At 41.3% G+C, this 60948-nt stretch overlaps 2 protein-coding genes across 2 annotated transcripts; one reads left to right on the plus strand and one right to left on the minus strand.

The window, feature by feature from the left end:
- Positions 1-1558: 1558 nt before the first annotated feature.
- On the minus strand, positions 1559-3576 carry HTR5A (5-hydroxytryptamine receptor 5A). The gene is made up of 2 exons (XM_041408804.1): positions 2839-3576; positions 1559-1891 (listed from the first exon to the last, which is right to left on the minus strand). Exons 1-2 carry the CDS (start codon positions 3574-3576, stop codon positions 1559-1561), a joined length of 1071 nt encoding a protein of 356 aa, XP_041264738.1.
- A 19201-nt stretch (positions 3577-22777) lies between these two features.
- Positions 22778-55379, plus strand: PAXIP1 (PAX interacting protein 1). Its single transcript, XM_041408838.1, has 21 exons — positions 22778-23188; positions 28066-28200; positions 30259-30302; positions 32900-32963; positions 33435-33548; positions 36029-36673; positions 39408-40116; positions 40959-41053; positions 42014-42109; positions 42589-42726; positions 44033-44154; positions 44684-44868; positions 44995-45038; positions 47402-47469; positions 47855-47957; positions 50121-50289; positions 51846-51946; positions 53079-53213; positions 53297-53372; positions 54090-54150; positions 54611-55379. The coding sequence occupies exons 1-21, from the start codon at positions 23099-23101 to the stop codon at positions 54624-54626; spliced, it is 3210 nt and encodes a 1069-aa protein (XP_041264772.1). The 5' UTR covers positions 22778-23098; the 3' UTR covers positions 54627-55379.
- The last annotated feature ends 5569 nt before the right edge of the window (positions 55380-60948 follow it).

Raw genomic sequence — 60948 nt, forward strand, 5'->3', positions numbered from 1 at the left:
CGAGACACAGCAAAAGAAAAAGGGCTTTTATTGCCAACTCTGCCAGAATTTTTGACTGGTTTAAAGGACCAGTGACAATTTTAGCATCTGATGTCTCATGATCTACTACAGATAGAAATTAATATTACCCAACCCCAGGGAGCTTTACCATAATTTATTGACATGTTTCCCTTTCATCTCTTCTTGAGATATCTAACATGAAATCAGATTGTTCTGATTTCCATCTTGTATTTTTTTCGACCATTTTAGTTGTGGTCTGATTTCAGTGGCTGTCCCAGAACCAAGTCAAAACTAATGTTTTCCTTTATCTACAGACCTGTCAGTCCTTCAGTAGGGCAGTATAAAGTGTGTAACCCTAATTGTAGGAGTGAAATGCCAACTACTGTAATTAAGTTGGCAATGTGAAAAGGCAGGGAGGCAACAGAGCAGTAACAACCATGTGGGATGGAGCCTTAGAGGGGCAGGCAGAGAAGGACAGGTGAGCAAAAATATAAATATTCAAGGCTGGTCCTTGCAGAAGAGAAGCTCCATGGTTTGATTATGCTTCCAAAAAGAAATATCACCTGTCATTAACAGCCCTTTGCCTGCAACCCAGTGCTCATGGAAACAAACTGGGGTTTTCGCTTTGGTTTCAAGTTCTGGATTGCATTCAGAAATAGTAAAACACAGCTCCTCATTGAAAGACAATTTGAAATACACCCCTTGCACACCCTGAAACTATAGGAAATCTGCCCACAGCTGCTCAAAATACATCAGTGTTTTAAAATGGGAAACAACAGGCAGGAAGATTAGCATTTACAGCTGGTATTTCCAAACATAAAGGTCTGAGGCAGATGCTCACATGTGGCAGTCGGGGAACGAGAGGTGAGTTTCCCATGCATTCTCTCTCATTCCAGGGTACACCATGCATTAAGCTTTCACAATAAGTTTGGTTTTTTAAAAAAAACAAACCCTGCTACATAGAATCCAAAAGCAAACAGACACAATTTGTTCTTCCCAAAGTATGTGAGAAAAAGCTTGGTACTTGTAGTCTGCATTTAACCCTTACCAAGGGTTTTATTTTCCAAAAAAAACAAACACTTTGCAGTCTTTACCAGTGAAAGACAAGACAAACCATGTTTTCAGCCAAGCCATAAAATATGTACTCTCATATGTAATCACAAAGCCTCCTGATGTTATAGAGTCCCCGCTAAGGTGAATAGCTGGGAGATACCAGCAGTGGCCAAACCAATGTTCCTTTGCCAGTGGACTCCTCTGCATCTTTGGTGCCACCAAACAGAGTCACTGGGGAGGCAGGAGGAACACAGCAGGGCACTGGAGCGAGGATGCCAGGCTGCTGGCAGGAGAAGCCCTTACATGCTACTTGCAGGAAAAAAGCAGCTAAGAGGCTGGGATGGAGAGCCTGCCTAGGGACTGGGACTGTCTGGGACATACGACCCATGGCGGTGCATTTTCAGCATCACCTCAGTATCTGTGGCTTTGAACTTCCTCAGGAATTTGGTCAGAATCACTGACACTCAAAATCAGCTTCCTGGGGCAGCAGAAAAGCTTTTTCTGCTCACTGCTGCCTAAAGAATAGGTTCCTGAAGGCATTGTTGTAGTTTTTGTTGAAAGCAGTGTAGATGAGTGGATTAAAAAAGGAATTTGAATAGCCCAGCCATAGAAAAATGCTCTTCCAAATGGGTGGGATGTCACATGAGCAGAGTGGGTTGATGAGCTCTGTGATGAAGAAGGGGATCCAGCAGAGCACGAAGACCCCAATAAGGATGCCCACCATGAGGGCAGCTTTCTTTTCCTTCTGCTCTCTCCACGTGTCTCCGTCCGTCTGGAACGTAACAGTGGCGTGACGGACAGTGAAGACCATCTGTGGCTGCTGGGCAGCTTCTTTCACCTGCCAAACACAAACACAAGTTGCACCGTATGTACCCCAGTCAGGCGATCCCACACAGCAGGTACAGAGCCCAAAAGTGCAAGCGGGGGCCAGAGCTCCAGGGGAAACACAGACCATGCATGTCACACCCTAACTGAGGGCAAGGTGGCTGTATAACCTCTTCTGGGTGATGGAGACTATTTAAGTGAGATTAGAAACTAGAGAGAGTACTGAGGGTACATGGGGTTACTCACAGTGCAGCACAATAAGATTACTTCCCCACTTAAAATCTGATCAGCAGAACAGGCACACACCCACATGCCGTGCACAGAAGTCTGCTTACTTTCTCTAAACCCATCGAGTTTAAGAGTTTTTGGTAGGAGAGGAAAGAAAATTAGCACACATTTGCTTCCTCCCTGCAAGAAATCTTTACAGTGCAGAGTCACCGTGCCTGGGATGAACTGACACGATGCAGTCATGATTAGGAAAGATTTCCAAGGACATTCTGCACAAGTGTTTTCTGTCTGGGTAAATTCACAGTGTCCCCAAAGCCACAGCTGGTTACCAGGGTATCGTCCCCAGCAGACACAGCTGCCCATCCATCCACTGTCCCCTTGTGTCCCCAGGGGAGGGGCAGTGACCCCTTACTCATGCTGGTGAGCACTGATTCAGCATTCCTTGGGGGGACATCTGTGAGTCACCACTCGCCCACGTGGAGCTCAGGCTCGCAGTATGTCCCAAAGCTGCTTTAGCTGCACCTTGAGTGCTCACAGCTGGGGGCTCGGAAGGAGCCAACACACTGGGTTTGCAAGCTTTGCAGCCAGCCTTCCCTTGGAAGCCTCCAGGATCCACAGGGTTTTGATGGATCACTGTTCGCTTGCACATTTTTAGTTTGTTTCCCCCAGTTCTACAAAGGCTTGCCTGCTGCCAATGCTTGACTCAAGCACAGCACAACCAAGCTGACCTACCTCCAGTGGTTCTGGTGTAATGGGGGTGATGGAGTTGCTCTTGCGAGATCCGATTCGAAACTTGGCAGCCCTGTAGATCTTCCAGTACACAAAGAGCACCACGCAGAGGGGCAAGTAGAAAGCCCCAAAGGTGGAGAAGATGGTGTAGGAAGGCTCCTGGCTGACTTGGCACTCTTCACTGTCCTCTGAGTAAGTCTCTCCCCAGCCAAAGAGCAGCGGGGCCAGAGAGATGAATGCGGAGAGTGCCCAGGTGAGAGCGATCATGATGTTGGAGATGCGGCGCCGGGTGCGCAGCGTGTACTCCAGGTGGCGAGTGATGGACCAGTAGCGGTCGAGGGCAATGGCCGTGACATTCCAGATGCTGGCAGTGCAGCACAGCACATCGAAGGAGATCCACACCTGGCAGAGCGACCGGCCCAGCCGCCACCGCCGCCCGGACAACTCGTGCACCAAGCTGAGGGGCATGACGAGGGCTGCCACCATCACGTCGGAGATGGCCATGGAGGCCACCAGGTTGTGGGGCACCCGGTGGAAACTGCGCACGCGGAGGATGGTGGCCAGGACCAGCCCGTTCCAGAGGAACGTGGCCACCACCAGCATGGCCAACAGGGTGAGAACCAACACGCTGAAGACGGAGAGATGGGCCTGGCCGCCCTCGGGGCCGGCGGAGGACCCGCTCCTGTTGCCGCGGTCCGGCGTCGTATCGGCGAGGCAGCTGATGTTGAGCGGGCGCTCCATGCCGGGGCTGCGGGGGCCGGGCTGCTCGGGGCTGCTCCGGGATGCTCCGGGCTGCTCCGGGATCGCGGTGCGGGGCGGGCAGCCCCGGCGGGAGCGGCCGCGGAGGGAGAGGTGCTGCTTAGTCATGTCCGTGAGCGGGTCGGAACCGGCGCCGGGCCGAGCGGGAGGGCAGAGCCGCCGTCCCCTGCCCCAGCCGGCTGTCCCTGCCCGGTACGTGCCGCCCCTGCCCGGCCTCTGCCCCTACCGCAGCCCGCTGCCCGCTGTCCTTGTCCCGCCCGCTGCCCATCCCCTGCCCGCACCGTGCGGGAATCAGCCCCGGCTTTGTCTCGGGGTGGCTTCGCCCCCTCCGGGCGTATTCCGTGCCAGCCGCAGAAAGTTAGCATCCCTGTGAAATTGTCCCTGGGCTCCTCTAAAAATGTGTTGGTGAGGCGCCGCGGGAATTTCCTTGCTCCCAGAGAGGCTACAGTGTGCACCCAGGAAACCTGTTAGTAACCCTGGTTATTCCGTGTAGAGGTAATGTGGCAGGGGATTATTTCTTTGAGAACTTCTGTGCTGGCATTTCCTAACTTGTTAGCAATGGTCGGGGCTTTTATTAGAGATAATAATTCACTTGACTGCTCTTATTAATTGTCTATTTAATAACATTAGCCATTAATGAAATGCGTGAGCATTTCCCCTGGTTTTTAGCACAATAATTGTGATGAGTAGTGGGATTCTGGGCTTCCTAGCAGAAATCAGAATCTCACCCCCCCGAGCAGGATTCCCTGTGCCCCAGCTCCATGCAGGGATGCCAGCCAGCTCCAGCCCACGAGCCTTGGATGGCATCCAGGCAGGGCAGTGCTGGTGCTGGCACTCTGCTTCTCCAGACAGTCCTGGGATAACAGGTCCAAAGAGCTTTTGGGTCAGACACGAGAGGTGAGAAGCTGACAGGCAGTAACGTAGGGCTCACAGTTTGCATCTCTTGGGGGAGGGGGAAGGAAGGAAGGGAGGGCATCTGTGTTAAGATCAGGTGACAATGACATTTGCTGGTGAAGTGCAGCTTGAGAGAGAGAGTTGGGGAGAAGACACAAACAGAGATGTTCAGGGAGTACCCCAGCATTCCATGATTGTGGAATACCGAGGGTAAAGCCAAACTGATGCTTCCTTCTGCCTCGCCTGAATCTCTCTGGAATTTTTAATGAAAACAGCAAGTAACAATAACAAAGGGTAATGAACAAGATGTTTTCCTTTGCTGCTGCTTGTTCCTCTGTGCCACCAAGGGAAATGCAAAGCAGCATCTCCAAACAGGTCCAGGACATTCTTTTGGTGGGATGGGATCTTCCCTGTAAGAATTCATTCAGTGCCGTGCTACCCATTCTCAGAACCAGGGATCCAATTGTAGCACTGGAACAAATGTAGCCTTAGAGACTATATCATCCTTTTGGAAATAAACTGCCATCTTTTGGGGGAAGAAATTATTATTTTATCTTTTATGCACAAGAATACCGACAATTTTGGAATGAGTAGGTTTTTTTACTTACAACTCAAAGGACAAATAGGGTTTGCAGCCTTTCATAAAGCCTCTTGATTTAAAATTCCTGGTTTGTAAGGTGCAAAACATCATTGACTGTCATTATATTGATCAAAACACTTAGCAGCTCCAAGGCTGAGAGCTTTTTGTTGCGTGGGCTCTTCCCAGAAAAAACCCTATGACCCAGAATTAATAGAATCAACCACAAATGATAAAATATGTACTCCTGAAAATAGATTATTTTTTTGTTCGTTTCAGGAACAAATAGACAAAAACTACATTTAAAGGGAAATGAAAATAAAATGTATGAAATCTAAATAAGTAAAACTAGAAGTAAAACTAGATTACGTTGTCATGAAAAATCATTAATACTTTCATTATTTTACTTACTCGACTTTAAAAAAATATATATTGACAGGTGCTGGAGCTGAATGGGTCATTTGAGAAGTGAAGGGAAATACAGAATGTAAACAAATATATATATATATATATTTATGTGTATATATATGTATAAGTATGTATATGGAAATGCAAAGGTCTGCACCTGGGATGGAATAGACCTGTACAAGAGTACAGGCTGGGGACTGACTGGGCAGTCAACTTTATTGACAGGAGAACCTGATGAGTCTCTTGGACACATCCTGGAGCAGGAGCATCCTGGCCTATATGAGCAAGATTGCGTCCATCAGTTTTGGGGTTATAGCCATTTCCCTCTATCCAACAAACCTTGGAATTTCATGTCCTGCTTGGGGTTCCTTACTGGGAGAAGTCCAGTTGTAGGTAATCAAGGTGATGAGCAGACTCATGTATGATGTGTAAAAACAAAAAGAACAGAGTTTATCACTCCTAAAAAGGGAAGTTTAAGGGGAAAATCTTACTGCTGACTCCAGTTACCTCAGGGTGAGCATAGAAAGGGTAAAAGCAAACTGTCCTTAGAGGTGCACAGCACTTGGAGGGGATGCAACGAGTGAGAGTCACAACATCACTGCTGACTTGGGGGTGTTGGTTGATGAGGAGCTCAGCACGAGCTGGCGATGTGCACAGGCAGCCCAGAAAGCCACCTGTGTCCTGGGCTGCACCACAGGCAGCGTGGCCAGCAGCTGGAGCAGGGAATTCTGCCTCTCTGCTCCAGCTGTGTGGGACCCCACCTGCAGGGCTGCACCCAGCTCTGGGCCCCCCACTGTGAGAAGGACATGGAGTTGTTGGAGGAGTCCAGAGGAGGGTCATGAAGGTGATCCAGGCACTGGAGCACCTCTGCTGTGAAGGCAGGCTGAGAGAGTTAGTGCTGTTCAGCCTAGGGAAGAGAAGGCTCCGGGGAGGCTATATAGCACCTTGCAGAACCTAAAGGGGCTACAAGAGAGCTGGAGAGGGACTTTTTAAAAGGGGATGGAATGACAGAACAGGAGGTAAGAGCATTAGGATGATGGAGGGTAGGTTTAAATCGGATTAGGCTAGCATTAAATTGGAAGGAATTCATTCTTGTGAGGGTGGTGAGTCACTGTAACAGGTTGCTTAGAGAAGTTGTGGATGCCCCATCCCTGAAAGAGTTCAGGGACAGGTTGGATGCGGCTCTGGTCTAGTATAAGGTGTCCCTGCTCATGGCAGAGTGGTTGGAAATAGATGATGTCTCAGGTTCCTTTCTGCCTAAACCATTCTATGATTCTACATTCCAGTTAGAAATTAAGAAATAAATATTCACCTGGAGAGTGGTCTGAAATCAGTTGAAGTGGCTGTGAAATCTCCAGCTTTAGCAATATGCAATATTCAGCTGGACATCACTGTGAATGACCTGACCTGACTTTGGAGTTATCCCCTCTTCAGTGGGGCTTGGACCAGGTGATCTCCAGAGGTCCCTTCCAGCCTGTATCATTCCACAGTTCTGATCCTGCACTCTTTAAGTGTGTTGGCTGAATGCACCAGATTCAGGAGTGACTAAATATTGGTTTTTTTAAGGACAAAATGCTGTTTACTTTACACAGATTAGTAAAACCATTCATTTTCTCAGAACTGTAGATATTAAGTGAGCAGAAGGCCAAGATCTTCAGTGAGTGGATAATGCTTGTGGAATGATCACATCTGTGAAAGTCTCTGAGAAAAAGATTTATGTTACAAAGTCAGGATTATCTCACATCTTTGCTGATAGAACCAGAGGAATTAAGTGACAGGACTACCCTGGGTTTAGCAGCATCCTCTCCAGTGAAGACATGAAATTATGCTTGCTACTAAATGCCATTTACTGGAGGTACCTTCCAATTCAAAATATATATCAGATGGTTGGAGGTTAGGAGGGAATTCACAATGTAATCAGTGCCACTGCCTAAATGCACATCCAAGTATTAGCTACTCCTGGGAAAAGGGTGAATGGATTTACGTTGCTAATCTCTATGGAGATCTTTTGAACCTTATAGCTGGCAGAAAAGGGAGAGGAAAAGGCTCAGGAGTTTTTGCTGGGCATGCTCAATGAATCAATGAGAATTTCAGTCTCCTGGGTAGGTGGAGCTGCTAGGTTATACAAGGATTAAAGGAACACATATTCTCACTGTGTATAGACACCACTACTGAAAGCTGTGCTCAGTTGCCAGCCAGACTGCTCAGTAAGTGTGCATCCTGCCACAGCAATTCCTAAACCTCAGGTATTCATCACTTGAATTTCATTTAACTTTCAGCCAGCCTCAGTCCAGCTTCACATCACATCCAGCCATGCTTTTTGAACACCCTTGCAGACCACCCACTCCTCTCCTATTGCAAAATGGTCAAACATGACCACAGTGAGAATGCACAGGCTGTGAGGTTGTTCTCATACCCTCAGAGCCATCCTCAGCTCTGATGTCACTGTAGTCTTCTGAAACCAAGAGCATAGAATCGTAGAAAAGTTTCAGTCAGAAGGGACACGAAAGATCATCTAGTTCCTACCAAGGCAACCAGGGTTCAAAGCATCAAAACTCAGGCTGTGAGCTTGGATCATGATGCCTCACAGGCAAGCAGCTGGCTGCTCTCGGTAGCTCTCTCTCAGGCTTCTGGTGCTGCAGCTGGTTAATAATCACATATTTACTGGAGCTTGGACTTACTTGAGGTTTTCTCACATGCCAGCTAAGGGCCACAGTTGGAGTCAGCCTTTCTCTCTACTTACTTCAAAGTGGAACAATTCTCTGACTGAGAAGCAGAGATTAATCCTGTTGTGTGTTACTAGGAGACTCAGTAGAATTGTGGGAGTACCTTGGAGCAAGAACAAGGGGGACCTGAGTGCTCCACAGTGTCCCAATGAGTGACCTGTTTACCAACCTGTTTACCTGCTACCTGTTTGGGTTCTCTTGGTTTGCATGCTTATGAAGAACTTTGAGAAGTCTTTCTGTCTTGGGAAAGAAATTAAAACAGTGAGTTGAAATCCTGTTGGCTTTTTATTTGTATGACTGGAAAACTATTCCTCAGGCAGGTCTAATTCAGTTTAGGGCATGGAAGATTTCCTTTAGGAAGCCACCAGCTGAATGACTGTCATCCCTTGAAGCCACTTGCTCCCCTCCCTAGTGAGGAGGAGAACTGAGAAAAAAAAAAAGTGGACCTCATGGATTGAAATAATAACAGTTTAATAATTGAAACAACAATAATAATGACACTACTAGTACTAATGAGAAAAGAGAGGAAGAGGGGAATGAAATCCAAGAGACACACGAGATGCACAACACAATTGCTCAACACCTGCTGATGGATGTCTAGCCCAGCTCTGAGCAGCAATCAGTGCCCTCAGCCAGCTCCCTCCAGTTTATACCCTGGGCACAATATTCTGTGGTGTGGAATGTCCCTCTGGCCAGTTGGGGTCAGCTGTCCTGGCCATGCTCCCTCCCAGCTCCTTGTGCACTTGTTTGATGGCAGAGCACGGGAAGCTGAAAACTCCTTGATTTAGGGTAAGCATTGCTTAGCAACAACTAAAACATCAGTGTGTAACCAACATTCTCATCCTAAATTCAAAACACAGCCCTGTACCAGCTACTAAAAAGAAAATTACTGTGTCAAGTCAAAACCAGGACAATGATTTCAGTGAAAGAACTAAGGTGCTGTTTAATTCTGCAACAGGAACAAAGCAGAACAAGAACAAAAGCTGTTCAACAGAGCAGCCTCTTGCCTTGCCTAGAGCATGGTCCTCTCTTATCTGTAAAGTCAGTGGTGTCTCAGTGCTTGTGTCTTTTGAATGTGGCCACAATTCCTTTGCCTACAGGCAGGATGGACTCTGGAACCTTGCACTGTGTATTCTCAGTAAATGGACTGCCAGGAGTGCTTATCTGTCTTCTGCCCAACATGAATTAACTCCTGCTGGAATTAAACCCTTTGTTCTTGCATAGTAAAGAAACATGTTCATGGTCACAGGGCCAGCTGGAATGTAACCTAATAAAGTCTGAGGGCAACTCCCACATCATTCACTGCCACAGTCAAAAGTTCCATTCTGGGTAAAGAAATTAAATGTAAATAATTTTATCTCTTCTTTCATACCTTAAGGGGCAACATTAATCATCTGTGTAATTTCAGGGGAGTCAGCAGAGTTATGCTAGGCATCATATTGGCTTTTAGTCAAAGGTGCTTTGCAGTGAGCAGTTATGACAGTAATGCAATAACTTGGAGCCTGCCTCAGGGGGTCCTGCCCTCATATGGCATCTGCAGTTTTCATTTATTACTCTGGTGGTAGAAATACTTCACACATACATACACCAGCACCTGTGATCTCTGTTACCAATGGTCAGTCCCTGAGAAGTAAGTCTCTCTCTTGACTCTGGTGGACTTGGTGTCTACAGGTGCCTTACAAACTGCAACAGAAAATTATCCATATTTCTGACTAAAAACAACAAAAAAACAAAGGTTTAAAAATACCAAAATATATTATGCTTCTGGGAGTACAGGGTATCCTGCAGTTCTGTGAATCATCTAGAATAGCAGGGCCATAGAAAAATAAGAAACTGTGTGGGAAGACTAGGTAAATCTAACTTAATACATGAGCTTTGGCAATCAAAGCTGCCAATGCAAGCTGTCAGGACTCTGCCAGGGAGGACAGATGGCACGATGACAGCAAATGGATGGGTCTCTAAAACTCAATTACCATTTCAGTTCAGACCCTTTTTCCATATGCCAAGTTGTGGAAGAGCTTTGTTTATCTTGAGCTTTATGCATTGTGACAGATAATTTGCATAGGTGTGAAGCTATAGGGAAGGCTGTTACAGTGTGAGGTTGAACATGAGTTCTTGTGTTTGGTGTTTTCCAGGTTACCTTTCTGCTGCCTTGCAGGTGGCAGGTTTCTGAACCTTTATTTACATAAATCCATCCATATTCTAGAAATGTTCTTTTGAGATAAGAGGCAAAACGTTTTAGGATCTGTTTACCACATTAAGAATATAAATCACTCTCAACAGTTTTCTGAGCCAGAAGTTGTTAAACTTTTTTTCATATACCTAATTTCATCCCTATTACACTCCCTTTGACTCCTTGTCAGGGTGTTTCCATGCCCACTGGGCAACTCACTTCCATTCTTCCATTGGCTGGAGTACCTTATTCCCAAACCTCCTCTCACTTTAACATCCAGGACTAGTTTTGTTATTGTAATTAGTTGGTAATAGGTGCAAAAATTAAACCACTGATGCCATCCTCAAGGGATGTCTTTTCTCCCACTCCAACAGCCTGAATTCCTTATAGGCCTTTGCTTGATGCCTTCTTCCCTGGAGATCTCACCCTACCTGCCACATCCCTACCTGCCAAAGGAAGCACTGGCACAGTTGTACAGTTTTCTCAGCTAGGGTACCATCTGATTGTCTCAGATTCATAGTCACATTATGCTTCCTTCCAGCTCTGGAATATTTTCTTCCCCCTGATTATTCAGTGTAGCTGGATGGTTCCCTGCCCCAGCCTATCCAGGTCATGCAGGTCAGCAGAATGAGTCTTCATTTAAGTAAGGTAAATTCCCAGTATTTTCAAGCCATGCAACATGGTAGGTCATTAGAGAAAATACGAAAGCTGTGGAATTTTGCTTATTTATATTTCATATCTCTGTTGCTGGGTGAGTGAGAGGTTCATACAAATGAGAGTAACTATTTACAAGTTTGCAAAAGTCAAATGGCAGGTTGTGACCACACACTTTCTGTCTGCAGCTAAAATGAGTCTGCTCCCATGTCTCTGCAAGAAAAGTACTTGCAGATGTCTTCTGCAGGCTGATAAAGAGCTCGCCCCTGGATCATAAGCATGACAACAAACTTTCCCAGCTATTTGAACAAAGACAACCATTTTTAATGGTCCCCAAACTTCATTTCCCTTGCAGAATCTGACAGTATCATGTTAGAAATATCTTGTTTTCGTCCCTTCTACCACAGCAAGCACCTGATCAAGCAATCTACTCGCTACTGCTATAAAATTTTCTGAACCCTTGGGATGGAAGGGGTTGTATAAATATGTCTAAATGTCTCTCTGTTTTTCGCAAGGTTTTTTATTAGTAGCATCATTATTTTTAACAACCAGTATTCACTGCTATAACAGCAAAATGTTGCCAGACCTTTCTTAATTGTCTAGCACTGCATTTTATTAAAAACAGCAGATTTTTCTTCTGGCTGCTGATCTGTGAGTCAAGGTTGGTAGATTGTGGCTCAGAGGTGGTGGCCCAGTGGTGTGTGAGCTGCAGCATCTCCCTGTGCTTCATGCTCAGCTCCCACTTCGGGGACATGATGTGTGACACTGGGAAGATGCTTATGCAAGAACTGCTGGTGGGAAAACCTGCCCAGCAAGAGGGGCTGAGGGCAGCATCTCTGAGGCACCCTGGGGTACAGCTGTGTGCCCACCTGGGCCTTGTCACACGGTGAAGCCACCAGGCTTGGAGGGGGCTGCTGGCATCTGCCACCAGTGAGTTTCTCCTTTCCTTTCAGAGCTATCCCCTCCCTTTCTTTGGGTGCCTCCAGGTAGATGTAATGGATGATGTAATTCTTGTCCCTGCAGAGACTGACCTGAGGCAAGGGACCTGCTTGGACTTGGTCAGCTGGTGGGTCCTGTAAGCTCATCTTTTGTAGTTAATTTTTCCACCTCTTCTCTGGTTATTTTCTGCTTTCAGATTTTGACTGAAGCTTTTTTTTTCTGATTTCGTCAGGATTTTAGTGTGAATTTAGTAAAAATCTTCCATGTCGACACTACTGAATTATTCAGGGTCTGATATGAGCGTATTAATGGTGTGTCTTCATTAAAGTCATCTGCACAGAAGGTGGCTTATGTAGTTAAAATCTGAATCTCATGTTGGAAATAAAGAAATCACTGGCTTTTGAAAGAGCTCCTCATCTGACCTGATACAACTTCAGAACTTTCTGGGCAGATTCTCACTGTCATTCCTCCTCTCCACATTTCAGCATCTTCATTGTATGCTCCTGTCTCTCCATTCTTCTGTTTTCCTGAGCACTAGATTAATTAATATAGGCAGCTTTTACTACATCACCACTAGCAACTGACTTGGCTAGGGTTATAAATGCAACTGTGTAACCACAACCAAGAATTCAATGGAATAAAACCCCAATGCCCACCAACATTTCCATGTTTTAAAGCCTTCCATCCAACATTCACACATAGGACATCTCCTGTCCCTTGCTTTCACTCCTAGCAGCAGTCCCAGTCTTGCAGAGCTGCCCACACAGACATGTGCTTCCCATCCCACCAGTTCTGCTATCACTCCAGCCAGTCTGGCTGTGGGTGCTCAGTCCTTCTCCTGCCATCATCCCTTCTGCAGTACAGCCACATCTTGATGGGAAGCTGCAAGTGGAGTTCTGGGCATGAGTTGCACAAAGACAAATGGTCTCTCCACAGTGCCTGTTCTTCATTTCAAGGAGGTTTTCTGTTTTTACGACAGCTGTGACTGTAAGGAACCATAAATCCTGGTGTCCTTGTCCCAGGTAATCCCTCCTGCCCAGTGAGACACCTGCCCCATTAAATGCCACATTACAGCCTCAGATTAATGACAAGTGTTACAAAAGAGCACCACAGGCCGTGGAGAGCCACAGCAGCTTCCTAAGGGTGCATCTTGCAAACAATTACTGATAAACAACCAGCTGGACTGTTCTGCAGAATGAGGTTTACTGTACAGGCTGAGGCTCTGCAAACAGAGTTAGCCATCTATATGCCTAGCATTTATTATAAAAATTTATGGCAGCTGCTTTCTGTGAATGTCAGTGAAATAGGTGAGGAAATAGATTTTCTGAAGCAATCTATGGTTCTAGATGGATCTCTCCCATTCATTTCAAGGAGAATTATTATTCTGAAATGTAATAAGATTTTTTTTCTATATTAAACTGAGATGTCTAAAATGTAGATATCTAAATCCTGTGGACTGCTTAGTAAATCTCAGAAAGACATCCCTATCTGAAACAAGCTTTCTTTTCTTTAGCTGAATAATAATACTCCTCTATTATCTCTTATATCCTTTATCATTTCAAGTGAAGAGAGACATGCTTTTGCTGTGCAAAAGCAAGACCACTCTCCAAGGTATGTTCAGTAAGCAATCAAGGCACTCTATTATGAGAAATTACCCTCCACAAATTTAGATACAGTAAATGATGATATATATCCTTCTGTTCTTGTTGGCTTAAAATGCAAAGAGGGTTCGACCCACCTTTCTGCATGTCTCTCTTCCTTTCTTTGCACTGAGCCAGAGCAGGGGCCAGCACACAGAACCAGAGAGGGTATGTAACCTTCTGATATTTACCAACTGGATTATTTATGACTGTGTGAGTTGGCTCCCAGCACGCAGGAGAATCACATGGAAGCTGAGCCCTTCTGGGAGAGCAGATCATCTTGTGGCCTGTGATGGACCTAAATATTTGCATTGATTAGATCCCACTTTGATGCTGTTATTTCATCATTATGAGTACTGTGTGAATCATAAATTATCAGCATGTACTATACAGCACAGGATGTGCAGGGCACTACAGCTTGAGGTGGGCATGTCAGCCTTTGGAACGTGGCCAGTGGATCCTTTTTAAGCTGGACTTATTTCAGGAACCCATCCTGATTCATGGGTGTTTCATTTCAAGTACGTGCTTTAGTCCTATCCAAATGAGCAGAGTTTGAGGAAGTGCTTAAAGCTAAGAATGGGATATTGAAGTATCCCTGACTCAAAGGCAAAGCATGGGAAAGTTTTCACAAAATCTGAAGGCAAAACGATTAGACTGTAGAGAAATGTAACTACAGGGAAGTTCCCTCCCTTTTAGGAGGGGGATATATTTCCTTTTAGGAAAAAAGTGTAGAAATGTATCCAGTTGTCTGAATGTAGACAACACTAAGGGAAATACTATACTACACATTTAGAATGAATTAAATCAATTGACAGCTATCCAGCCACAGAGAAAAAATAATGTAATTGTAACTGAGCAGCAAAATGGTTCTGCCTAATAGTTAAACATCAGTGAGCTCCACTGTGTCTAATAAAATGCAGATCTCATTATCTGTTTGTTATGTGCATCGAGAGATAACTGTTCAAGTTGAAAAGTATAAAAATTTGATTTAATTCAGTGACATTTTGGATACAAGAGGGTCAGGTTGGTCTTATAAGAAATAACAGCTTGGGGCATATGGAAAGGAGTGTAATTGAAGATAAGGCTCTAGCAAGATGAGTGGAAAATGTAATAAGAGTTCAAGGATACATTAAACAAATGCACCCTGGCCCTCACACAGTAATCACCTACATGTGCCATAAGGCAAGCAGCAAATGTAATTGACTCCCTGAAGGAAGATCATTACGGCTTTGGTGCTTGCTGCCTCATGCCACGACTTCTTCCATTTGCAGCATTGACAATTCAGATGGGGGAAGTCCTAGGATCCTGAGGGATTATGTAGGGAATAGAGCCAGCTCTAAATAAACCCAGAGATCTTTTGGTGGCTTTTTCAAAGATTAAGCAGATATGACTATCTGCCACAATGTCAGAGATTAAAAATGACCAAAATTGACATGAATGTGGCAGAAACCTCAGTGATGAAGGAGAATGGTCCTTTGATGAGGAGGATGGTCCTTTAAGCAAACAGGGGAAGTAAGAAGTTTGGCTGTAATAGGCCAAAATAAAAAGAAACCACTTTTGTGTAGCCTGGTGTCTTGAAGGGTGTCTTGGTGTCTTCAGTGTGATCACAGTTTCTTGTGTGTGGTATGGCACTTGTCCTGTTTTCCCAGTTCCTGGGCACGTTAACCATATCTGACTGGGCTGTAGAGGTATCAGGGATATGGCAGAGGTGAAAGACCTTACCAGACACTGAAGGAGCCACACAGGGAGCTTAAACCTTCCTTGGCCTCAGCCAGTTCCCAGAGGAGTTAGATCTGGAGACTTAAATGGATTGCAGGCTTTCCTGGTTCAGAGATCTATCTGCTCCTATTGCAGGAGCTCTAGCATATCACAGAGCACATCTTTCAACTAACCAAAACATTTGGAGGCTTACAGAGCCTTTCTTTCCCTGAAAGCTTCCTGTAAGCCAAAAAAGAAGATTAGAACCAGAACTGGCCTAAGAGTACAAGCACTTTACCTGCATTTGTCCTCAGCTTAGGCTCTAATGAAAAAGTCCTGACAGTGACATCTGTTTGTCTGAATCCCAACTCCTGCTTTACACTCAATAGTTGAAATCAATATAATAAACATATTCTAGATACCAAATCAATAACTTTTTTTTTTTTTTTTAATTCAAGAGTGGCAGACAATTAGGTACTTAAGTAACAAATGTCTCATTTCATAATGTTTCCTGCGTGGCATACTCAATCTGTAATTAATTAAGGTGGCTCCAAGGTCCTGTTAAGATTGATGAGTTAAAAACAGCAGTGGATTCATCTCTTGATGTCTTCAGATTAGGACTCAATTTTACCTTAGCTCAGAGAAGGAGTATTTGGGGTGAAATTTAAGGGCAAATTATAAGGAAAACTGACTGAAAGGCCTACTGCTCTCTTCTGGCCTCGAGGCCATTATAAGAATGCTGTCAGAACACATTTTTCAAGAATGTCAGTTTAAGTTCTTAATTTCATTTGAAAATACATGAGAAATAGAAATCAGGTTCCTTCTACAGAAAAGTGGGAGTTCAATCCAGCAACAACTAGTTCTCTGCATAGTGCAGTCACATCCATGTCTAAGCACTGAGAGCTTCCCAAAGCTGCAGCCACACGCATGTGACAAATACATTCAGCTCCTCTGTTTGTACTGTATCACAGGCAGGTAATTTGTCTACCTGTGTCTGCATTTAAAGATGTGCAGGCACCTGTCTTTCAGCCACCCTGAAAATGCTTCCCTAAGCTTCAGCATTTGGGAAGGCCGTAAAGCAGAAATGTGCTCCCAGGCTGGGGCTGCTTTTAGGGACAAACAATGGGATGATCAGTTCTGCTCCCAGTGCTCCATGTGGAAGGTTAATCTAAGTGGCCTTCTGGCCTTACACGCAGTAAACTGGAGGAACTGCTCTGAAGATGATGCAGTTGCTGTGAAAATACGTCAGCAGTGCAATATTTTTCAATAGGTTTTAGCACTAAGGCCCCATGGCTACATCTGAATTTCCCTGGTGGCACAGGTGGGCTGGTGGAACTGCTGCCCTCTGTCTCTGCTTCAGAAGAGGAACCCTGAGTCACTGCCTGCTCCAAGCCTGGGTTACCTGAGTCAGGAGAACCTGTGTAAAACCAGCCACTTTCAACAGGCTCTTCCCAGAAACATCAGCACAGGTCACCCCGAGACACTGGAGCTTCTGTGTGAGCACAGTGATGCATCCTCAGGCAAGGGTCTTCTGGCCATTCCTCTTTCTGGATGTAAAGGGAATATTTAACTATCTGGACAACATACAGAAAGGGAGAGATGGGATGTCAGTGTTTTATCGCCACAAATTTAGGGTTTTCACTCTACTCAGAAGCACAAAGCCATAAATGAATCCTGGAGATCATCTCAGAGCAGTACCCAGGCTCACTCTCCACACTGTTCTGTAATATGCTCTGCAATGCCACCAACTTTAGTTGCCTTTTTCTGCACTTATGCATTAATAATGTAAAAATAAATAAAGTGTTACTGTTATCTGAATAACAACAAAAAAAAAGTATTTGGCATAAATAATGCCAAATTTGCTCATTTCTAGAAAAACTCATTTTGGTTACTTTGTATTTCATCAGCTTTTTTCAAGCCTGCATGAATGAAAGCTCAGGCTCAAAGGAAAATTTGCATTCTCTATTGTTTTGCTGATACTAATTTACCCCAATGGAAAGCCTGTAAATGATGTAAATCTTGACAAGCTACAAAGAAGGGCTACAGGGATAATTACCCACCACATTTCACAAACATTTTTTTCTCAAACTCAGAAAATACACAGAAATTGGTAGGTACCTCAGCTGGAGCAGAGGCAAGGACTTCTCCTGAGGTGCAAAGAATGGAGTCTATAAATTATAGTATCACATTTTATTTGTGGCAAATTATTTGTTCTTTCCCAGATCACTGGGAAGACGTGCATTCTTCTTTCCTGGTGCAATACAATCAGGTCCAAAACTCATTAAGAAAGTGCTATAATGTTTTATATATATATTTATATATGTGTGCATATATATATATATATATAAAAAGTAAGTATGTGTATTAATTATATGTATTTTATATAGAGGTGGTTATTGGTGGTCTGAGGGAAAGATAGAAAGAATTTATTTGTAAAGGTGAATGAACCTTTCACATTCCTTAGCAAGTAACACAAAGGAGTATATCTCCTCTTATAGTACCATGTCTCACTTCTGACAAAAAAATCCTTACATTAGGATGTTCTAATCAAAACATTTCCCCCCCTGCTCCTTTATGCTCCGTTATAGTAAAGGTAGAAGCTGCTACTTGGAACTTGCAAAAAAAAAAAAAAAAAATTGTAACTATTATATTAAAAAAGAAAACTGTCAAGCAAATGACAAGGGATTCTCGGTGCAGTTCTGGAATTAGAAGAGAATCAAAAATGAAACTACCAGTTCCAAGGGAGCCTTTTAGGATTCTGTGTTGCTATACAGATAATAAGAAAGTTTTTAATTATAAATCATATTTGCCATTGCAAGCAGTCCCACTGAAGGAAGGAGGAAAAATGCATAGACAGCTCAAGCCAAAACAGAGCCCTCTGTGTACCTGTTTTGCACATTTTGATTCTGATTAAAAAGCAGATCTTATTCACGTTAAGAAATGGGAATGGAGATAATGCAGGCAGCATGCATTTTGGGATTTTCAACAACTTTCCAGGCACACTGAAACCAATATCAGCTTCTGTAAAACACTGGGTACTTTGTGAAGATATATTTTGTTGGAAAAGTAACATCTAGAGAGCCAAACAAGTATGTATTATTAACAAAGGACTCAGAAACCCTTCTGCTCACAGGAGTAAAACAAATATACAATTTAATCTAAGCTTCAAATTTAATTAACTACAAGATAAAAAAAAAACAAGCTGTTGTTTTTTCACAAGCAATTACACCTAAATATGATATTGTAGGTGCATATGAATTTTTCATATAATCATTTGTGCACACAAATAAGGCATTTATGTAAGCATGCACAAATCTTGTCAGCTTGGTGGGCTTTCACCTCGTGCAAGCAGCACACAGCACAAAATTTAGATCGTAGTTCCTCTGGAAACATGCTCATGAAGTTCTCTGTACGCAGCTCTTGTAGTTAAGAGATCAGTGTTTCTGGCACAGATAATGTACTGTTCACATCGTTGTGGACTGGTGATGGCATACCCCTGCACATGGCCAGGGTCACAGCAGCTCAGAGCACTCTCAGCAGCAGGGACAGCTCCCATGGCCCTACCCTGCTCTCCCTCTGTGGACACTTTGGAGGCCCTGTGTGGTACCTTGGTTTGGGTTCCCACCCACCTGTCTGCCCGGTGCTCCTCTGGCTTGCAGAGATGGACCTTTGGTGGGATTCACATTCTCTGAACCTGAGAAAAGCAGTGAAGGAAGCAGAGAAAAGAACGAAAAAAACAATTCTTATCTCATTTGCTGTCCTGTGCCAAAGTAGAATGCAATTTGGAGATTGTTTACCCAGAGTGATGGGGTTTTGTTTCCTTGGCCTACCAGGGCCAAGTGTGTGTCCAGACTGTCGGTCAGCAGTCACAAGGTTTTGTTGAGTTGAGTGCTTGTGCAGTTTCAGTTTAAATGTAATGTAATATAGTGTAATATAGTATAGAATAAGATAGTAGAATAAATTAATTAATTAGCCTTCTGATGTCATGGAGTTAGAGGCATCATTCTTCCATCATGTTGATGGCCCTGCTTAATCCAACAGACCTTTGGTGGGCTGGAAGCTTGCAGAGCAGCTGGGCTCCCCCTCCTTCCATTGTCACTTTGTCACTCAGCTCGTGCAGATGAGCTTTATCTCATAACCTGACAAATCCATTTGAGGCTAAATACAGGTGAGCACTTTGCTCTACACCTGGGCAGTGAGACCAGCCCACTGATTTGACTTATTTCTGTCTGCTGACCTGTGAGCAAAACCCAGAATTTATTTCTGGCAAATTCAGGGGATATTTTTCTTCTTCAGTAACATATTTTTCTTGTTCAAAACCATACTTTTTCCATCTCGTTTTCTGCTCTTATGGTCTGGAAACAGGATCACACATGATGCAAAACTGGAAATATTCCTTTTTGTTACAAATAGTCTAATTACTAGGATTTAAATAATTTATTGACAGGTGACTCATGAAATACATAAAGAAGTAAAAAATACATTCATTAATTTAATTCCACTGCTTATTTAGAAGGCACTTAAAGGGGAAAATAGTCTTTTCTTCTGGGAGTGGTCATTTTGAAGACAAAAAGATTTTGAATAAGGAAAGCTGTTTCTGTGTGAGAAGATTAGTAGCACTGCTGATAATACAACAGTCTCACTGTACTGAGATCTACAAAATTTCTTATTGAGGCCATTGGAAGTGTTTAAACTGCTACCAGGCAGGTTTCCTGTAGAGTTGTTGCTGTGCATTGTTTGTGGCACATAATGGAATCTCCTCTGTTTTGGCTGTGCTGCACAGCTGGTCACCTGCCTGGCATCTGCTCGAGTCGGGCAGGATTTTCCAAGTCCTCCTGCTTTCACCTGCTTTTTTGTGGGGCTTTGTCCAGGAGCTGCTTCCAGTGCTTATTCATTTGGGGGAGGCAGGGTGGGATGGTTTCATTCTTCCCTTTCCTATAGAAAGCTCTGTGGTTGAAGAACATCCAGAGGATTTAGTTATCCTGTGTCTATCCCTACCTTGTGCCTCAGCAAAGTTACTTTTACTGCATTCAGGAAGAGGAGGACAGACCCAGAAGTCCACATCCACATCCCAGGTCAGGGCAACAACAACTTCCTCTTTGCTATAGAGGACCAAATTTATATAACAGTTTTCTTCTGGTAAACCTATTATAGTTAATTCTTAACCTTTCTCTTTTTTCACATTTCATTACACTTCCATACTGTGGATGGAACCACACTTTATTCTTTATACACACTTTATTTTTATCATAATTAGTTAAAAACAACAATTTACCCTTAAGGATAATTACAATTACTCTTATGAATGGGTACCTTTCATTTGTGAAAAATTGATTTTGCAGTGAATTTCCATGATTTAACACAGTAATCTGACCTTCTATTTCTATAGAATTTGAAAATTGTTGTGATTTAAAATAGCAAATTCATCTCATATTCTTCTGATTTGACTAGCTGAACAAATGGGAGATCCAAGATGGTCCCACCTGATGCTGCAGTAGCTGCAATTCCAGCTGAAAGTTTGGGAGGGACAATGTAATGAAAAAATGCATGCAGGTTGTTTGCATTATGTTTTTTGCCAGTATTAGCATAACAACTGTTTTGAAATACTCGTAATCTTGGAGTTGTGTGAAGAACCAAAAATTATGTGACTCTGGAAAATCCAAAGGATAGGAGGGCTGGAGGAACTCATTAGAGTAACAAAGGAAACAGGCAGAGAATGGAAATCAAGAGGAGAAACCCTCGGAGAACAAAACTTTGCTTTTCTTTGTGTGGAACTGGAATATGTGATAGTGTAGGGGCTTAAATATAATGAAAGTATTCCTGTGGGAAAGGGCAATTTCTCAGTGATCACACTTAGAAAGATGAATCTAGGTAATGAATGGCATCAGGAAGAGGAAAGAACTCAGAGAAGAATGAGGAATAGAAACCTGAGAGACAGCTATATTTATTGAAGAAAAGAAGTGAAAATTACCAGTGCTGGAAGATGCAGATTATTACAGAGGCAAAGAAATCCAACAGTAAAGGAAGCTCAGGCAGCAGTGGTGTTAAGGAAATCTGATAGATCAAGAAGAATATGAAATATATTTTGCTGCAGGTTAAGGAAGATTTTGGTCAAAGCCATTCACTTTAGTATGAAGAAGTTAAAATGGATCAAAGATGGAGTTGGAAAGAGTGAAAATTATGGAACTAGGAAAGCAAAGATATGGACATGGCAGCCTGGAGAGTGGCTATAAAGAGAATTCTTTTCAAAGACAGCCCAGGAAATACATGGCACAGAAGAAAACTACCTTGAACAAGGATTATTAAAAAAGATAGAAAGTGAGATGAGAATATGAATTGTTGAAAGAAAGGGCTAAATGGATTTAAAAGCAGATGGTTATTTCTACTTTTTTTCCTGCCCCACAACAAAGAAGTGCACCATATAAAATGTAAGGAATTTTAGTTTGATTTTCACTTTAAAAAGTAAATTTTATTTGGAGGGTGGGAAAGCAGTAAAACCTTCAACCTAATGTTCTTTCTGAAGTGGAAAAAGAACAGGTGATAGGTTGGGTATTTCTTACAAAGTTGGAGTAGAAAGGAGACGATGTCATGTGGAGATGCAGGGGACCTGGGTGAAGCCTTTATCCAGTAAAATTTTATCCAATTAAACCAATTTGTAGTTTCTACCATAGTTTCAAGAATAACATAGGTAAGAAAAATAGTTTCCTCCTGGGAAACTGAGACAGGTCTTGCAGGCAGGAGGGAAATGGTAGGTGCCCTGTATTTTTATTTCACTAAGTCTTGCAATGCCATCTCTTAACATTGCTCAGAGTGTGGGAGGGAATCATTGTCCGCATCAAAGTATTACGAAGAGGTTCAAAACTCCTTTGGAAAGCAGAGTGCTTATTATATAGATACAAGTATATTATCTAATATTAATATTTTAAACATCCTTGCCAATGCAGCAATGTTTAAAATATACAACATGAAGCAGGCTCTGAAAGTGTTCGTTTCTTTCTGTTGACTCTAACTTACAGAAAGTGGTAATTATTGTTTTCTTTTATCTAAAATAGTTAGGTAAGAGGTGAGAACACTCCACTATCAATGCAGATGCATGCTTTGCAGTTTATGAGGGAAAATACTTTATTTCGGTGGGGTTCGATAACCTTACAGGTCTTTTCCCACCTTAGCGGTTGTATGCAATGATTTCAGGAGCTTTCGGTGTGTTCACAGATGAGCTGGGTGTTGGAATACACCCCACAACTACTGGCCGCGGCTGAGGGACCCCGCCGCCATCGCCCGCGTCCCCTCACGGCGGGGCCGAGGGGCGGGGCATGAGGGGGCGTGGTCTCGGCGAGCCGAGGGGCGTGGCCAGGGGCGGCAGCCTTCTCTCCCCCCCGCCAATGGGCGGGGCCGGGTATCCCCGCGGCCCGCTTCTGTCGTTCGGGACGAGTCCATTGCATCCCGCGCGGGGGGAGCTCCGGACCCGGATGCTGTCTGCCGGTCCGGTTCGGGGAAAGAGGGAGGAGCAGGGATAGCGCCTGTGGATCAGAAGCGGGCGCGGCCCTGCAGCGGCCGTGGTGGCTGATCGGGCGGGGGGAGCCGCTTTGCGGGGGCGGCTCTCCCCTCCCCCTTCCACCCCCCCTACGTCCCGGCGGGGGATGGTGTGTCCCGCAGCGCGCGCCTTGCTCGCGCGGTTCGGCGGCTCCGCGGGGGGAGGGGGACGGGAGAGACCCGGGCCCCGGCGGGTTTTGCACAGTGAGCGCGGGGGAATAGCGGGCGGGGTGGGGAGCGCCCGCCGCTGCCGTCCGGGACCATGTTGGCGGACGACGAGGAGGAGCTGAAAGTCCCGGAGGAGATGTTCAAAGACGTCAAGTTCTTCGTGGTGGGAGACATCGACCCCAAGGTACCGGGTCATCCCTTCAGATCATTCCCGCCTTCCCCTCCGTCCCCCCCCATTCCCGACGTGGGGGGCACCGTGGAATCGTCCGGCTACCACGCGCGGGCTCGAGGCTCGCGCCGCCTCACGGGGAAAGGGCGGGAGTGGGGGGAGCGCGCGCCTGAGGGACCGGGAGGGACGGCTTGGGGGGGGAGGGGAGGCGGCCGGTCCAGATCCCGGCCCCGATCCCGGCTGCGCCCGCGGGAAGCGCCGCTGCCGCCGCCATGGGAGCCGCGGCCCCGCCGCGCAGGCCCCGCCGGAGCCGCCTGAGCGGAGGAGGAGCGGGCGGAGGGACTTCCTGTGCCGGGCCGGGCCGGGCGGGCAGCGGGGGCAGCGGCCGCCGCTCCTCCCGACTCGAGCGGCTCCGCAGGCCCGGCCCCTCCCTGGGCCCGGTTCCGTACGGGTACACGGGGACAGGCCGTGGGGGAGGTTCGTCACGGAGGGGCCGGACTGGCTCTTCCCTCCCACACAGACCTTCCCGCCTTGGCGCGGCCCCGAGCGCGGCCCTGGTACCGCCCCGGGGCCGCCCGGCGCGGGGCTGGTGTACTTGAGGCCGCCCGCTCCTCTCGCCCTGCCCTGGGGCAGCGCCCTGGCTAATGCCCGTGGCCTGGCCGTGAATAACACCCGCGGTGGGCGAAGGTGGTTGAAACAAAGTTTTTGTGGCGTGTCCAATTAGACAGGTGTTTGAAGTGCAGCCTGCGGAGCTGTAGGACAGCAGCTTCCTGCAAGCTGCTTACTGCGTGCTTCACACTGAAGTTAAAGTCTTTGCCTCTCTGGTATTTGCTGCAGTATAGTCTTAGTTCAGCGCTGGGTTCCTTTAGCATCCTGTCCTGGCACTCATTGAGCCTCGTATGCCTGTAGGTAACCTGGACACACAGGGCACTGGCCTGTTCAGGCGGTTGTCATTCCTATTGTGCTAAAAGAAGTACAGCCTAAGAATAATACAGTCAAACATCAGGATGAAAACTTCTTTAGACAGGTCTCTAAGTATAAAATTTTGTTCTTTAGACATAAAATTTTTAATAGTGGCTTAGCGCTCAAATAAGAGATTCCTGTACTTGCCAAAAAACCCTACAGCAGCAATGTTAGTATTATGTGTATGAGGATGAGTGCAAAAATCCTGTAGCACTCTTGCACATCATTTGTCATAGGAGTAGTGTCCTGAAAAGCCTGTTCTTAGTTGTGTGTTGACATGGGTTTCCCATGGAGCAAATAGACAAGCATTCTCTTAAACTGGTTTTCTTTCTCATGTTAAATTTTATTCTTCTTTGCAGTCAGAGTCATTGTCATAGGGCTTTGATTTGCTCCAAATTCGGTGCATTGAATTTTCCTCTGCCTGGCTTGGGAGATGGAGGTGTCAGTGTGAGGAGCTAGGCTGGGCTGGGTGATGAACATCACAGAGAACAACACTCTGTGCCAGCTTAAGCCCAGCTGGCAACTATGCACAACACAGCTGCTCTCTCACCCCCACCCCTGTGCAGTGTAACGGGGAGGAGATTCAAAAATTAAACTTGCAGGTTGAGATATAAAAGCAGTTTTATAATTGAAAACCAGGTAAGGTACAATGGTAGTAGTAAATAATAATGGTGAGAAAAAGGGAAAGAGAGGAAACCCCAAGCAAGTGATGTGCAATGCAATTGCTCATCGTGCACTGACAGATGTCAGACTTCATTCCCGACTCCAGATCAGTCCTTCTTATGGGTAACTCCCCCAGTTTATATACTGGGCATGACAGCTTTGGTGTGGAATATCCCTTTGGCCAGTTTGGGTCCAGGCTGTGCTCCCTCCCAGCGTTTTTTGTATCTCCTCACTAGCAGAGCATAAGATAAAAAAAATAGTCCTTGACTTAGGATAAACACTCTTTAGGAAAAACCAAAACATCAGTGTGTTATCAGCATTATTCCCATTCTGAATCCAAAACGTAGAACTGTAGCAGCTACTGAGAATAAATTAACTCTTATCCTTGCTGAGACCAGGACACCCTCCTGTGGGTGTTCTCTGTGGTACCCTGGGGCACCTGACTGTGAGGAGCATTTATCAGGTGTGTTTTGAGCCAAGACACAATGCAGGAATTGTAAATCAAACTCAAACAGTTAGAGTGAAATTTGTCCCATTACTGATACAAAAATACAGATATCTTTGGCACTTTTTACTACTTCATGTACCAGTGGATGCCAGCTTGATTGTGCAAAGAATTTCCTCCATCTTCTGGGGAGGAGCACACTTTGATCAGCTTAAATTTCTAGATGGTTTCACAGAAAACCAGTTACTGTAATAAATATTAAAACAGACCTAGCACAAGTGAGTATGCTAATCAAAACAAATCCAAGAGTAAGAGGAAAAAAAGTAATTTTTTTCAGGTGAATAACTGCATACCTAGTGCCTGTTAAAGCATGTGCAGCATAAATTGGAAGGGAAGCAAAAGTCTGGAATTGTGCCGAGCTGCTCTCTGGCAAATGAAGGAGAGTTAGGCTGGCTCTCAACTTCAAATCCATTCCATTCCATTGGGTGCATTTTGCTCCTCACACCTTACTGAGGGTGATGAGAAGATGTCAGCTCCTCTTTTTCTTTTAATAAATGCCCTTCCTGTCTTCCTCAAACACAAAAACCCAAACCATCGTGTTTTGGAAACACCAGTTAAAATCAGTATTTCCTTCAGAAAGAGATAAAAAGTAATGCAATGCAGCACAGGGTCTTTGAACAGGATATTTGGGTTTTGGTTATCTTGTTTCATTTCTTTTTATATGCCCATTGGCTTACTTCTTCATCTTGAACTATTCCTCTTGTCTCTTCCAACACATATTTTAGTGGGAGAGAACAAGATAAAATTTTTATTCCACACCACCCCACCCAAAAAAAAAAAAAATTAGTGGGTATAAACCAATACTTAAGGTGCATGATTTTTACAGTGTTCATATTAAGGCTTTTCAGCTTAATGTTTTCTACTTACAGGTGTATGGTTGATATCAGTGTGAGTTCTTTAATTGTGCCAATACAACTTTTCAGTCCAGGCACTACTTAATCTGAAGAAGTTGTGTATTGTGAGAGGAGTTTTGAAGCTGATGTGAGCTAAATTAGGAAGAGTCTTTTTTCATGACACATAAAATAATCAAATGCATTATTATCTATCATATTTGTGGTGTTTAAACTACATGAAACTAGTGTAACTTTTTGTATAAGCAGGTGCTTTGCACAAGTTCTGTAATGCAACATTGTTTTGGTATTAAAAAATCATACTTTTAGCACATTATTCATAGCTACTTTCTGATGCTGTCAGGTCTGGGTTCTCAGTTTTTGTGACGTTCACTCCTTTTTTTAGCCTTCCCCTAAATGAGCAGTTGAATGGGATTGTAACTCAGGGAGAGCTGTGTGAGACAAGGAGCTCATGGGCTGAGATTGTTCATAAATACCTTCTGTTTTCAAAAGTGCTTTGTTTGCACTTACCTTCTCCCTTTGGAATGATGGCATCCTGCGTTTCTTTACGGTTAATTTGACTTCCTGAAGGAAGATGTATCATGATTTAGGGGATTGGTGTGCAAAATGGAAACATTCACTCCTGTTTCTGGCACTGGTGAGAAGAACAGCAAGCTCATGATCAATTTCCTTGGTTATTTTAGAGTAATTATTTTGGTAGTATTCATCTGTTGCAGAAAAAAAAGTTGACTTTTGTTTTTTTAAATGGAGTTTTAAAGTCAGGTGCTTCTGTCAGGAAGTGCCAAAACTGCCTCCTCAGTAAGTGATGATTTTTCTATCCCTGTTTTCTGCTTGGCAGAAATGCTTTATAAAATAGCTTGATGCTGTGTTTTGAGAGTCTCTTTTTCAGTGCTTCTTTGTCCTGGTGAGTGTACAGGGTAGGAAGTAATTGCTTAAGGACTAACTAATTAATTAATATTTATGTTTGATGAATGCATTGCCTTGCTCTCTGCTGTTCAGTGTTGTGGGCAGAGCATTCTGTTTTGAAGGGAACGTCCCCAGCAGGTTTGCAGGGACAGATTTTGGAAGATGAACATCACACCAGTCTTGTTCTAAATAAAAGGGAAATTAAACAATGATCTTAAATGGCATTTTTAACTTTTGAACTCTTTTATACCGTAATGTTTTAAAACATTTTTCTCTTCCTCCCCTCTACACCCCACTACCTCTCTGTTTCCTTCTTAGTTTAAATGAAAGTCCTGTTTTTGGGGCACAGGGCTGGATTCATCACACGGATCTCTAGATCAGAGCTGAACTCTTGAAGCAGCATCTGCCATTGCTGTTTGGGCCTTGCAGACTGGGAGTGAGCTGTGCTTTGGTAGTTGGGAGGTGTTTTCTGTTCTCAGGGCAGAGCAGTTCCAGCTCCTGAAGGTACTAATTCAGGGAGCAGGAGTCCTACTTGTTGTATTTTCTTCTGTATTTCATCAAAATCATTTAGTCCTTAGAATTCAGCCTCTTATTTTAAAGTATATTGTAACGCTTCCAGAGCTATCCTGTCAAAAAAAACCAAACCACTTAGAAGAGCTTTCTTTTCCTGCCTGAAGGAAAATTGTTTTAATATGTTTTTTGAGGAATACATGTTTTGGAAAAACCTTGACATTTCCCCAATTCCTACCCCGTCATCAATTATTTTGAGAAGTAGCTCTTCAGATGCAATGATGAAAATATAGAAAGGTGTAAACCTTTGTCAGTCAGGATTTAAATGTGTTTGGCAACTTCAGGAAAAGTTCTGGCCACCTGCAGGAGGACAGCCAAGAGAGAAGGTCATATTCATTCATCCATCCAGTGTTAGTATCTTCTTGCAGTAATGTTTTTCACAAATAAAAGTTGCTAAAAATTGTTGACTTCTCCCTGTTCTATTTTGGGTTTAGGTTATCCAACTTCTGAAAGCTGGGAAAGCAAAGGAAGTTTCTTACAATGCACTGGCCTCACACATTATTTCAGAAGATGGGGACAATCCAGAAGTCGGAGAATCTCGAGAAGTTTTTGATCTCCCTGTGGTAAAGGTGAGTGACTCAACCATGATATTGTCAAAGTATTTGGTATTATGAAGCATAGATGCTTCATTCTTATAACAAAATATTCATCTTTGGATGATGATTGAATAAAACATGTCTTTAAAAATCTTACACTCTTGTTACACAAACTTTTATCCTGACTTGCGGACGTCTGTTACAGTTCTGTTCTCTCCTTCTGCTTGTTGCTCTGTATCTATCTGGTGTGGGTAATTTTTAGTGTTCTGCTTTGGTTTTTTTTTCAGATTTTTCTTTTAGTCATCTGTGAGATGATGTCCTGTTAGTTCTGCTTTAGAAGTATTTCTGAAGGCAAGGTTCTTACAAGCTTCTGGCAGTGGAAAACTTCAATTTGGAATAAATAGTAGACTGCTGAAGGTTTTTTTGAAACACATAAAATTGGCTAAGTGCAAAATGATTTTGTTCATTCTGCATATATGTACTATGCTAATTATGGACTATAGGAACTTGTAGAAAATTAGGGGGTTTTTTTCCTCCTTATTTTAGTTTTTTAAAGGTTTTTTTAAGTCTTTTTTTCTTTATTTCTTACACTGGAATTACCAGTATTTTGTTACTACTTTCCAATAGCAAGGTATTTTTCAGTGAAAAATTATGGGCTTCATTTTTGAGTATGTGAACTTGTCACTCTGGAAGTCATGAGAGAGATTGTCAGAAATAACACTAGAATTTCACTGCTGATACCTTTGAGTACATGATTTTGGGTTATTTTTTCCATATGGGTGCAGGTGGCAGTAGAGAATTTTGGTAAGTTTTGTCATGAGAGCTCACCTGACAGTGCAGAACTGTGAATTAACTCCAAAAAATGAAAGGTGCTTGGCTAGGGACCCTTATGGTTATACTGGGTGTGCTGGTTAATTTGTAGTTGCTTTTGCTGGAGTTGTTTTTGGTGTAATTTTAACTTCATTAACAAGAAAATGCTGCCATTTTCATGAGAAGGAGGGACATCAACGTCGGAGAGAGCACTTCCTGCTTTCTAATGCCACTTGAATAATTTAATTTGCTTCATGACTGCCAACTCATTTGCTGGAGGAAAGCAAATCTTTCACTAATGTCACTTGGCTTGACCTGAAAACATCATAGCATGATCTGTAATCAAGAAGATCAGACTAAGTATTAAAGGGACTGGAAGTCAGAGGCAAAAGTAGCTGGTTATAGGGAAAAAGGAAGATTAAAAACTTGAGAGGAAAAGATCCTCTTTTTTTTATTTTTTTCCTTTCCTGAGGACTGAGGAGTTAGAAGTTAAGTGTTTTTAGCTATTTTTTGTATTATGCCTTATAAGGGAAGGAGAACAAAATTAAAAACTTAAGAGAGGAAAAGATCCTCTTTTTTTTTTTTTTTTTTTTTTTCCTTTCCTGAGGACTGAGAAGTTAGAAGTTAAGTGTTTTTAGCTATTTTTTGTATGATGCCTTATAAGGGAAGGAGAACAACCAGAACTGGGACACCATAAACATAGTTGCTACAATGTATTCTTTTGTTTGTCTTCTGAGGAAAAGCAATTCCATACTGAATGTGATGTCACTCTGCCCATTCTTCCTTACCTGCTGCACTGGGACCAGTGTCCTACATCTGCTCCACTCACTGCCACCTCCCTGTGTCCCTTTGAGCCCTTCTGTCCCAGAATACTGTCAGACAGGGGCCATCAGTGCTCAGCAGCCAGCACTGTTCTGTCTTCAGAAAACTCATTCTGTGTAAGGCTATGGTTCTTCACTCCTTGGTGATGAGTGTAGGACAGGATTATCTGAACTATTTTTTTTACAAGTAAGAACTGCAAAAAGGGAGAAGATGAATAAATACTGTAAATGGCATGAGAGAAGGGGGTTGCTGCACAACCTTTGAGCTGTCTTTATGCGAAGTCTTCCAAATAAATGAAGTCTTTTTTAGCAGACTAAGTGCAGTGTCTGTGAAACACTTAGACTTCCAAAGCTGGGAAAAGTATATTAAAACTAGCTATAACATGAACTTGGAAGATAATTCATATTTGATGCATGTAGACCAAGGATTTTAATGTCTGGTGGTTTTTGTTTTTTTCAGCCTTCCTGGGTGATCCTGTCTGTTCGCTGTGGAGCTCTTCTGCCGTATCCTTTTAGGTTCAAAATTCTGTAGAAAGCATGTTAAAATGGATACCTTTGAAGGATTCAAGAATTCAAGACTGTTTCAAATAGGAACTGCTTAAACTTCTAAAATGGTCTCTTGTGTTTTGCCTGCCAAGGCTGCAGTGTGCTTAGAGCTTCTTTGTCTTCAGTTTTCCTGCCCCTCTGCCTATTTTGGGCTTCATAGGCACTTACAGGACAGCTGTTATCAAATTTTGTGAAAACAAGAGCTGATAGGTGCAAGGATCCAGGTGTTCATCCTAGGAATTCAGGCCTTAATGTGCTTCAGAATTCCTGTTTTATACCCAATAGTTTCAGGTGTGAGCCTTGGCAACTCGCTGTGTTTCTGTGATGTGGTCTAGGATAGTGATCTTGGTCATTTGTGTCTGGACATAATAAATGTGTTTATTGTGCTTTCATCATCAGAATGAGTGTTTTATGTTTAGTTGCTTATGTTACACATCTTTAAGCCTTCACCCTGTTCATGAGGAATGTTCACAAAAAAAAAAAGTTTGGAATTAGCTACAATTTCAGCCTTAAGTAACCTAATGTTTCATTTTTTATGTTCTTTCACATGAAGAAGTTGCACTATTAAAAAATTATCTTCCATCTGCAACCAGGGTACTTTAAGTACCCTTTTTTAAAAGGGTACTCTAAGAGCTGACCTTATTGGGTACCCAGAAGAGAAATAAATACATGAAACAACAGAATGATGCAGTCCATAACTAAATTGTAGCTATAAATGTGGGAATGTGGCTCTCAATGGCTGTTGCTCAGGAAGTCTTTATTGTGGGAACATTGGAATGGCCAAATGAAAAGACCAGGTCTCAGTAGTGACTTGTTCTTCAGTTGTATGGAAGAAGGAAGTTTTGTACACCTGTGAGCAATAAATGTGTCCTTGGACCTTTGACTTTCTAGCACTTCATGTTCTTAGAACGTGGTGAGTTTGGGTTTTATTCTGACCCTTACTGTGCTCACTGTAATGGGCTGTTAAGTCTTTATTTTGTTTTATCCTGTTTCAGTCTCTTCACGACTTCTAGTGCAGTGACATCTGGCCTTTCATGAGGGATTTAGGTACTGCCATAATGAAAAAAATACAGTCATTAATAGGAATAGCTTAGTTTTGCCAGCGGATTGCTTTTGGACCCAGTTTAGGCAGAAGTTTGAGATTCTGCATTTTTGTCTTTAGTTTATGTTTTAATTTGGTAATGCTCAAAGTGGTCGTTGAATTTGTGAAGAACCAAGTCCTAGAAACATCTTGTGTCAGTTCGACATATGGATCTAACAAGAGCCTTAAGGATTTCATGTTGCCTTACCAATTCCTGTGCTTATTTGGTGGGCATTTGCCTGTCAGTTGCTAAAGGTAAAGTTCAATATAGAAAGATTTAATACCATGTAAAAACACAGTAATTTTGTCTGTTTCTTAGTGGAAGTTGTTTTCACCAGAGGGAACTTAAGGTGGCAGAGTGTTCTCCTGTGCTCTGCTCACTAACGTGTGCAAAGTCCGACTAACCTGCAGTGGAAGGGAAGTGGCAGAAAAATGAAGCTGGAAGCAGACTCTGTGAAGAAGGAGAAAGAGTTTCATGTGTGAAAACTGCGGTAATAATGCTGTAAAGAGGGCTGGCAGTTTCTTTTGCAGCAAAAGCAAGAATGAGGAGGGTGTATTTTTCCACGGTATTGTATAGATAAAAGAAAGTCAGAGCACTTCTGAGCTTTTGTTGATGGCAGGAAGAAAAGCGAGTTTTGTTGTATTCCCTCTGTTTTATTTTATTGTTATGCTACTTGTAACTTTTAAAAAAGAGTCTCTTTCATTCCTGTTCTTTAGAGAGTGCAAGCTCCAGGCAAACTGATGGACCTCTTAAAAGTTAAATACTGACTGTCTCTGCTTTATGTGCTAGCAGTAGGTACTCAGGCAGGGAGTAGACACATGTACACTTTTGAAAGATCCAGTACTGAATTTCTGCCTTGGATTAAACGGAGAACAATTTAGGATGTTCATCAGGCTTGAACTTCCTGAGGTATTCTGGGTTATGGCAGTAATTTATTCTTAAGTTTTAAAGTGCTCTCAGCTTTGTCATCAGCTTGCTGTGTGCTCTCTTTTCTGGGCCTCAAAACATGAGTGTTGCTGGTGCCTCTGTCAGCATCGCTGGGAAAATAATTCTGTTTCATTTAAAAAAATCCCAGTGTGTGCGTGTGACACAATGTACACCTGTTTCTGTAGTCATTTTTTTCTGACAAATGTGCATGGATCTTAAACACAAGATGATATGAAAGTGTGGAAAAGAGGGACAAGTTGCAGAAGTCTGACGGTCCATCTGTCTTTCCCAGGTCAGTTCTGGTTTAGAGTGTTACCGAAATTGATCATAATATTGCAAGTGTTCTGTTTCAGTTTGTACATCAGTTTTTTTCTTGATGCATAAACTTAAATTGCAAACAGAAAATGTGCTTTCAAAGATGGAAAGTTTTGAATGGTCAGATACTTAGTATTATCTGAGAAGTACTGTATAGGCTGTTTAATTTCCTTCTAATGTCCCTCAGGAAACTCATCTAATTATTTTGCATCCTTGACACCTGCTTTCCAGAGTAAATGGCTTTTCTCCAGAATCATGTCAGATCTTTTTTGGAATCACTGCTTGTCTCTCTCAGGTAAGAAGTGAACCATATTTCAGTCTACTCCAATGTGCATTATATGTGGGGTGTTTGCTTTTTTTGAGGAGAGATACCAGTTTCTCTGTTGTACTATGACTTTTTTTTTCCTCTTTCTTTTCTGTGTCTCTGTGCAGGTTAAAAATTATTCTTTAGTGCTTTTTCTTGTTGTATGTCTTTGTCAGCCTTTTTTTCCCTCTATTACTTTCTTGCTAATTTGGTATTAAAAAGTGGTAGGTAATACATTAGCCAGCCTTGTAAATGGTGTGCTGCTCTTTAGTGGTTTTTCTTGTTCTATGTCTTTGTCACCCTTTTTTTCCCCTCTATTACTTTCTTGCTAATTTGGTATTAAAAAGTGGTAGGTAATACATTAGCCAGCCTTGTAAATGGTGTGCTGTGGATTACAAAAATTCTTCCAGCTGAAGACAGCTGGGTGCCCCGAGCTGAAAGGCTTTTCTACCTTCCTTTTAGGTTTCGTCTGAAGACCGAAGTACGCTGTGGGCTTTGATTACTTTTTATGGAGGGAATTGCCAGCTGAGCCTCAATAAGAAATGTACTCACTTGATTGTGCCTGAGCCAAAGGGGGTAAGAGTTTATTACATGTACAGTTCTTCTTGTTGTAGCTCTCATTTGCTTTCAAATAGTCAAAAATTTCCATCTGCCTGAAGTTAGACTTCTTAACACTGTTGATTAACAACTAAATTCAGCAAAATAAGGCACTGCAGTTATTCAGTTTGCACTCATTTTCTGTGTGGCTTTAAGCCTGATTAATTTAAAAGATGTCCAATTTCACGCTGGTATTTGAATTCCAGTTTGAATAAAGAATTTTATTCTTTATCTTGTTTGTATTAGCCTAATTTTGATATGTCACAGCCATTAGTGACTGTGATTATATTATAAATCCACAGATACAGAATCAGTGAAGAAAAACAAAGGACAAAATTGAAATATTGAAGAATAAATCATGAGCTGGCACTGGGGGATGCGAAAGTGTGGCTGTGGGAAATTAATGCTTTTCCTTCTTTAAAATATAGGAACCTTTGTAGGGCTGGGTTCTTTTTGCTGAATATGTGTGTGTGTTGACTCTCGGTTTTGGTTTTTGTTTTGCCTTTTTTTTTTTAATTAAGTGCTTGATATTTCTTCTGTGGACTGTTTAGAAGGGTGTATTGAACACCATTCTATTTCATCACAATGAAATAAAATGCTTGGGCAAAACTTTATTCTGTTGGTAAAAACCAGTGAAATACATTAACAATCATACCTTAATAGCTTACTTAAAAGCTTAAATAAGAAGCTTTTTGGAACACAGGATGAAAATAAAATGCTTGGGCAAAACTTTAGTACCTAAATTCTGTTGGTAAAAACCAGTGAAATACATTAACAGTCATACCTTAATAGCTTACTTAAAAGCTTAAATAAGAAGCTTTTTGGAACACAGGATGTTTTATTCAGCTTGCCAGTCAAGAAACTTAAAGAGTTTTAGCATTCTCTTGTCTGTAAGATACAAATATTTAATGCACACAATCATTGAATGGGAGCAGTTTTATGGGATTGTTACTTTTACTTCCATTCCTGCTGCTCTGATACATTACAAGGGAAACTGCAGCAGTTTGTAACAAGAACAGTTCTGTCACTAGGAAAACTTACATGATTGCTCTGACTAGATACAGGATGGTAAAACAAGATTGTTAATAATTCCCACCAGAATGAATGAATAAAATCTTGTGTTGGCAAATAAACTTGATTTCAACTCCAATCTCTTTACTGTGCATGAATGACAGTTTCATGGTAGGAAATAACTTCAGAGAATCACTAAATTAATTTCCTCTGAATGTGCTTGTTGTTAATTTATGTTGTTTGACATAAAAAAAAATACCAGCTCAATCATTTCTAAATATTAGATCCTGAAATAAGTTTCAAATTTTTGAAAGAAACTTTTCTGTACTGTTTTGATGTATGTGAGGGGTTTCCATTAAAGGGGATATTTGAATAAATAGGACACCAATTCTGTGTCTATTCTATTTATTAGGAAAGGAAACAGTGAAGCTTTAAGATTTAAGCTGTATTCCTGCTGAAGTGCTTTTTTTTTCAGTGATCAACTTTTAAATATTTGTCCCTACTTTATTATGAAATTCTGACTTTTTCCCCAAATGCTTTTTCATAGTGAGGCTGGGTTTTTTTTACTTTTTTTTATAGTGGATAAAACATAAACTGTATTCAGACTTACCTTAATGTCCTCCTGAAATTGACCATGATGTTCCTCACTGCTGGGTTGGAATATTTTGGTGATTGGGTTAGGGAAGAATTTTGCAAAATTTCCTCTGCATGTGCTTGTTGTTAATTTATGTTGTTTGACATAAAAAAAAATACCAGCTCAATCATTTCTAAATATTAGATCCTGAAATAAGTTTCAAATTTTCGAAAGAAAGTTTTTTTTCTGTACTGTTTTGATGTATGTGAGGGGTTTCCATTAAAGGGGATATTTGAATAAATAGGACACCAATTCTGTGTCTATTCTATTTATTAGGAAAGGAAACAGTGAAGCTTTAAGATTTAAGCTGTATTCCTGCTGAAGTGCTTTTTTTTTCAGTGATCAACTTTTAAATATTTGTCCCTACTTTATTATGAAATTCTGACTTTTTCCCCAAATGCTTTTTCATAGTGAGGCTGGGTTTTTTTTACTTTTTTTTATAGTGGATAAAACATAAACTGTATTCAGACTTACCTTAATGTCCTCCTGAAATTGACCATGATGTTCCTCACTGCTGGGTTGGAATATTTTGGTGATTGGGTTAGGGAAGAATTTTGCAAGTGAAGACATTAATCATCTGCAGTTGTGCCTTCTGAGTCCTTTATAGTGCAAATGTGGAGAATTTGTATTTTTTTTTGTTTTATCTCTTGGAACTTGTGGTTCTGCACAGTATAAGTCCTGTTGGATCTGGGCGAGATCACTCTCTGGTATTGGACAGCATCCTTTTAATCTCCCTCTCCATGCTCTAGATCTGATCTCAAAGAACTTACTTGCGATTGTTTTTGTCTTTAAATAATTTTTTTTCCCCCCCTAGGAAAAATATGAATGTGCTTATAAACGGGACAGCATTAAAATTGTGACCCCAGAGTGGGTACTGGATTCTATAGCTGATAAGAGTAAAAAAGAAGAGACTCCTTATCATCCTCGTTTAATTATATACGAGGAGGAAGAGGAGGAGGAGGAGGAAGAAGAGGAAGAAGCAGAAAACGAAGAACAAGATTCACAAAATGAGGCTAGTACTGATGAAAAATTATCAAGCCCAGCATCTTCTCGAGAAGGATCACCTTTGGGTGATCAAGCTTTTTCACCAAAATCTACTCCTGCTGATAAGGCAAAAGGGGAACTGATGTTCGATGATTCTTCCGATTCCTCTCCAGAAAAGCAAGAAAGGAATTTGAACTGGACACCAGCTGAAGTCCCACAGGCATCTGCAGCCAAGCGTAGGTTGCCTCAAGGGAAGGACTCCGGGTTGATTAATTTGTGTGCCAATGTCCCACCAGTGCCAGGTAACATTTTGCCTCCTGATATGAGAGGCAACCTCATGGCTTCAGTGCAAGGTGCCCAAAGTTCTGACCGCCAGGAAATGATGGCCACGTGGAGTCCAGCCGTGCGGACGTTAAGGAATATTACTAATAGTGCTGATATTCAGCAGATTAATAGACCATCAAATGTAGCACATGTAAGTGTTGGATTTTTAATTTATAAGCTATTGGACTTTTTCTTAGGAGTTATAGTGTCCAAGAACTTCACTTTCCTTTTGCTGTTCTTAAAATACCCCAAGTTAATACTTCCCCTTATTACTTAAAATTGTAGCCAAATTGGTAATTTCCCTGTAATAAGTAACTTAATTTCTAGCAGGTTCACAGAATGTATTTGGAAAAAACATATGGAAGAGTAAAGCTATGTATAACCACAGCATGGTTTAGTCCTTTAGGTAAGGAGTTCTTGGTAAGACAGAAAAACATCAATTTAGAATTATTTTGCTTGTTCAGGAAACCTGGTTTCCTATCCTTTCAGATTCTCAGTCAGTGCAAGGAATTATTTATGCCTTAAACACATGAAATTGTGGAATTGATTGTTCCCACAGTAGCTTCAGTTCTATACTGCATTGTTCTGCTGGGCATCATTAGGTTGTTATATAGTGTGCATATTATGATGGAGAAGTCCTAACTTACACTTTCTTATGCCACTTGTGTAGTTGAAATAATCGCAGCTCCTGTGTTGAATGTATTTCTACAGGAAAATAAAAAGCAAGTGAGCATGCTGCACCTGCAGCATTGAAATTCTTAGATGTTTGTGGGAAGGGAGCATGCATAAAGTAGGTACTGGTAAATGTTAGATATTTCTTTTACTTAAATACTTGCATTGGTGCCTTTCTTCATACTCATCTGATGGTAAAGCTTTGAAAGGTGCCAGAGTAGTGTAGAGGCTTCCAGCCAGTACTTAAACACAGTGTGGAGTCACTCAGAAATGTTGATTCTGTGCTGATTATATGACATCCGAATACAAAATGGAAATACAGGCTTTATTTTAAATCTGATTAGATTCCTCTTCTCAGTGCCTTGAATTGTTTGAGGGCTGAGACTTCTGGGCAAAGCCTGAGCAGAGCTGCCAACCATTTGCTCAGTTGGCCAGCATGGGTAAGTTGGCCGCCACATCCTCTCCAGCCCAGTCACTGTGCTGTCAAATACACACCAGTGGTGTCCCTGTGGAAGTATTTTTCTGTCAGCAATATTTGCAGAGCTACAAGGCACTGGTGGCTGTGTGCTTTGGCTTGTCTCTGTTCACCCAAGATCCTGCTGGAGGAGGGGCTGGTGGTGATGTGTGAGGGCTGTACCCAGCACCCTCTCAGGCTGCTGGGCCAGCTCCAGCATGTGCAGAAAGGCTCTGTATCTTAGAATTGTGGATCTGCTTCCTGGAGGGAGGAATACCCATTCTGCCTTTTCCCCCGATAACTTCTCTTTTACTTTCTGCACTGAATGATGATGAGTGCAAGTCTTAGTGAACATTCTTGGAAAGTTAGTGTTTAGTTTGAACCTCAGATTTCTGCCAAGTAGCAAAATCTGTCCTAAACCAGATGTTTACAGACACATAATTACTTTCTGAATATAGCCATAGAATGCTTTTGAAGGTTTTATCCCTTTATTTTGAAATACATGTCTTGAAGCTTCTGTAATTTTGGCTTTTGCTGCTTGTTGTGCAGAGAAGCTCCTCACACCAAGCCACAGAAACATGTTTTGTGTGTGTTATTTTTAGTTATTGAATGTTTCTACTGTGGTGCTGCCGAGACATGAGTGATGGGTGATGCATTGATAATCACGGCCACACACGTGTGCAATACCAACCACATCAGAATTATTTAGATGACACCTGAGATGTTTTGATGTGCATTGTGAAAACACTTGAGCCACCTCTGATGGAGAGTTGATGGATGGTTGAGAGGATACAGTAATTGGCTTTGTGCTCTGGCTTTGATTCCTCTCTCTCACACACACGTCGCTGAAGGTGACACTGTGTGTTGAAGTAGCGAGGGTGAAGGAAACAAGCTTTGCAGGATTCATCAAAGCTGGTTTCATGTTTAAAAACTTAATAAATGGCAAGTCTAGAATTTCCTATTGCTCCTGCTCATTTGTAGTAGGTAGTTTACATTAAAATATTTTAATAAATATGTAGAACTCATCGTAATATATTAGAACTTTGCCTCATTTTCCCTTTTCTGATGCATAAAAATTTGCTTCCTATCCTTGTCTGCTTAGTGTGAAATGATTTTTCTCTTAACAATGGGTTATACATTTAAAAATAAAATTAAATTCTAGGTTGCTTCAGCATTCTAAATACTAAAATATAGTATTCTTAAGTAGGGAAGTTAGATTGTTTTGGGTTTTTTTCCCAAGAAACTCTTAGTGCTCAGCAGATCAATGTTTCTTTGTTTTTTGGTATTGAGATTAAAAAACAAGCTATGTATTCCTGAATTGGTTCTAAACAGCACTAATTAATGAAGGTATCATTAGCAATTTTTAAGTGAAAATAGGACTATGGAACTAAGTGCTGAATTTAATGGGCCAGTGGGATTTTAAAATTAACATTGCAGTTGATCAATATAATTGTTAATATAGCGTTCATAGTCATAATGCTGTTGGAAAAATTAATAATACAGGGATGGGCTTGAATCTTAAATTTAACTAAAATGTGCATTGCTGTTTATTAGGAGTCACATGCAGCTCCACACTTCTCTTTGTGTAAGTCCTGTCTTTTCATTTTGCTATTAGGCAGTTAAAGATTTTTGTTTAGCTCACAAGGTATTTAGGTGTAGGGTTCTTTTCGTTTAGGAATTGTATTTCCCAGTAGTTCTTTAAATATTTTTAAAACCGAATGACAACCAAAAGGTCACAAAAATAATCTTTGTTTTCTAGATATTACAATCACTTTCAGCACCTACAAAAAGTTTAGAGCAACAAGTAAATCATAGCCAACAGGGACATCCAAATGTGGTGCTGTTTAGTCAAGTGAAACTAACACCAGAGACACATTTATTGCAGCAGTCACATCAAGCACAGCAGCAACAGCACCATCCTCTTTTACACCTTCAACCTCAGCAACTAATGCAGCTCCAGCAGCAGCAGCAGCAACCCCAGATCTCCCAGCAGTCTTTCCAACAGCAGCAGCCTCACCAGTTTCCCCAGCAGCAGCAGCAGCAAGTCCATCAGCAGCACCAGTTCTCCCAGCAGCAGCTCCAGTTCCAGCAGCAGCCGCTCCACGCGCAGCAGCAGCTGCACCGTCCTCCGCAGCCGCTCCAGTTCCAGCAGCAGCATGTGCTGCAACAGCAGCTGCAACAGCTGCAGCAGCAACAGCTGCAACAGCTGCAGCAGCAGAACCTGCAACAGCAACAGCTGCAACAGCAACAGTTGCAACATCAGCAGCAGCAACTGCAGCAGCAGCACTTACAGCGACTGCACCAGCAGCATCAGCAGCAGCAAATGCAGAATCAGGCAGCGCAGCACTTAACGCAGACACCTCAAGCACTACAGCTTCCAGTTGCAGCCCAGCAGCCACAACACCACCAGCAGCAACAGCAGCAACTGCAGCAGCAGCCGCTTTTTGGGCACGATCCAGCAGTGGAGAGTTAGTAATTATTGCCTTCTGATCCTGGAAAAAAGTAGCTAATGACATGAAGTGGGGTAGAATACCAAAAAGTAATGCTGTGTTTGCAAGATGGGATTGTAAGAAATGCCACTCATGGCCAAGAACTAAATAAGTTGCAGCCTTAACTATTCTCCAGAATTTTAGGCAAATACTTAAATATGATGATCCAGCAATCTGAAAAGCATGAGAGTGCTGAGAATGTTCTCTTTCCAAATATACACTTGATCCCACAGGCACACAACCTGTACTTTCAGAACAGTGTTAGTAAATGCATAGCACAATTGTTTGAAAACTTTCTTTTGGAAGAGGGGGAAACTTTCAAACAGCTACAATTTTGGAAATACCAGTAAATTATTAAAAACTTTCTTTTGGAAGAGGGGGAGGGGGAAACTTTCAAACAGCTACAATTTTGGAAATACCAGTAAATTATTGAAGATTCAGTATCAGAAAATTGTCACAGCTTGCTTTGAATTATAGTAGAACTGAAAGCTTTTTGACTGTTTTGGCTGTTCATAGCTGGTCTTTGTAAAAGAGGAAGTGGTCTTATGTTTTCTTTTTGGTGACCCTTCCTTTTGCCCCTTTGGCCCCTCTTCCATCCAGGAAAAAAAAACTACCCTTAACAAAATCAGGCTCTGGGTTGAGCTGTGCCTTAAAGGCTTTCAGCTTTGAAATTTTGGATCCTACTTTTTCCAAGGAAGTACACATAGGAGGTTTATAACCTGGTAATAGGAGGAGTTCAGTGTAGCAAATGTGTTCTGAGATGAACTCTTCAGTCTTTTAAGTATTTAATCGTTTGTTCTTTGTGTGTCAAACTATTTCAGTTCCAGAAGAGTATTTCCTACTGGGCTGTGTCTTTGCAATTGCTGATTACCCAGAGCAGATGTCTGACAAGCAGCTGCTAGCGACCTGGAAGCGGGTAAGATTGTGCAGTGTTTCTAAAAAACTATAACATCGTGTCATAGTCCCTAAATTCTAAAAGAAAACATTGGAAGTACTTCAGCACTGTTCACTCTTCTTTAGGCATCCTTTTGTGTAATTCTTCTGTTACAAACAAAAAAAAAAATATTAATCAACTGCTGCTGACCAGAAAAAGTGATAGAAATACTTTAGGTGTGCAGCCTGGTTGAATTAAGTCTTCAGTCAGAACATGATCTAAATAAGTTGCAGCCTTAACTATTTCCCAGTTATTTATACTTTTAATCAGGCAGCTGTAGTACAGCAAATGTAATATAGCATCGCTGTCTAGCTTTAACTTGATTGTATAAAAGCATTCTTTTTTGCATATAATTTTGGCATTTAGTAGCCTGTGAGGTATCCACCTGAGTGAATAAGATGGAAGAATAGAGTGTTTCTATTTTTTTGCCAACTTCTATTTTTCAGAAAAATCTGATTGTATCCTTTCCTAAATAAGAGGACTTTGATGTTCTTCAGAAACTTCTGATGGATTTTGTAGTTGAATTTTCCCTACAATTTTGCATAATCAAGTAAGCTGTTGACATTTTTAACAGCACTTGTGTTTATTGCTGAGATAGAATTGAATAGTTCATGAAAAATTGTTTAATAGTTATACTGCAAAATAAAAAAAACATGAGAAGGGTTATTTTTGTTTCTATATCTTTATTTCGGGGTTTTTTTCCATTTCTTCTAAAAAGTAGGCTTTTTGTTAGTGAAAAGCTGCATATTTAATTTTGTTTTTTGTTTTCAAAATTGTTCTAAAGCTAGATAACAAACCTAGTTTTGGGGGGTAACTCTTCAGTGAAGTGGTGCTAATGGTGGCAGTGTCCTAAAGGGTGGACTTTCATTTCAGACTTTTTGTTTCTTAATGTAATGTAAAAATAGTTATATCCTAGGAGTTCTGCACTTACTCTCTTTCCAGATCATCCAAGCACATGGTGGGACAGTGGACCCAACCCTCACGAGCAGATGTACTCACCTTCTCTGTGAAAGCCAAGTCAGTAACATGTATGCTCAGGTGAGCCAGCTGGGAACCTGCACTGCTGCATGCTTTCATTTTATCACTGGAAAGGCAGGGCTTTGCACTGTGTGCTTCATGCTTAGACAGCAAATATAAAGTTTGCCATAACGTGGTTTTTTTTAATGATTTGTGGGGTTTTGCGGTACAAACTTTCATAGTGCATGTAGTAGACTTGTTCCAGAGAGCACTAAGGAACATGCTGTGAGAATGAGTAGTCTGAAATGTAGAGAAAAACAATTAAAATTTAAATTTTGATTTGTAGAAAAAGTATATTAAAAAAAATGTATTTTGGGTTTTAAAAGTTGTTTGTGCCTGTATTCCTAGGCTTTAAGAGAAAGGAAGAGATGTATTACAGCACACTGGCTGAAAATGTAGAGAAAAACAATTAAAATCTAAGTTTTGATTTGTAGAAAAAGTATTAAAAAAAACCTCCATATATTTTGGGTTTTAAAAGCTATTTGTGCCTGTATTGCTAGGCTTTAAGAGAAAGGAAGAGATGTATTACAGCACACTGGCTGAATGCAATCTTGAAGAAGAAGAAGATGGTCCCGCCTCATCGAGCTCTTCATTTTCCAGTGGCATTTCCACCAGGAGGAAAGCCATGTTCTCAACATGTAAGAAGGAAAAGCTTACTTCGAAGAAATGCTTGCTTCATTGCTCATTCCATGAGCAGTATTAAAACAGAGCTTTACACATTTTTTTTGCCTTGGAAGAAAAGCTTCTGTTAATCTTAAGGTGCCGTGTTGACGTGGTGCTGCTGCCAGGTGTTTCTCAGTGCTTTGCAAGTCTCACTGAGCTCAGAGTGGTGAGGAGTAGCACCTGCCTTCGTGAGTTACTCCCTGACACTTGAGGGGCAAAGATGGCCTGACTTACACATAGCAAGGTAGAAGCAATCCAGGCTGCACAGTTTAAAGCAGCAGAGCAGCAGCACATTGAACAGCATGTGCTTCCTTACCATAACCCAGGATTTTGAGAGGATTTTTGAGGGTTTTTCTTAGTCAGTGCTTAGCAAATACCTAAAAAGGAAGCCTATGCTGCTAATCAGAGGATAGGAGGTCACAGTTCCATTGCCTGTGCAATGAGGAGCTGTGAAAGTGGAATTTTGTGGAATTGAAAATCTTCAGTTCATTGAGAGGCATCTTGGAATGTGCTATGCTGTATAAACCAAGATGCCAAAGTATGTCTTGGCATTGGATTTCTTTGTGCTGGATGCAGACATATGGGATGATGGCCTTGCTAATAGCCTGTCCTGACTGACATAAAAAGAAATACAGATTTGGGAAAATCAGAGTATGACAACACGTGTGTCTACTCAGTGGTTAGTAGTAAATGTAATATGCAATGTAATAAACACAGTTTTAAACAGAAGTAGTGTTGCCTTTCCCTAAAAAAAAGATGAGAATGGCAAAACCAAAAACCTGTCAGGATTAAAGATAATAATGGAAGATGTGGAGTTACAGTTTACCAGCTATGATCAGCTGGCACAGTTTATTTGGCTTCATTACGGAGTAGAGCACAGTTTTCAGATTTTTAGAGTAGAGCAAGTAAGTGTAAGCATTTTTTTTGTGTGTACCTCTATGTAAATAGCAGCAGAAGGAAGATGGCAGACATGTGAGAAACAAATTAGCTCTGAGCTCTTCCATATTAGTGCTGTGGTCTCTGTAAATAAGAAAAAGCTGACCAGAAGAATGAAAATGATTCTTCCTGAGGCTAGAAGCCTGAAATTTTTATGTATAAACAAATCACTTTTAAATTGTACTGTTTGTATCCTACAAGCCACGCTTTAATTGAGTGCTTTATACACCATGCTGTGCATTTCATTGTAATGTAAAAAGTTAGTCTTCAAAAAATATTTTGCATGGGAGTGTTTTGTAAGTGCCATCAATGTTCAGTTACTTAAACCTGTCTTTCTGTCTGCAGATAATCTGTGTGACAGGATTTGTTGACAGTGACAGAGATGACCTCAAGCTCATGGCCTACCTAGCAGGTGCCAAGTACACGGGCTACCTGTGTCGCGGCAATACAGTTCTCATCTGTAAGGAGTAAGTGCTGCTCTCCACAGACCTTGCTTTCTCAGCAGCCTCTTCCCAGGTAGTGCCTTTCTGAATGTGGGGTGCTACATGTTCATTGTAATCAGTTCTGCAGTTTGATAACAATAAATTTAGTGGTGTTGTCTCTTGAACTAAATTACAGCACATATTATGTGATAAAATTTGGCCTCTGAATGCAGGCGAAACAGAAGTAATTTCTAACTTTCCTATTTTATAATATTCTTGAGTGATGCTGTCTCTTACCATTCATAAATAAAATACCTTTTTAAAATAATTGCTTTAAAATGTTGGAGGAGGGAAAATTTAAATCCAGGTCTAAAGACTCCATTTGCAGCAGTTCTCCCCTGACTGGCTTGTTCTGACACGTAGAACAAAAGCATTTTTTGGAGTATCTCCTCTGTCACAGTTAAAACAACAGACCAGTAAAAACCACTGATATTTTAGGTTTATGATTTGAAATTGCTATTTTTACTGATTTCTTTGCAATTCAAATTCTTTTTCTCCTTCTCTGCCCACCAAGGGCCAGCGGGTTGAAGTACGAGAAGGCCAAGGAGTGGCGGATCCCGTGCGTGAACGCGCAGTGGCTCTGTGACATCCTGCTGGGCAACTTCGAGGCGCTGCGGCAGATCCAGCACAGCCGCTACACCCTGTTCAACCTCCAGGACCCGCTCTCTCCCAGCCAGCACCTGGTGCTCAACCTGCTGGGTAAGAGTCACAAAACTCTCTGTTCTGCAGCATTTTCGTGTGCCTGTTTCATCAGCAGGAGCGTGTTTCCTCTGGTATAAACAATTTGGCAGTGGTGTCATTTTTGTTCTGTTCTGCATTCCCTAGATGCGTGGAGAGTCCCATTAAAGGTGTCACCAGAACTTCTAATGGTATGTTGAATTATTGTATATATACAGCTGTTTTGATAGAATCGCTCCTTGCCTGTGCTGAAACTCCTGGTTGTACTTTTTTTGTACTTTTTTTTATTTTGAGGAATCTGAGAAATAATCTTTTGCAGAATTAAGGAATTTTAGTGGGATATACAGAATGAAGTTGCTGTTGACACACCTTGGGCTAGATGTTTCCCTCTTTAATTTCTACATCAGACCTTTAGAAAGGGCATAATACTTTTTAAATCAGTACCTAACACTTTTTAAATAAGACCTCATAAGAGTTTTTCAGACAGAACACCCCAAATCAGTAAGAATTTTGTTAGAATATTGACTGAATTTTAAGCGTGATACATAATGTAAGTGAAGGGTGCTACTGTTTCATACCATCTCTCTGATATATACTAAGAACTAAAACCATGGGCATATATACCATGTATTTTAAAACTTAAAAATACACCATGCATGCTAAAAAGTGTAGTTGATAACCCTGAAATAGCAGTGGGAATGAACAATGAAAAAGTGTACCTTGAAAAACATACAAGAGAAGTAAATTTTTGTCATGAAGGGCATTCTGTGAACCGTGCAAAATGTAAGTTTCCTGCGTATTCAGCTGTCAGCTCTTACACCTATCTCATGTTTTTGTGTTGTAAATTTCCTTCCCATTTCAGATTTATACTTGATAATTTTTCACAGTATGTCTTGATATAGGTAAATTTGTCATACAGGTGACTCTCAGATAATATTTTATATTGCACAAAAACGTTTTGCCTCACCTCTTATGTTTGGATCACTTGTATCTCAGTCACTTTGTAAATGCTTCAGAAAAGGGCTGCTTAGTAACTCTCAAAATGTAATTTGTAGCAGTGTTTTACAGGGGGATTCTGGGTACTGACTTGAATACCTTTCAGCTCTAGAAATAGGCACTACTGTTATCCTGACCATTACTTTGAAACATTCTTCTTATAGGCCCTTGTGGGTTTGTTTCATGGGCCTGTAGGAAACTTGCATTTGGAAAACTAAATGCTTTAAAAAATTTGTGGTCTTCATATTTTCCTGAAGATGGAAAATATTCTGCTGTTAAAAAATAAAAAAGTCCTTGAGAGGATTCAGTAAGCAGTGTTAGTATTTAAAATAGCTTTTAAGTAACTCAGTTTGGGTTTTCTCACCACCACCCTTTGCATCCACATAGCAGTTGAGCTTATCTTAAAACTGGATGCATTCTTTGTGTGGGTCAGTCACACCAGGTTTTTGTCCATGTTTTGTCTTTTGTAGCAAATGGAGACCTCAGGGGTCTGATGGGTAATTTAGTACCTCCCCTTCTGTATTTATGTGGAGACCCTTCTTGCCTGTGTGAGGTGGGAGTTTTGTGATTTTAGATTGAAGGGGGCTTCTGGAGACAATCTAATCTAGCTGCCCTCTGGGTACCCACACAGGAATATGGTTTGGTAATAGAAAATGCTGGGCATGTGGAAGTGTCAGGGAGGACAAGGTACTTCACTGCCTTCACAGAAGGCATTTCTGTTTGTCTTGGGGTTTGGGGTCCTCTTCTGAGGACAGCTGTCTTGTCAGATGTTGTTGATGCCATCTACCTCTGGCATTTTCATAGTTGAAATGTCTATCAAAATGTGAATGTGTGCACTTTTCTTTCCAGCTGCTCATACTATGGGCTGTCTAGCATAAAAATGCCTGGCCTGAGAGCATTGAACAAACCCCTGTGGCTTGTTCCTCTCAAAGGAACATTCTCACAGCAAGGCTGGTACAATGCTGCCTATCTTTCTAGTCATGTACTCTTGCATTCTTCATTAAATTTCAGGTACTGAAGGTTAAAAAGAAATAGATGTCACACACTCCTCAACCTGGGAGCTGTGGTTTCAAGTTACTCAGATCAAGGAGAGTCTAAAAGCTACATTTGATCACCCCTGGGCACATGCTCTAGAGGCTGATCTGCTGCTGGGGAGGTGGCACTTTCTATCCAGCTTCTGTTTATGTTGTTAGGGAACTTGAGTTTATAACAGTATTTTCTGGGTTATTACCATTCCATTAAATTTAGCACCAGGAAGAATATTGTAATCTTCATGTACTTAACAAATGGACAGGCTTTTCAGTCTCCTTCTCATTTAATTCATTGGCTTTTCCATTGATAATTAGCAGTCTTACTTAAAGGAAGAAAGTCCCACAATGTTTTATTTGGTGTGCACTTCCAGGGTTACCTGAGTTTGTGGAGAAGCTTTGGCTGATGCTCAGCTTTGCTGTTGGGCTCATTGTGTCAGCAGGGTATAATTTTCAGTTGTGATTAATTCAGGATAGAAGTAGTTTCTCTGTTTAATTCAGATCTAAACATGTAACTGGTCTGATTTCAGGGTGTGAGGTTGCCTTTGAAACCAAAGCAAAATGAATCCAGTCTTCAGCCATCTTCCAAAAGAGCGAGGTAAGAACAGCAAGGAGTCAATGCCCATAGTCCTTAAGTTCCTCAGAAGAGTCAGCTGCCCATGAGCCTGCAGCATCCTGTGCCCTGCTCAGGGAAATAACTGTCAGTGGGTTTTGGATGTTGCCAGTTCCTCAGCTGGCAGGAATAAAACAATAACTAAGAGAATGGAGTAGTAACAGAGCTGGGAGAGTGCCGAAAGAGGAGAATATGTCCTGTTCTCTGCATGGTGATTTTTTCTTTCAGAAAAAGTTGTACCTAAGTCTCATTCATCTGGGTCATTCCATTGGTAAAACTTTCCATAAGTATGCATGTCTAATTTCAAAATTACAGTTCTACAGCCTTGGGCCCAAACATCACATTCTGCTGTATTTCCCATGTTCTGTAGGATTGAAGACCTGCCACCACCTACTAAAAAACTCACCCCTGAGCTGACACCAATGGTGCTCTTCACAGGATTTGAACCTATGCAAGTGCAACAGTACATTAAGGTGACTTTCAGTCTTATCTCTTGTAAACTACATTGAAACATCTGACAGCTTTTTAATGGATGTTGAATTTTTGCTAAGACTTGATAAGCATATACCTAGTGGATAAAAACCAGTACTTACCAGTCCTGAGGTTGGGGTAGTTTTATGTGAAATGAGTTTTATTTGGTAGCTGTTCTCCTTTACTTAACTACTTTACACTACTGTGCTACTTGCTTTTTCTTTCTGTAGGACTGCTTTAAAAAGCAAGAAAGCCCTTTCCACATTTGTTTTTAAATCAGCAAATTTCATGAACAAATTTAGGTGAGAAAAATCGTGATGGTTGTACTGGATAAGACCCAGGATTCTTCTAGTGGAGTTGCTGTGTGTAGTGCCAAATGCTTCAAAGACAGCTGATGACAAAGCTTATGGCAGGTGTGAGATAAGTTCCTGTGGAGGTTTTGTTCTGTTCCCTAATAAAGCTGTGCTAAAACTTAAATGTAAATTATTTATAACTTTCAGATAATGAAAAGTGACTGAGGCCTAGTTTGAGTTACTACATTTCTTAGAAATACCCACTTTGATGTCCTCAAAAATATAAAATATTTTCTTTGTTACACCTATACTTGTTTTTAAAGTGGTTCAGCTTCAGTGGTCTTTTTTCCTTTGCAGTGTGTGCATTTGAAGCTTGATATTGAATATTTTGGGACATAATACGTTTTTCAGTGTATCCCATAAAGTTCCAGAATCAACTTCTTGTTTCTGTCCTGTTGGTTCCAGGTTAATTGTATAGAGAATCTGTTTTTGTAACAGCTATGGCTCACAAATAAAAAAAAAAAAATCAACTTCAGCCTCAAAGCTTCTGAAGTTAAATGTAAACCTGGCATCACTGGTGCTATCAAAACTCTGCCGAGTTTGGATACCTAACGGGGCTGGATACTCCTCATCTTATTAAGATGGAGGAGTGATCTTTGTCCCTGTATGGGCAAAGGGTCTCTTCCACATCAGAGTGGAAGTCCTGCAAGGTCTGCACTCACGGGTAGAAGTGCTTGAGGTGAACACAAAAAAGCAGCCTTTGCCTTTCAGAGGGGTACAATGTCCTGTTCACAGGGTGTTCATTACCAGGAGGGAAGTAAATACTGGAGATGTTCAGTGTCATTGAATAATGTTTTCATGGGTCATCTTTATACAAACCATCAGAGCATGATGGGAAATAGCCAAAAGCACTGTCCCTGTCTGTCCAATGTGCCCATCATTATCAGAGCAGTGGAGTGCACAGGGCTGCCAGAGACCCCTTAGGCCTTGAAACCTAACTAACCCTTAGGCCTTCTTGCTTTGGGCCTCCCAAGCATTCATGCAATAAAAACTGTTAAATGTTTATTCTTGTAGATATTGGTGTGGGTTTTATTTATTTGTGCAAAATGTTTGTCTTAATCAGAAATCCAGGGTGTATGGTTACTAAAGCTGTCCAAATGTTTTTTCATCCTTGAAATTTTTATGAGGGGAGCACTCTTTATCTCTAGCACCTGTGGTAATCTGATGTGCCTCACCAGCTCATTCATTGTGTTGCTCATTCCTTCAGATAATGACTGGCTTAATTGATATGATAGCAACTGTGAGGAGCTAGTGTGAGTTTGGTGGCTTAAACCAAGGAAAAGGGAATAGTTGCTCAGTACCATCAAAAATGCATGTGGAATATGTGTTTTTCATGAGATGCTTTTCTCTTTAAAGAAAACCTAGCAAAATTAAGTTTGTTGTAGCTACACTGTGTACTGCACCTTCCCTAGAAAATAGCAAAATTATTACACATTGTTATTATTGCTTACTTAAAATTTAATATCCTGTTTCACTGAAAAAAAATTTAAATTGTATCTTACAGTTAGTTCCTTGCTTTAAAAAAGCACAACCCAAAATCAAAAAACTGCAGAAGTGGGGAATTGTTTTCAATCTTGCCAGATGATACTTATGTCTGGAAATATCTAGATTTTCAGTGGCTGTAAATTCTGTCAAAATTAATCAGCTTGAATAAAGGAATCACTGTAACACAGAAATCTACATTTACTATTTCATTAGGAGCTCAGTTTTATTTGATGTGATAACATAATAATTAGTTTCCCTTTTCCCTGTTAAAAATTTGTTATTTTTAACAACTACTCCATTCTGGTTTGTGTTTTGTACAACTTCCAGAAACTGTATATCCTTGGAGGTGAAGTAGCAGACTCTGCCCAGAAATGTACCCATCTAATTGCCAGTAAAGTGACCCGAACTGTCAAGTTCCTGACAGCAATTTCTGTAGTCAAGCACATAGTAACTCCAGAGTGGTTAGAAGAGTGTTTCAAATGCCAGAAATTTGTTGGTAAGTTAAATTAGTGCCAATTCCTAGAGTAAAATAAGTGTTCATTGGCGTATTTAAATACACTTGGTTGTTTTGTCTTCTGATTTCAGTGTTTCTTACAGTTTTCTAAGGAGTTCAGCCTTTGAAAGCAGAAATTTTAATTCTACGAGTCTGATTGTCATAATTCACACCTCTTGAAGAATAATTTACAAAGTTTTTAAATAATGATATTAGGAGCTAGTTTGTATTCTGCTTGATTTAGAAAGTTATGTTAGTATGGTTAAGCAAAGCTGTAACAAGAATTGTGTTTGATTTTTTTTTTTTTTTTAGATCAGGTTTTCTTTCAGCAGAATATTTTCTTTCATTTAATTTTCATTTGTTTTAATACAGTTTTTTCCCCCTAAATGAAAGAAAAACACACCTAAAAAAGTTAGTGTTAGGGTGATTAAATGATTGTATATTGTTAAGTATTCTATTTCTTTCTTGGGTAGCTGTTTTTTAGATTTTTACCTGTGGCTGCATTATTTTTTAATGCACCCTTTCTGAAAGGATGATTATTTGCTTTATGATTGTTTTGTGCATATATAATTGTAAGAAGAAAATGTGTAGCATTGCTGGCTAACCACTGTAAAAACTTGGATCTATGGATCATTAACTAATAAACCAGCAAACATTTTTAGAACTCTCAAGAAGGCAATTTGCGTATTTCAGCATCAGGAACTGAGAAACTGATTAATTTGAAAACTCTTAGAAGACGAACAAACCAGGGGGTTTAGGATGACTGTTGTGATCTGGTACTTGAAGTACTTTACTTACTTACTGAAATTAGGTTGATTTGTAGCTAATGGGTTGGTTTCAGTTTTGTACCTGTTATTATGATGGAAAATACAGCAATTGTTTACAAAAATTGTCTTAACTGTTTCTTTTGTCCCTTGGAAGAGTATTAACACTGTCTCGTGAAAGTTGTCAGAATTCTCCTTGGAAAGACCAATTTGTTCCCTATAATTTTTTTGTTTGGTTTTTAGACTTAGAGGTTTTGGATTAAATTTGATTTAGAAATGTGTTTGACATAGCTTTTGTGGAAAGATCAAAGACTGAAATTCCATCCCTAACAAAAAAAAAAAAAAAAAAGAAAAATTGGATGAATAACAGGACAAATAAAACAGAAAAAAAAATCTTAACTTTCTGTTAAGATTGTGTGAGGACTTGAAGAGAGTTTCTGGGCTCTCATAGGTGGTCACAGTAATTTGAATTTAAACTTAATCCTTCTGACTGATCATTCTCTTTTGCATAGAATCAAAAAATAAAAATTTGCAAGTACCTCCAGTAAGAAAGAGGGATTTGATAGGACAGTGATTGTTGTTAGGTATAGTGTAAACCACAGTTTAATTCTCCAAGTATTTGGTAGTGATCTTTGTAAGAAGCCTAATGAAGAGGGGTGTTTTAATCATGTTAAATTCTGGTAGGTGTCTGCCATTCAGAGCCACTCTGCCACCAAGATGTTCTGCTCAGATTCCATCCTGGGCCATGGGGATGTTTGTGTTTTGTGTGCCACATCACCAGTCTTTCTTTTTCAGATGAGCAGAACTTTGTGCTCAGAGATGCTGAAGCTGAGGTGCTTTTCTGCTTTAGCTTAGAGGAGTCTCTAAAGAGAGCACAAGTAGCTCCACTGTTCAAGGTATGCAGTTTACCACAGCATTTAAATACTTGGGGGTTTTTCAAGCTGACTTTTTCAGCATTGGGACCACAGGTTTTATAGCTGAATGCAGTAGAGCAGGCTGGCATATAACATTTGGTTTTGACTTTGTGCCTGTTTACTGCCTGAGCATCATTGGGGTGGATGTAAACCCTCTGAATGACTGGATCCTGTAGATGTTAACCATCTGAAAATGTTCCCTTCTGAAATTTAGAACATTGCTCTGTTACTTGCAAAAAGCCATTTATGGAAGGGACTTACTTTTCTTTGTTTTCTCTTTTCTTTTTTACACCAGCCTCATAGCCAGAGCACTTGCCCATAAAAATGGGAGTGTGAGTGTTGCCCTTCAGCCTCAGGGAGTTTTAGGGTGAGTCTCCTTGGAGACTGCATTTCCACCAGGCTGTTTGCTAGGATGGTGTGAGATGTTTTCGTGCCTCTGGTTAAAATTACATTACAGTGCAGAGAGGTATCTGGAGATCTGAGTTGCTAAAGATTCTTCAGCCTGACTGAATTACAGACTGTTTATGGAGGTAAACCACCTAAAACAGGTATTTTTTCTACCTGTGATGAATAAGGATCTCTGTCTTCTATTATGTCTAAATGCTACATTTTTCTCAGTTTTGCAGATTGAATAGCAAAGTGTTTTCCAGTTTTTTGTTCCTAGCTGATAAACAGAGATAATCTACTTTGTGATCTGATCTCCTATCTCAGTCAAGTAGTAGAATAATTTTTGTCAGGAAGTAATAAACTGGGTGTTAATTAAAAGGTAAAAGTTCTTTTGTAACACTTGAGGTGTCCCTGTGCTCAAAAGCAGTGAGGAGCGTTGTTTTTACGTGTCTTACCAAGCTGCAGTTGTTACTTTACAGGTGTGGAAATAGGCACACCTGAACTGTTCAAATTCATCAAAATTGTGCATTTGCCCCTCCAGGGGAAACATCAGCAGTAATTAAGCACAACTCATCAACTGATGAATCTGTGTCCATAAGCCCAACCCCATCTTGCAAAGCCTGCCCTTTTGTATAAAAGAAGTGTCACATGACATTAAAACGTCATGTTTTACAGAAATCAATTAGCCTAATCATGATTTTTCTTGTTCTTCCTTTTCTCTTTTTAGGGAAAATATTTTTACATTACACCTGGAATTTGTCCCAGTCTTTCCACCATGAAAGCCATTGTGGAGTGTGCAGGAGGAAAAGTGTTGTCCAAACAACCTTCTTTTCGAAAACTCATGGAGCATAAGCAGAACAAAGTGTGTTGAGTGTTGCTTTCTAAAATTTATTTATAATGCCTTGCCATGTTCTTCTGAGCTAACCATTGCTTTCTTTCCTTTAGAGTTTGCCAGAGATAATCTTGATTTCCTGTGAAAATGACCTTCATTTATGTCGAGAATATTTTGCACGAGGCATAGGTAGGTATAAGCTATTGTTGTGATTGAACAGTATAACTTTTACTTTGATTTTTTTTTTCCTACTTCCCAGTTATCATTGTTATACAAATACAGAGATCTTTTGAAGCTTTCAGATTCTAGTAGAGGAATACATGGACTCTCCTTCAAACCATGGAGAAATCCAAGTCAGTTTGCTGGATATATCTAACAGTTATTTTATAGACAGATCACCATAAATTTTTGGATTTAGCAACAACTGAAACATCAGTGTGTTACCAACATTATTCTCATCCTAAATTCAAAGCATAGCCCTGTACCAGCTGCTAAGAAGAAAATTGACTGAAACCAGGGCACCATCATCAAGGCAAACCATGGAGAAACCAAGTCAGCAGTTTGCTGGATGTATCTAACAGTTATTTTATAGACAGATCACCATAAATTTTTGGATTTAGCAACAACTGAAACATCAGTGTGTTACCAACATTATTCTCATCCTAAATTCAAAGCATAGCCCTGTACCAGCTGCTAAGAAGAAAATTGACTGAAACCAGGGCACCATCTCAGTATTCATCAAGTGAGTTAGGGGTTTTCACTTTAGTTATTTTCACCTCAGTGTAGAGCCCCAACAAGTGCTGTGTTTAGTAACAGTGCCAGGCTCAGTGTCAGGTGTGAGACACCTGCAGAATGAGGCAGAATTTCTGTGTAGGGTGTGAACTGTATGAATTCTGGTATTTGCAGATGTCCACAATGCTGAGTTTGTCCTGACTGGAGTGCTTACTCAAACACTGGATTATGAATCATATCCTTTTTGTGTAAAGACATTCTGCTGCTTGGGGAGGTATGGTTTACTCAAAGTTTTTCTTAATTAGGAGCTAATTAATTGTAATTTTTTTAGGATATATAATGTTTATGTAGTGGGAGGGTAGTTTAACACCCAGGAAAGTAGCTTAAATTCAGCATCTAATTACTTTTTGATGGGAAATGTTTCAAAGGAGGAGGAAGGCAGGGTGGTCACAAAGGGGTAGTAAATATTAGTAAATAGTAGAATATTAGGCAATGGGAAAAGAACTTGCCATTAAGGGAAAGATATGGCACAAGTTACTTTCAGATGAGGAAAACAGCTTTTTCTGAAGATTATAGACCATTTTAGCTAAATGCAGTGGAGGGACCAGTAAGGCCTCTGTGTCTTTATGCATGTTTTTTATAGAATTTGTAATTTGCTGTCATTTCTTACAGTTGCTCTTCCTTAACGAGCTTACATATAAATTTACTTGATGGATAGTGAAATGCCTTACTGCTCCAAAATCCTTGGAGCATTATATCTAGCTGTTCAGCCATTGTACAAAGCAACTAGAACTTCCTGTGGATGCTGTTTTCCAGCTGTTTTCCTAGGGATGATGAGCAGTTTAAAGCAGGAAAGCAAAAATAAACTGCATCTTTTTTAGGATGTGTAATTTTATTATGCTGAAACATAATTTACTATGTTTTGTATTATACTGCCATTTTAAAAGAGCCCACTTTAGGTATCATGATGAGCCCATTTTTAAGCATTTTAAAATAAATTATGGTACTTCAGCCAAAAGTGTAATTTGGATGTAAAAATAAAAGGGCTTGCTATCTATTAAATTATGGATGTCGAAGATGAAAATGTTTTGTACTTTATTTTTATTTCTTATACTCTATTTTCTTTTATATTGATATTTTGCCCACATTTGAAATAAATGTACTTTTAAATGTTTTACTCTATATTTTAGTGGTCGTTCATTTTTTTGAATACTGTGCAACAATGGCACTCTGGTAAGAGTAAATTACTCAAATCTTTTTCCAAGCAACGTGAAATTATTTTAAGCTTATTTTACCAGGTATGTTTTAATATATGAATTCCAGTGCTTTAAAGGGAAATAATTGTAAATGTATATATGTGTTTTTACTGAAGCAGAGAAGCAGCTTGAAGGAGAAATTCTAACCCTGCATATTCCACTGTTGTGATAACCTTTTGTTTGTATAGTGAGTTTTACTAAATAAATATTAAAAAACCAGTTTCCTGAATCTATATTCAGTGGCATTTCCTAAAACACACTAAGTTCTAATAATCTGATATGACCATTTTTATCAGTTTAGATTCCAGTAGATGAAAAAGTGATCCTAAAAGCATTTCTTTTCTTTCTGATCATCAAGACAATTCAGCTCTGATGCTGCATAGACGAGTGAGTGTCTGTACTCCCCCATCAGGGAAATTACTGATTTCAAACCTCTTTTGTGCTGTGGCTCAAATCCAGCTGGTGCTTGGATTTTCTGATTCTGTTGCCTTTCTCCCAGTGCCTTAGTTGAACAAAGTGCTTAAGTGAATGACAAATTGCTGCTGTAAGAGCACAGTGGTAGTAAATGGCGAGATGAGTCAGGTCCCACAGAGGTCACTGTGTGCCTGTTGCCTTTTATTGCTGGCTCTGGTTCCTCAGCTGTATCCATGTCCTGACCTGCTCCTGTGCTTGGCTTTTCTTTTGGGAGCTGGAGGGGCTATGTGAGGATCACAGGAATGGTAGCATTTCTACCAGTGTGACTTTTTTAAGGTGGCAAAGTGGGATAAATGAGAGTGTTGCACTTTGGTCACAATGGTTTTAAGTGAATGAAAGTTTAAAAAGGTGTGGTAAGGATGGGAGGAAATGGTACTTTTTCACAAATGCTGTTTACTTATGTCAGGGTTCTGTGTTTATTCTTAGTTTGATGTTCAGCTCTCTGAAGTTCAGCTTCCTTTTCATTATAACAGATGAAGGAAAAGTCTGTAATGTGGAGACCTAAGGTTGGATATTGATGATATGATTTTGTACTTTAAAAATATTAAAAATGGAGGGACTGCAGTGGGAGTTAACTGTGCATTGACGAGTTGTGGTACAAATTACTTAAATTGTTCAGACATGTGGACCTGGCAAGTCTGGTCTCCCTGTCAGTGGAGGGAGAGAACATCTCTGAAACCTGACTTAAAGAGCCCTGCAGAGACACATCTCTCAACAGTTCAACAAAGTAGCTTAGTTATCTGAATCTTTCAGAACACAGAAAATAAAGTTAATCCCACCCTAAAGAACATCATAATATATTGCATGAATACTATTTTTACTGGAGAAATAAATGCACCTTTTTTCCCACTTAAGAATGTAATACTGAAATTATCTAAATCTGTGTTTATGTCTTTGAATGAAGAGATTTTCTTTATTGTATTGGTTACCAGGTGGCAGGAAGATTTTTGAGTGCCTTTTCCTTTAAAACAATTATCAGCTCTTGCAGTTTTTTGTGGTACACAGGTCTTGAATGCACATTTTGTACCCGTCGTGCATTCAGCAAGTCTTCTGCCTGCCTTCCCAGCAATGTGTTGTGCTACCAGGTGTAAATGCTGCTTTCAGAGACACGTGTCAGGAGCCAGCTCAGCTGTGCACAAAGTCAGGCCCAAGGCAGATGCCATTGCCCCGCTGGGTCCTGGGAGCTGAAGGGATCTGCTACAAGAGCTGGGTGCAGGCGAGAGCCTCGCTCAGGGAGAGGCAGAGGGAAAACGGGTTTGGCTGTGCTGGCACTTTCAGCTCAGCAGCGTAGACTGCTCCACTCCATGGTGCATTTATGCTCGTGAGGAGTTCTCAGCCTCTTGTAGGAATGGCTTCCTCCACGTTTTCTACAATGGAGCAGTGTTGAGGATATGGAATACCTTTGCCAAAAGCTGTTAAGAGTTAAGACGTGTGAATGCAGTAGCATCTGCAAGGTAAATTTCCTTATGAAAACTATCCAAAATGCTGTCAGGTCCTGCATAGGGAAGCTTGAAGAAAACCAAATGTGATCATGGAACAAATGAACCCCATGGGAAACGTGAGTGGTAGTGCATCTGTTTCATGATCAGTGAAGACAGTGTGTTTATTTAGCCAACATACAAGTATGACTGATTTGATTAACCTTTCAATTAGAGTGAAAAACACAACCTGCCAAGAAATAGTCTTTCAAGAACCACAGGAGCTGTCCAGAGCCAACTGGCTTGCACAGATGTTACTGTGTGTGTGATTAGTGATAGAGAAAGAGTTTTGATGGAGTATTCTGGTACAGCATTGCTGTTAGGATCATGCTTTTGCCTTAATGGGAGGTTGTAAGACTCAAGTGTCCATTTGATCCTGTCCTCTGTATCGGGGGAAAAAAAAACCTTTTCATGTTGTCACAAAAGGTCCACAATACACGCTACAAAACTAGAGTTGTGTAGAAAACCTGTTGGGATAAGGCAGTTATTTAAAGATAAATGTAGAGCATGTCTAATAGCAAAGACATTCCAGCAGTTAGGGATGTGTTGGAAGTCAAGCACACACGGTCTCCACTTGTTACTGTGCAGCTTGAGTCATCAAGTGGAGTTGTGGAACTGATTTCCAGAAATAACATCTGGAGTAGAGCTCTGGAGGTTAAATGCCCAGTATCTCAAAGGATGAATTTCTGTGGGCATTTTGTTTCTGTATTTTGCTACCCTCAAGAAAATAAATAATTTCTGTATTTAGTCAGAAAATCCATTGTTCCACAAGTGGCTGGTGATGCTCATTTCATCCCCACGTGCCCTCCATCAGAGTCTGGCTCTTTCCTTCTTTTTGTGAAGCACAAGAGGCTCCTCCCAAGGGACAGGCATGGTTGAGAAGCTTCCTCAGTGGGATAGAGGAGCTTTCCCTGGAGGATTGAGCCCTCAGGAGATGAGCTCTTCAGGGAGAATTTTAACCTGCATACTGCGCAGGCAGAGAAGTGTGAAGGTGGGAAAATACTCCCTCCTTCACCAAAAGGATAAATTTTTCTGGTCCTTGAGCAGTGTTTTGTTAGAGAACAGGCTGGGTCTGCCAGGGAGGCAGCATCAGTAACAGGGAGCACTCCAGATCAGACACAGCTTTGAGTGGGTTTCTCCTTGTAGCAAACTGCATCAAAAAGAAAAAGAGTGTTTTAAACTCAAGAGGCCAAATTTTATTAGTATGTCAACCAAAAATCTTTTAAATGAGGCAGTTCTATCAAAGAGATGGAACAGAAATTTCCCTCCCTGCTTTTTGTGTCTTCATAGGACAGATCCTCAATTAATTCTGTTTAACTTGGAGTGTTGTGGGCAATTACACAGCCCTTTCTGGTGACAGGAATTTTCTCCTTACAGATACTGCAAACATTTTAATAAGCAAATAGAAAACCTTACCATTTTCATGGTTTTTGGGATTTGATATTTAAACTTTGTAAACTCACAGCTAGTTACTGACAATAACTATGCCATACAGTCCCTTCCTGACTCTGTGAGAGAAGATAGAGAAATGTCTTTGTCAGAAAAAAAACTCAAAACTATTTGAACTGTATCTGTGAAGGCTGGATTAACCCCTGGGGCCCCAAAAGAATGGAGCCCACCAGCCTTCCACAGGCCAGGCTGGAGCAGAGGGAAGAAAGAGGAGCTCAGTGATAAGAGCAGGCAAAGTCAGTCAGCCTTTCCCAGAGGAACCCTCTGAAATAAAAAAAATGCACGTCAAAGCAGCTCAGAATTTTCTGTGTTCTGTTAGAGCAATGGAATATTTTCAAAGGAGAAAGGGAGAGAAGAGTGATTTTTCATATGACAATTGTGGCTTCCAGCCCAGCATGGAGAGAGGCAGACTGGAGCCACCAGGCCAGCCCAGAGAAATCTGAATTGCAGATAAGTCAGGAGGGGTTAAAAAGTTACAGAGCTCTGTCTGGGCTGGGAGCTGCAAGGCTGTGGCAGGTGTGACATAAACCAGCTTTGTTCCGCCTGCAGTGACATTGTGCTGCTCACCTGGGACAGTGCAGCCACAGAGCCCTTGGGTGGTGGCTCAGCAGCCTTCAAACCTGGGTGTTGCTGCAGCTACACAGATCCTGCAGACAGCTGCAGGTTTGTGCAGGGACTCTGCAGATGTGACTGAAATGCACTGGAAGAAAAAGGGAGGGATCAAAAGAGGCACATGTTCTTCCAGCATCCTTTAGCTGAGGGGCTGCACAGTTACACCTCAGTCACCTCAGGGCAGAGCTCAGACTGTGCTGACCCCTCCTGATTATCACTCAGCTGTGCTTTGAGGCATATTGAAGCCCCCTCTCCAGCAATGTTTCAAACACAGCAAACCCATGCAACTCTGCCTGGACAGAGGGAGACTCCCACCTCCCTGCCAAAACCAGCACCTTGCTTCTCATGCACTGTGTTGGTCAGTCCAGTGCTTCCTACTCTCACATTTCCCACTGCTTTTGCCCCTTGTCCCCTTTCCTCCTTGCCTAGAGAAGGCTGCAGTAGTCATGAATGAAACTTTCCAGAAACTTTCTAGCTGCTGCTGGGCCCTAGAGTTCTTTACCTGGCCTCCCCAATTCCACCATCTTTCTGACAGAGTACCCAGCACAGCATGAAAACTACCCAGCATATTAAAAATGCTATTTAGGTCATTAAAAGCAATATATTTTGTGTCCTTGGCCTCTGAGCAGTCTCTAACCCCTCCAGGCTGCTGTCTGCAGCATGAGCAGCAGCTCTCATTTCCATCTGTGCTCTTCAGCTTGGCTGTTCCTCACGTGAACATGGGGTCACAGCAGGGCTCTGGAGTGGACACTGAGCAGGTTCTCCACAGTTTCTTTGCAATGAGCATCTCTACATGTTGGTTTTATAGAGCCTTTTCCTCCTGGTTCACAATGACTGGTGCAGCTTCATTTCCTCCCTTACCATCCCAAGAAGTTTTGTATTGTGAATTGCATTTCTCCTTCCATGGAACAAACAGTAAAGTCCAATTATTTAAGAAGTATCTCTCTTCATCCTGGTAGAAGAAAAGAATGTTTGTAAAATGCTTTACAGGGGGAGAGAATGTATTCCTAGAAGAGATGATCAAAGTGGCCAAGCTCTGAGTGATGTGTGCACCTGGAGGAGAGGTTTTGTGATTGGAAACTCATCTATTTTGTCTGGTGACATCATCTGATTAAGTGCCATCATCCCTCAGCACAGGGCGAGCTGGGGGCTGTGGGAAGCCCTGAGAGCATCAGTCACTCATCAGCAATACAGAGAGAGAACAAACCCTGCCTGGGGGCTGGAGCTGCTGTGCCTCTCTCTGCAGATCATTTTGGATGATTTACAGAGCCATTTTAAACCCTGTTCTCGCATGGATGTGAGACACAGGGGCTTTCTGAGAGCCAAGAAAGTTATAAAGTTAAATGAAATGCTGAACTCAATGGCAAGGGAATGCAGGAGATGTGATGGAAGTTGAGCATCCCATGCAGGCATGGTCTTGCTTGCTTTGAAAGATGCAGGGATAACAGCAAGAAAGAGTGGAAACTTCAAGTTAGTGCCTCTGAACAATGAAAGAAAATGTACCCTGCCCAAAAAATGGGGGGTGTGAGTGGAATTTTTAAGGATAAGGAGCCTCTGGGAGCTGACAAATTAGTAAATTATTCCATTTAAATGGATGTATATTGCAAGAAACTCGATTTTAATGAAACTAGTTTGGGGCTTTTTGACTGGGAAGGCAAAATGAATTATTAAAGTATCAAATAGTAAAGTTACTGATATTAAACTAATTGAGAAAATGAAATGGAAAAAAAACAACACTACAATCAAACATACTGAGTGTGGAGA

Source organism: Onychostruthus taczanowskii, unplaced genomic scaffold (assembly GCF_017590055.1).
Source record: "Onychostruthus taczanowskii isolate IOZ18803 unplaced genomic scaffold, ASM1759005v1 scaffold3, whole genome shotgun sequence".
Classification (NCBI taxonomy): domain Eukaryota; kingdom Metazoa; phylum Chordata; class Aves; order Passeriformes; family Passeridae; genus Onychostruthus; species Onychostruthus taczanowskii.

Bases quoted from the DNA above. Each gene is read 5' to 3' on its own strand.
- HTR5A (XM_041408804.1), bottom strand. From the start codon at position 3,576: ATGGAGCGCCCGCTCAACATCAGCTGCCTCGCCGATACGACGCCGGAC. The intron at 1,892-2,838 runs GTAGGTCAGCTT...TGTGTTTGGCAG, and splicing joins TTACACCAGAACCACTGGAG to GTGAAAGAAGCTGCCCAGCA.
- PAXIP1 (XM_041408838.1), top strand. From the start codon at position 23,099: ATGTTGGCGGACGACGAGGAGGAGCTGAAAGTCCCGGAGGAGATGTTC. The intron at 44,869-44,994 runs GTAAGAGTCACA...TGCATTCCCTAG, and splicing joins CCTGGTGCTCAACCTGCTGG to ATGCGTGGAGAGTCCCATTA. The intron at 53,214-53,296 runs GTGTGTTGAGTG...TCTTTCCTTTAG, and splicing joins TGGAGCATAAGCAGAACAAA to AGTTTGCCAGAGATAATCTT.